The sequence below is a fragment of the Anabas testudineus genome, chromosome 15 (assembly GCF_900324465.2).
Source record: "Anabas testudineus chromosome 15, fAnaTes1.2, whole genome shotgun sequence".
Classification (NCBI taxonomy): domain Eukaryota; kingdom Metazoa; phylum Chordata; class Actinopteri; order Anabantiformes; family Anabantidae; genus Anabas; species Anabas testudineus.
In genome coordinates, this window is record NC_046624.1 from 4,965,567 (window position 1) to 5,017,024 (window position 51,458).

General features: G+C 37.5%; 2 protein-coding genes and 1 long non-coding RNA gene across 4 annotated transcripts; 2 read left to right on the forward strand and 1 right to left on the reverse strand.

Moving 5' to 3' along the window:
• Window positions 1–8,032: 8,032 nt before the first annotated feature.
• fam204a (family with sequence similarity 204 member A) lies at window positions 8,033–22,742 on the reverse strand. 2 transcript variants are annotated; one of them, XM_026355565.1, is made up of 7 exons: window positions 22,362–22,742; window positions 21,978–22,062; window positions 21,789–21,819; window positions 21,196–21,298; window positions 19,551–19,640; window positions 8,614–8,723; window positions 8,033–8,406 (listed from the first exon to the last, which is right to left on the reverse strand). In XM_026355565.1, exons 1-7 carry the CDS (start codon window positions 22,599–22,601, stop codon window positions 8,355–8,357), a joined length of 711 nt encoding a protein of 236 aa, XP_026211350.1. In that variant the 5' UTR covers window positions 22,602–22,742; the 3' UTR covers window positions 8,033–8,354. The 2 variants fall into 2 exon arrangements, with proteins under 2 accessions (XP_026211350.1, XP_026211349.1); XM_026355564.1 differs by having other exon boundaries at window positions 21,196–21,301.
• Window positions 22,743–22,897: 155 nt separating this feature from the next.
• Window positions 22,898–26,766, forward strand: LOC113159641. The gene is made up of 3 exons (XR_003298633.1): window positions 22,898–23,068; window positions 26,434–26,528; window positions 26,644–26,766. It is a non-coding gene; the product is annotated as an uncharacterized LOC113159641 (long non-coding RNA).
• A 14,190-nt stretch (window positions 26,767–40,956) lies between these two features.
• On the forward strand, window positions 40,957–50,788 carry pik3ap1 (phosphoinositide-3-kinase adaptor protein 1). Its single transcript, XM_026356380.1, has 17 exons — window positions 40,957–41,187; window positions 42,001–42,426; window positions 42,858–43,102; window positions 43,318–43,459; window positions 43,543–43,685; window positions 43,998–44,130; window positions 44,320–44,516; window positions 44,641–44,818; window positions 44,916–44,978; window positions 45,380–45,634; window positions 45,722–45,778; window positions 45,911–46,104; window positions 46,191–46,263; window positions 46,374–46,541; window positions 47,927–47,997; window positions 48,424–48,527; window positions 50,312–50,788. Exons 1-17 carry the CDS (start codon window positions 41,157–41,159, stop codon window positions 50,430–50,432), a joined length of 2,601 nt encoding a protein of 866 aa, XP_026212165.1. The 5' UTR covers window positions 40,957–41,156; the 3' UTR covers window positions 50,433–50,788.
• The last annotated feature ends 670 nt before the right edge of the window (window positions 50,789–51,458 follow it).

Genomic DNA, 51,458 nt, shown 5'->3' on the forward strand with positions numbered 1-51,458 from the left:
CATTGACAGAATGTTAGTTGACACCTTGTTAAAGCTACAGTGTGTAACTTTTTTATTTATTTTTTTAAATAGCTATGTCACATGTCAATGAAAAGACTGTATAAGTGTATAAGGCTTCAGCTAGCTTAATTACCAAAAGTTGCATATTGTAGCTTTATTCAATAATTTATTTCAGTTATCAAGCAGAAAGCATTTTCTGTTTTTAGAGTCTCAAATACGACAATGTTTTTCTTTGCTTTCAATCACCCTTTGGCTTTGGATTTAAGGTGTTACAAAAACATTTTGAAAATGTGTATACTAAACAAGACATCTTGCAAAATTCCCAAATTCCATAATCATGAAATGAATGAAATAGTCATTTATAGAAGCCATATAACAAAATGTTATCTATAAATCTATTTATCTAATAGGTCTCTTGTGATTTTGTAAAGTGCTTTTCTAATACTTTCAGTCCTGTGCAACTAAACTGCAAACACAAACATATGGCTATTATTATATTGCAACAAAAATTTTTTAATCAATCAAGAGACAAATTTATTAATGTAAATAAAAGTGCAAGGAGGCAGTTTGGGTTGATGCTTTTTCATACAAAGCATAGAACGATCACTCCAGAGACCCAGGTTGGACTCCACAGTCCCATACGTGGTTACATTTAGGCAAGAAAACACTTTAGCTAAGACTAGAGAAAGATCATGTTTTTTTTTTTAAAGTTCAATGAACATGTTGTGTCTGAAGTGTGTTAGATTTGCCAATTTTACGTCAGACCATAAACTTATTCTAACCTTAACCAAGTGCCTAAAACAGCCATAAAAAAGTAATCACAGTGTAGTCACAAAACCAGTACTGCAAGATATTTTGGCAATAAAATACATTGTGAGTGCAGATTTTAACAATATGTTCAGTACCAACTTTTTAGCGACTTGCCATTTATGTTACATTGCATTTTATCCTCATTAGGTTAATACAATAGAAAGAGTAATTCAGTTGCACTCACTGATTACACTTAAGTTGTATAGAAATGTAGGTGGAGACTGGGCTGGCTAATAGACCTGCTAAATACTAAAGGAATTAGACCAGTCTGGGATTATTTTAGTGTTTTAGTTTTCCATACTAATCCAACTGTTGAGCAAACAAAGACACAGGGTGACTAATGTTTTCATGCCAAAGCAACATATTCATTGTACTATCCTTCTAAGGGAGCATCCAGACTTCCTAAACTTAGGTTAAACAGTTATTTGCATTTTGGTCTGTCTTTGCAGAAACATGTAAAAAGCACTGATCCATCAATATTACAAAACATCATGTGGTCGACTCCTTATATAATGTCAAAATCGTATCCAACACTATGAACAGAATAGCCTGTAAAATGTGTTTTAGAACCATTATGCTCTCAGTCTGTTTTCTTATTTCGCGAGCTTGAATAAAGAGGTAGCTTCTCAAGCAATCTCGGCCTTGTTTGTTTAAGGTAATTACTACTTGTCCTCCCATCCTGCTGGCCCAGATGATGCATGAAAATTACCATTCCCCTACTTCAATCAAAGCAGGGAAAAGAAAAGGGAGAAAGGGGAGGGGGGGAGCAGAGGCGAGCAGATGGGAGGGGGAGGCGGTGAGAGAGGAACTCTGTGAGACACGCAGAGCTCCCTCCCTGCATGACAAGAAAGGGCACTGTCTCTGATTAATTAGCTGGAGTTGGTAATCAGTTTAATAAGACTGAAGTTGATGGTGAGAGGTCCCCTTTGGCAGAGTCACGCAAAGCTTAGCACTCTGTTCAGGGCCCTAGCTTTCTTCCACCAAGTAAACATGCAGTGTCTATTTACATAAACAGTTGTTTCTTTTTTGTGGGGGGCTATTTTCTCTTCCAAACCGCCTGAAAGCCTAACACCACAGCTTAAGTCACTTCCAACAATGGTAGTGGGAACTGCAGACAAATTCATGAATTTTTCAACATATGAGAACTAATTAAATTGAGGCCTTTTTGAAATGAATATAGTGTGAGGTACTCACTAGCGCTACGCACACAAAGAGGGTATAATTCAGCGATTGAATTCTGGCTCGATAGCATTCAGCCTTTTACCATGGTGAGCTATACAGATGGCTGGGGTCCTTTTCATTCTTTTCTTTCTTAATGGCAAATCTCATTATGGCAGTTATCACTGTATGGAGAACAAGACGGGAACGATGGGCCACAAAGGCTCACGGTGCAGGAATGTGGTACCTGTCTTCTGGAGAACGTGACACCGACTGTTAGGTCACATTGTGATGAGAATTTAAAACATCGATGGGGTTTGGATGATTACTGGGAAGTAGATACTATTGGACAGAGCCAGGCTACCTCTCCCTCATTTCCAGTCTTGATGTGAAGCTAAGGTAAATAGTCATATTTGATAGATTATATGGAGCATATTTCCCATAATATTGACCCATTACAGCACTGCACCTCATACATTTCTTTAGATAACATTTTCCAAACCCACAAGCTTTTATTTTAAAATACACAGAATTTTTCAGCCTTGGTTAAAATGATGGCTGCAACCAACTATTATTTCCAGAGTTAATTAACGTGATTGTTTTCTCAGTTAATTAAACAGTAGTTTTGTCTTGTCAAATGTCTTGTTTAGTTAGTATCAGTTCATAACCCAAATAAATACATGTTACAATGCTACAAACCAAGAAGGTTTGCATTGTGTAGCACAACACAATACACTGTGTCTGTGATATTGTTAATAAAAGACAGAGGTTAAAGGCTACATCAAGAGTTTTAAAGTGTCTAGGTGAATCAAAAGTGGAACTGTTGAGTATAAGCATCTCAACATGAACATCTCATTTCTGTCTGGCTGATAATAATATTAATAATTTATCAGATTTAGTGAGTAAATGTAAAATGTAATGCAGCAAATTTCTTTAGACATTTAAAAATGGTTATTGTGGTGCCACCTGATTTTCTGGAAAACAGTCACAGTCACAGAAACACAGTTCCAGTCTTTTAACTATAGAAATTTGAATCTGTAGTTTATGTTTACGAGTTGATTTAAATGCATTTTCTTTCAGCTGTCCTTCGAATGTGCTCACTCTCCTGACCACTGTTATAAATATGACCCTGCCCATTTAAAATGCTTTCATATCCTTTATTCATACCATATTCAAGACGTCTCACATGACAAAACACTAGCAAAACTGTAACTTTACTTTCTAAATAGTTCGCTCTGTTACACTTAAGTCTAATAGGGCATGACTTAGACCAGGCTTGAAGTAAAGAACACAAGTTGTTGCTGTCACGGCTGAGCAGTTTCTATCTAAAGTAAACTCTGAGGACCGAGAACGAGATAAGAGGGCACCACATCACCCCGTGGCGTTAATGATCGTCCGCTGTTACAACACGAAGACAGTCAAGTAGCAGATAGAGCACAGAAATAATTTAAGCTGTGCTAAGTGGTCTATTGTCATTCAAATGATAAATTATGCTTGGCAGAGGTTTTAGAGTCACTTTTACAAAGCGTTGCTATTGTTTGTGTAGAGACAAGGTTTTAAGGAGTCGGAATAAAGGGAATTACTTGGGAGAGTTTGGAGTTCCTTGGGGTTTGGGCACAAATTGGTTCCCTGCTCATTGGAGCTGCCCTGACTGTTAGACAAACCTAAACATGGCAGCATTGCTGCTTACAGTGGACTGCATTCTCTAACAACAACGCCTGAATGAAGATGTGGAGTCAACATGTACATTTACATGTATAGACAGAAGGAACTTTAAACCTATGTCAAATGTCATTAGAATCATCACACAGCTGTATAGTTTTCCACAGCAAGACTATGCTATGCTAGTGTTGTTTATTAAGCCAAATTACCATCTCTAAATGTTTAGTTGCTTTGTTCATAGATGGGGAGGTATGAAACTATTGAGTGATTGATCTATGGTATACTGCACACAATGTTATTGATCTTTTACATCTATCTTTTGATTATAGGTTTATTTATACAATGCTGACATGGCAGCTAGATGTTCAGCTGAAATAATTTGACAGACAGAAGATGAGTAAACTTAAAATCTGACCTCTCACACGAAGACAACCCAGACTATCACCACATCATGACAGCATTTCCTTAGCTTATTACAGAAAGTGTGAGGAAATAACTGGAGGATGGGCTCAATCAAACCAGTTTACAGAAACAAAAGAGGGGAGATGATGTGGGGCTAAAATCACAAGCCAAAGAATAAAAAGGGTCAACAGGATTGATTCAAACCCAGTAGGGTTCAAGTGAAGAAAAAAAAAAACAGCTCTCAGAAGTATCGAAGAAGCATTGTTAACAGAACCTATTGACTGTAATGCTCATGGAAGAGTTTAGGCTAACATGACCTCTAAGGGTTAATTCAACATAATTTGAACTTCCACTGCCTGGTCGCAGTATAACTCCAGTATTACCAGTATTAATTGATCAATAACAAGTCAGGAGCGGTTTCTTCCCTCTTCTAATCAAGCCTGTGTTTGTAATTACCTGCTGTACAGAACGCAAGTGTTCTTCATATAGAAACTCATCAGTAAATTGCCACACAAGCTCAACTTACTGAGGTCTTTCCTGGGACAAATCAAGGTAATGTTAATTACACCATTAAATTTGTTTGCTCAGTGTAAATCCCCCCCGGCTGCACTAGATCGTGCTGCGTCCATTCTGAAGATACAAAGATTTAGGATTGCGTGGAAATAGAATCAGGTCAGTGTAACTTTTACAGTAAAGGCGTGTTTCTACTGCTATACAAAAGGGAGGTCTTAAAAACTAACATAAACATTTAATAGTGTAATATATGCTGCTGTATGTTGCTTGTCCTAACCTGGTTGTGAATGATAATAATTTTGGTGGTTTCCTGGTTTCCCCCCTCTCTACTTTCCAGGTACTTGAACTGCTTAAGATGTCATTACCTCTGTTGGTACTATTAAATGGTTCCAAAAAGAAAAATGAAATATTCATTAACTAGGTTAATAATTCATTCAGATAAAATGCAGTATGTGGTTTGCCGAGTGAAAATGAATGCATAATGAGTGCATGCTCAGCATATTTGTGCAAGGGAATGTTTTTATTTCACGATAGCGGAAGAAGAAAATTAAAAGTTCACTTTCATTTTTTGTTCTTTAAGTTATTCTAAATGATAAAATCGATGCTTTCCCAGCAGTTTCCAACTATGAAACAATTAAGAGGGTGTATATGTATCAACGCAGTACAGTATTACAGTAGGACTTTTAATAATGGAGGAAGTGCATTTAAACAGCTTTTATCAAATTGTAAATGTTAGCTTGACCTAATTCCCGCAGATTGAGGAAACTGTAAAACTGTTTTTACTTTGCCGCCTGAAAATTGGAACCAGAACCTCTACTTAGCATGTGACGAAAGTCTGCAAAATGAAGCAGTATATTCATAATTTAATATGAAGTTTTGTCGTTGTTGAAGATATCCAGTTGCTGCTCCAGATGTCACATCAAAAGCCTTCTGACCCCCATCATGAAACAGCAGTAAGTGTGTGCACATTGCTTCGGTTAGCGCTGAAGTGGTGAAGCGTTCTCGTGCCACCACAGTGCAGGGTAAACACTGCTCATCCAAACTGTCAAACTAATTTCCTCACACCGCAGAGGTTCATTTTAGCTTTCATATGAGTCAATTCTTTCCCTAATTATCAATTGTGACACCCATAATAACTTGAAGACTGTAGCACTGAATAAATGACATGTCTTTTGTGTTATAATTCTGTGCATCTTGACAAACATGACCCATTAAACAACCCTGTGGCCTTTTTCAAGAATGATGATTACACTAATTAAAACTGCAAAACATCGGAGGGGGCTACAGACGTGCCAGAATTAAACAGGTTATTAAATCAGCCGAGGAATATGTCAACATCCTTCCTGTCTGCTGCTCCCACTAGAGATGAGATGAAGCAAACAAAAATACCTCTTCTGATCAGAACCGCGCTCATAATTTGTTTAATGTCAAATTCATAAATGTAAACATTTTGGGATGACTATGGTGGCCCAAAACCTTAATTTATTGAAACCTCTATTTATACAGAGAATAGGGTATTTTAGTGATGTACTGTAGTTATATTATAAAACAATACTACAACTACAATTTTATAAAAAAAATTTTTAAAAAGAATGAAAGAAAGAAAACGTAATAAATAAGCACAGCCACAATTCTCTGAGCTCCACTTTGCACTAGGTGTGAGGTGTTTTGAACATGGCTGGCTTTATCAGCTGCATCTCAGAGATCTCTCCTTTGGGTTAATCCTCTTCTAGCTGGTGATAGCAGCGAGTGATAATGCTGGTGTCCTGTTACCAGCAACATGTGTTTGCTTTCATAAAACAGCAGCTTTCTAACCATTTAATCGGGTAGTTGTTGTTTTGTTGTTTTTTTTTTACCCCTGCTCCACACAACAAACACTTTTCCTAGAAGTGATTCGACATGTGCCCAAGGAATTTGTCTCCGCGTTTCACAACAAATCAGCCTAGGTCAGGGGCTAAGATTGGCCTCCAGTAATAGACTATTGAAAATAGCTGCTCAACATGATGAGAGGGGAAAGTGGATTTTCCAGCTTAAAAGCAGAATCATCTCTGCTCAAGGCATTATCCTGTGTTCAAAGAGATTAATAAAGTGAGATGCTATTGATACAGCTGCTCGTGGATCAGCGCTGGCCATGTTCACTGACAACTACTGGCTTTAAAATATGGCTACATGGCTGTTACATATGGAAAACAGATATTTACGGGTGCTAACATTCTTCCACTGAGATCATAAATGCAATTAATATAACTTTCTTGAAAAGCTCTTATCTCGTAAAAGTTGTGTAATATTTAGGACACATGCCATATAGGCTCCCAGGGATCCAGTAGTTGTCCATAAGCCAGACGTTTAAACCAATGCACTGCTCTTAAGGAGTTATCTAAAACTTCCAAAGGCCCCGAAATGTGCTTTCTCTTGTCCTGTTAATGAAGCATCTCTGATGTTTCCTCACTCCTCAGTCAAGATATATTTTTCACAGCAGTCATCAAAGTGAAGAAATCCCATGTTGTACTTTGATGTGCTTAACACAGTTCTAACTCGCGTCTCATTACCGAGATAATTAATAGTTTAATTAACACCAATTCTCACCAACTGACAGCTTCTCAGACACACAGTCGTGGGATTCTTTAAATGGGAAATGATACAAAACACTTGTTTTTTTTAATTCAGCATGTGTTTTGATCACGTGCATATGTAGGTTTCTTCAACTCAGGTGTTTTGTATCATAAGTAATTGCTTAAAAACTTTTACTGCTGATGACTTCTTCATTTTTCCTTGCACTGATTCAGCCTACACAGCAAAGCTATGAGAACAGTGCTCCTCACCAGGGGACACTGTGCCCAAATATGTGCAATGCAAACAACTTAGGTGGATTAATTTTAATTCTCATTACCTTGAAGCAAAGCAATCACTTTCTATGGTTGAAAAAAAAAAGCATTAAGAATAAAAGTAATTATCATTTTTGTGCTTTTTTTTTTTTTTTTTTTTTGCACACTGTTTGCAATTAGCACTTCCTGGACTCTGAATGAGCATTTCAGAAGTGTTGAGTAGCTGCGGAGGCAAATGCTGCAGATCAAAAAAGATCAAAGTAACAGTGAAAGGAACGAATGAGTTTACAGATGCTGAAGAGAGCTCATCACACAATGAGCAGCGAGTGTAGGCTTCGAGAAACCACGCGTGCCTCTTGTTCAGGCAGGAGAAACAATAGCATGTCTCCCAGCATGGGTGACGGCCAACAGCAAAGCCTCAGTTTCGTCTCCCATACACCCCCCCCACCACCACCATCGCCACCCCCGTTTGCTCAACTTCCAGTTTACGACTGCTCAACAGTTTACAGCAGCCAAATTTCATTTTCTACTCCCAAATCCTATCGCACATTATCCTGTACATTGCATTAGGGCCCTAATCTTTCCTTTCTCTTCCGCAGAAGAAGAAAGGAGCGCCTTCATGATTAACCCACTTTACAGCAATAAATAAACGCATCATCCAGTAATGTACACCAGATTTAATTTGAAGGGAAAAAAGGCCAGAACGCTCAAATCACTGAAATGTAATGAAAAATAACACAATGCAGACAGCAATGGGCGCCTTAGGAATTAATTTGAATGCTCCATAATTTTTTCTCTCTCTTGTGCTCTCTGGATTGGGTTTTTCTTCCGCCAACTGTGTGACTTTTTCCCCCTCCTCGCACTGTGCTGGTGTGAAGTCTTGAAAATATACAAAGTGAATAAACAGAGGATCAGTCCACCACGAAAAAAAAACCCACCACTTTTATCAAATTAACCTAAAAAAGCACAAGTGTTTCTCGTTTGTCACATGTAACCCATGTTGCTTTTGGTTTCCCATCGTCTTTTGGCCTCAAACCTGCAACACAGAAAAACATGAAATCACTGAACCCATTTTGAATACGTTTTTAAACTGTCAGCTTCAAGCTGTGCATGAGCAATCACTCCGAGTCCGGCTAATTCAGGCTTCAGTAGCTCTATCTTAACTGTACTTGAAACCAGAGTGTGACACATGGCAGATATGATGGCAAACACAAACATAAGGAGAGAAAAGGAGATGTCGTACCCCCAGGGTATTTGCTTCTTCCTTTTTTGCGCTGCCCTCAAAGCGTCCTCTTCCTGTTTGCGTTTCACAAAGTCACGGCAATCAGCGGCTTGAGTGATTTTCACAGCCAGCTATTTAGAGGCAGACAGAGGAGAGGCCCATTAGAGAATGGAAATCAGTCTGTAGCAAGAAAAACCTTTTTGACTAATGTGTCAGGGTGGCTTCTCGTCAGTGTCTCTGTTGCCTCCTCCACACCACAGCAAAATGTTATTGAGCTGAACAACATTGCCGCCCTCCTATCCTAGAATTGGACAAATTCATGATTAGATTAATTGTGAGATGAGATTACTGTAGGACTGGTGACTGGGCAAAACACACAGGAAGATAACTGAAGAGTAACGTCAGGACATTTTTTATGTGTAGAAGAAGTGAAGAAGCTGTTACGCTACATGGTTCTTCTTGTCTGTTTTCCACCTTCAGTGATACCTTTATAAAAAGGATCACTTCCTAAACCGCCTAGTGGTTTTACTTTAATCATTAAAGTCGGCAAATGCGCAAATACTTTGGACAAATATGAAAAGTTAATGTTTTTTCATCATTTTATTTTTATGGACTTCACTGTTGGTGAGTCATCTGAACATGTCTCCGTGGGCTGTAGGACAACATGTTGGGTGTATTTCACTATTTTCACACATTTTATTGACCAGACAAGCAATTAATAAAGTTGTAAATCATTTACAGCTCTAAGAAACACAGTTTTGTCCAGCGTTTCTTTAAATAGTAAAAATTCAACCCACCAAGATCTGTATAATCTGCAACTCCCAACATACTGGAAATATCTGTAGTGCAATAGCCAGAGAAAAAAAAAGGTAACAACATATACAGTACAGCAGTAGTTACATACACAAGAGTGCACAAAAGACTGTGTACATCTGCATGTGTGTTTTGTGTGTGGGGAGCAGTGCCCCATGGCTCTATAAATTACAGGAGCGTTGTTTCATTAAAATCGTTCTATAGTATTGTGCCTTTTGTCTAAGGTGTTTTAAAAGGAAGTCACATTTTTAAGCTCCTGGCTTTTAGTCTCTCCTGCACATTGTTCCTTCTTTGATTGCTCCCCTCCCCCTGTTTAATGTGCAAATGAAATAACTGCATAAATAAACGTCGAGAAACAACGTTCAGCATTTTGCCGTTTTCCCCTCCATGTCAAAAAAAAAATGTTGTAATGGCATTTTTCGCTCATCACCAGACTAAAACTGTTTGGAGTACTGCAGGCAGTCTCTGAAATCAGAAGTGCAGAGAATGACCGTGACTGCAAGAGGCAAACATTCAAATCCCAGGGAAGGCGTGTGTATTGTGAAGCAGAATAATCCCAATAACCCCAGTCACACAGAAGCACGGGAAACAAAGGGAAAAATCCTGCCTCCTCTGTCACTCCTGAGATAGGTTTATTATTCAAGCAAAGGCAAACTTTGATAAACAACTTGGAACAATTTCACCAAACCTTTGGGTAATTCCCTGTAATATTCAGAGTACAATCGAGGGGGAAGGAAGTCTTAAGGTAATGAAGAAATGTGCCACCAGTGCGCCACTTGAAGAAAAAAAAAGACCTGCTGGAAAAAAAAAATGTTTCAATTATAATTAAGTGGGATAAACTTTATTAGAAAGACTGAAACTAAAATATCTCCTAATGCATGCTGGGATTAAGCAGGTCAGAGCGAGCAGGCAGGAAAAATTAAACTCTAAAGGCTTTTTATCACCATATTTCAGGAACCAAGGGTGTAAAATGTTCTAATTTGGGATACATTAAAAGCCATAAAGGTCTTTCAAAAAGATTAATGGTACTTTGCTTGGATTTAAGATAAGGGCTTCGGCTGGCTGTAAGTACTGGGCTCCGGCTGGGCCCTCAAGGCATTCATCTATACAGTCACTGGAAGATTTGTGGAAGCGTCTGCATAACCTGAAGCGTACATACTATGACAGTTCTCTAGTTTGCCATTTTATAGGTTTTAAATTCCTCAAATCATGTTTTCTCCTCTTAAAGAGTGTTCCAATGGGTGATTGCTCTTACATTGGCAGTAGATCTACGAGCAGATAAAACGACACTAACGTGTTCCCTGCTCCTTGCTGGAGTGGTGTATGTGCTAAACGCTTCTGAGTGGCTCCGATGTTTGTTGTGATTAGAAACCAGACTTTATTAGATTGTTAACAAATTGGACAACAAGCCCCGCTCTCTGTGTTGGAGGGGAGGGGGAGAAACACTTTGGCTCATTCTGTGAGCATATAAAACAAAACGGTGTGAGGCTAAATGGTTTCATTTAGAGATTTACAGACTGAGATTTTTTTTTTTCTTCTCCTACATGAGGATTACCCACATTAACCTGCTCTCCTGTGGGGCTGCATTTGAAATGCAAAAGGTCTTGAAAGCACACCTTCCCAAACATTCCAAAAGCAAAATCAAAACCCACTTCCATGCCCCTCATTTCCCCCCTTTTAAATTCACAACATAGCCTTTACTATATTTAAAGCATTAAAGGTCTTGATTTTATGTTTTTTTTTTCATTATTATTATTATATTTTTATCAGTTTAGTCTACACTCCCTGATTGTCTTTACACGGGCTCAACATTAATGTCAACCAAGTTACCTAGGAGACAGAAGAGATCAAAGAGACAAAAAAAAAAAAAAACCCTCAAATGTCTGATTAATCAAGCCTGCAAACAGCTTATTTCTTTTAGCCTGCATGCAAGTATGAAAATGAGATTCCGAGAGCAGTACATTGTGCAGATTTGTTCATTCTTATCTGAACAAAGCCAGCGGCAGCTTATTTCATGGATCACTGGCACTGTCAGCGCTGTGGCGCCGAGCAGGTGACGGCTTCTCTTTCTGTGGCGAGAACAAAATTAGCAAAAAGTCGGCACAAATTAGCCTCTCATATTTTCAGTAATATGACATTATTTTTCATTTACTTTTTTGATCCACTTTTCAGGATTTTACCCCCCCCCCCCCCCTCCCCTTTGCGTGCATCTTAGTGCCAAATCCTTTCACATCAGAGGCTTGTGGAAAAATAAGAATGAAAGTACAAAGCTGGAATACAGCTAGGAGACAGGAAACCTCCTGCATTCTTTGTTTATGCAGCTCCTAAAAGGCAATTCTTCCCACTCCACCACATATTAATATACAATTAAGTGTCCATCACACGCATGTTTCTGTGGCTTGTTTCTCTCTCTTGTGTGGCCTGTGCACAGCCCTGCTAAAAACAAGGTTTATTCAGTGGATTATTGCTATGACCTTTGGAAGATCTGAAGGCAACCAAAAAACATGCACAATGCTGGCACTGCAGCAGCAGAAGCTTAAGGCCACTAGGAGGGTTAAGTCAATAGTACCGTTTTCTGTTCATTCATGTTCGGGTCGTCATGGAGATTCAAGAGGAGACCCAAACATGGGGCTTCTATACAGGAGGGAGAAAAAAAATCTGCATTGCTCTGTGTAAGCCATACACAAGATAAAGCTGGTCCATCTTAATAACAGTTTCACACTCGTGTTTTTGTGCGTGTGTCTGCTCTATTGCATCATTTTGGAGATGTTTGATCAATGAAAGCAACATTAGGAAGTCTTTATGAGCAGCCCAGTGTGTGCAAAAAAAACTAAACAAAACAAAACAAAACACTGTGGCAATTAAACAGCAGGTGCAGAAAGACAATAGCTGAATGAAAGATGAGAAAAATACGTCTCAATGTGGATAAAGTGTTAAAGCTCCTATTAACAATATGAAATAAATGATGGCTTTAAGGAAGAAATGGCCCTAAACCCATTCATAAATTTCCTATCCAGGAAGCCTCTTCCAATTAAAACGTGTGAGAGGTGGATTAACAAGGGCTATATGGCTTTGCCTCGCTAAATCACCTCCCCGAGCTGCTCTGCTGCATTTGACGTGTAAACGATTAATGACCAGCCTAATTCCCTTATCACACTACCTAATGCCTAAATAATGTGGCCTTAGTCAACTTTGGAAAGCAGGGCTATATAAGAAAGGAATGAATATCAGATTAGGCAGCTTGTGTGTTATTTCAGCATAATTTCTTAGAACTGAGGCGAAGGGGGTAGAAAACTGTGTTACTGACTGCAAAGCCTTAGTGTTGCAGTGACATTGGGAGGGTCAAAAGCTCAGGAGGTCAATCAAAACCACCCATATCGCCTTAAAAAGAAGGGGATACTAGGTTTCATTCAGCTGGTCCAATTGAAATCTCTTAAGTAAAGTAACAGACTCGAGTAAACACAAGGAATGCAAATCAAGTCTTAAAAAGACAATAACCGTGACAGTGATTAACACCATCACTTGGTTTCAACTCCCCACAGAATGTGATGACAAGGTGGGGGATCGCTGATATGACATCTTCTGGCCAACTAACAGTTCAATTCAAGTCATATTTTTGCCACTTTTGCATAACAAAGTATTTTGATATTCATTTTACTTAAATAAAAGTAGCAGCACTACACAGTAAAATTACACAACAACAGCCCTTATAAGTGAAGCGCAGTATGATTAAATGTACTCAATTAAATGTATATTTCAACAATGATCACGATACACAATGTTTAGAGCGATGTTATGTTCTCATACTGCTCTCACCATAGTTTAGTCAGTCTTTCATGGGGCAGCCTCGTAAGAGCATTTTCGTAATCTCTACTCCACTTTGACAAACAGAATTACATGGCATGCAAAAAGAAAGCCAATCCAGGGAAGGTACAGTAGAACAGCCATGTCTCTATTTTCCCCTTCTAGTAATCTGATGCTAGATACACATGACATGTCATCTTTAGGGAGTAGGAAAAAAAAAAAAAATCGGAAAGTTCTCCTGCTTTGTGCACATTTCATTATCTCACGTCTTCTGAGTAGGGTAGGCTTATTAGCGAGCTTTGAACTCACACTTACAATAATATGCCATCAACAGTTTTATAAGCTAATTAGAAAAAACAGTTTAATTAATGAGTGACTGGCAATAAAATGACAATCATGAAAAAAGAAACCAAGGGTGCTAAGCTTCCACTACCACCAATTAAGGCCTAATTACAAACAAATTATATATGTGTTTTGCTGTGGGCTTTAATTTTTAAAAATGGCTTTAATTAAAAGAGAAAACATGCTAATTAATTAAACAGCACACAAATCTACACTGAAAAGTATGCTTTGTCTATCAAGTAATTAATGAAATACAATAATCCAAATGAGATTCCCAGGCATTTGATAAAAGCTTAGCACCCATTTCAAAATCCATTTCAAAATTAATGGGTGAAAATTTAATGTGAGTCATCCAGAGATACAATAAAAGTTCATTCAGTGATAAATTGCTTATGCTGAAGGAAAAATGAACAAAGAGGAGAGTTTCCCGAAACTCTCGGCGAGGTGGCCCGGGGGGGCGTGCAGGGGAGACAGAGTCAGCCTCCTTCTCAGATGTGGGGCGGGGAAAGTCAGAATCTGATAAAGCCCACTTTTCACAAAAGCGCTGCTCATTAATTTTTTGATTATAAACACGGGGCATGGCAGGGAGAAGGTGGTGAGAAGAAAAAAGGTGTTAAATGACATAAATATCATGAAACGCTCTTAGTTCAGCCCTTTGTTTCAACTAAGCCACCATGTCTCCTCCGACAAAATGCCGCGCCACCTTTGTTTCACAGCATTTAAGTGAGGCTTTCCAAAGGGTAGATTTCAAGGACAGTGGGGCTTTTCCTTTCAGCTGCTGCCTCTATTGAAATATGAGCTGGAACATAATGAGGGATATTAAAACCATCTGCATGTTCAAACGCTACAGATCCCATAAATGGCCCAGTTAATACATATTCATATGGTTAATTATTGTATAAGTGATCTAACTATTAGCAGGAACCTCTTTTTAAACACTTTCGACTGATCAGGTTAATTATGCTCAAACAGAGTCCAAAGAGAGGTCCGCCACCCAAATGCCACGTAGAGCACACAAAGCCGCTGGCCGTAAATGAGGCCACATTAGGGTCAGACAAACTTAGTCAAGCCAGAGAGTTTTAGCCAATTAGTTAATAAGATAGGCACTAAACCAGTAACATGATCGTGATGATTTCATACAATCATTTCCTATTTCTCCTTTAGAAAAAGGTCAAAAACACAAGAGACAAAAAACATATGTAACGGGGATACTATACCGTATGTTCTGATCCTTTTACAGCTGATCAATATGTCTGTTCTTTTTGTTTTTATTATTTATTTACCACAGTTTTCTCCCTTTTTACTTTTGGTTACACAGGACCATTTCTAACTGACTTGATTCTGCTGTGGGAAAGATCACACAGGTGTGGCTGACACTTCGTCATGTTTAAATACTGGAAACCATGACTCCAACTAGACGGTTTAGCATCAGTTACGTATGTCTGAAATAAACTACTCCTTCAGTATATGCTTCTTCTGTGCTTGGTGTCATTGGAGGCCTGTTTTCCCGGCTGTGGTTCACCAGGGGCCAGCAGCCATGCAACTAGTTTTTATTATTTTTTATTTTTTATCATAAAATGGACTTGTCATAAAATGGACTTGACACCCCCTATTGTGCCTGACTACAGAGTTTGTGTTTTGAAGTGGTAATGCCACTCTAATAGCTGTGATGAGTGCTATGGGGGAACTGAAAGGCATGACCGTCTTTTGTGATGAAATATACCCACTTACTGTATATAAAACACAGCTCCTGATTATTTCAAAAGACCTCAGTGGTTCTGTGTCATAAAGAGAAAAAAGAGCAAGGGAGCAATTATTTATTGTAAAGAATGATGTTGAATGAAATACGAGAGGGCGGATTAGTGTGACAAAGAAAGCACTGTACAGTAGCTGACTGTAAAGTAGACAAAACAGCTTTTGCCTTTCTGAGGTGATTTTGATCATCCTGATTTATGGTAAAGTACTGAATGAAAATATCAATAGGAATTCTCTCTTCAAAGGTTGTGCAAGGCACCATTCTATGTTTGTTATATACATGTTACTGCCAATGCTAATCCAGCTTCATATAATCATATAGTTCCATCTTGTCTTCAAAAGACACAGTAAATCATTAAATGCACTGAATCTGAGGGTATTCAGGGTGATACCCCAGTAGTTAGTTACTGTAAATGATACCTACGGTAGTTTATTCAGTTTCTAGGCACCCTATCATGCAGGTATGGTCATCTACTTCATAGGCGTCAACCTGTGGCACGTACAGTATGTCAATCTGATGTAACCTGCAGCTGATTGGGAGCTTTGCAAGTCAGTTTTGTTACGAATATGTTATGCGTGGTTAAGATACAATCAAAAATAGTCTATTCCTGTGATTTCTATTACTGCACGTTCACTGAGACTGAACAAAATAGAAGATACATCACATTATTGATGACAATCAAAAGTCACATTTACATTAAGTGAGGGCATTTAAATAATCTGAATGGTTAAACATTGCTAATTGTAATAATTATCCATGTTAATTAATTAATGAAATAAGTATTTCACAGTAAGTCATGTGTATAACTGTGTAAGTGGCTGGTCTGCTAGGTTTCAGTGTGTAGACAGATTCCCAGTAACTATCACCATTTAGTGAACGTAAAGATGAGGTGTGTTTGTTTGTCTGTATCTTGCTTAGGATGAATAACACCAAACCAAACTGAAACATTTCTTGTAGGTCACACTACACTGATGGGTGACATAGGAAGCCCCACATTGCTTTGCAGTACTGATGAGCTTTTTTCATAGGCTCATTTTCCAGGAATAGCTGCAGAATCGGTCTGTCAAATATGAGCTTCTGGATGCTATCAAGCCTTCTGACGGGCTTTGAGCTTTTTATACCGTATGTGTCACTCAATATCATGCTAATTACAGAATTAATTAGCCCATATGCAACTTGCATCAGTGTAAAATAATGTGCAGCTATCAAAGGATGAAGACCCAGTCTTCTTAATTGGAGGACTTGCATCTTTTATTTTATTGAACTACTAGGACTACTTCAGAGGCAAGAAGATTTTGACATTATTTTGTGTCTTCTAAGGCTTGTGAAAAGAAATCTAAACGTGCTGGGGAGGATCAACAGACATCTTTATGAGAAAAGAAACCCTATCTGCACAGTTTAAAGGAATACATTAGGGAGCTTTGTCTAAGAAATGTAGACATTAATAATATTTTGTTACCTAAAAGGGGGATGTGATTTCTTTGTGCAATCTTTGGGGGCGTTAATACTTTCACTTAGAAAATGGAGCATGTCTTCATGAATTTATCCAAAACAAAGACTTAGAGCCTTAGGAAATATTTAAAAACTGTAATGAGAATAAAAAACCTCAACCTGCAATATCCAAGCAGCGCGTCTCAGAAGTTTGACAGATGAAAGAGCGCATATCTCGGAATTTGTAAGAAGCCTTCAAAACAGGTTTTTACTTGTTGTAATTGTTTTAATGTTCAGATTAAAAAGAAGAAAGTAGAGCAAATGGAAATCACTAATTGATTTGAGGGAGCTCAAAACAGCAAAAACAAACAATTTTTGTCTTATAAAAAGGGGGATTCTGACAGCATGCTCTCTATCTTCCTTCCATTTGCCTTTGCTTTGAGGAGATAAGTGGGAAACCGTTAGATTGAGGATGAAAATACACTGCAACATTGTCATCCAACATGTACCAGCGTTTTCCTTACAAAACAATGCCTAGAGGGACAAACAGGCCTCTTTAGTTCTTCACAGCTGTCGGTATGCCTTTGCATTTCTTGCGCAGAAAACCTGTTCCCATTCTTCCAGTGAAAAGCCTGCCACAATCATGTCTTGTGTTATGACCGTAAACAAATTAAACATCTAAGCCATTCTGTTCCAAATGAGCCACTCAATTATAACCTTGAAATTGATTCTGGCCACAGTGGAGATTATTGATCCTCTAAATGTTTGTCACAGTGTTCCTGTCAAAAGTGAGCAGGAGTGCTGTAAACAAACATGTTGGTCTTAATGCTATCTGCACTACAGACTGCATTACTTAAGATATATCATAATCCTTTCAGATTCAAAATCCTTCAAACTTTTTGGCTTTTAGCTGCCACTTCTATTCATATTTTCCATACATGTGGCACGGTTTTGCTTTTGTATCCAAAAGCAAACGGTGCACAACTTTGTGTCACTTAGGTTTTGTGGATTTCAAAATGGTCAATTCACTAGCCTCGTGAAATAAGTTATCACCGCTAAACAATGAGTTGGGGCTGCCAGACTTCTGTCACGTCCCATCACATTTCTGGCACGACGCGAGGCAGGTGCCAGGGAGGCGAGAACCTCGGCTCAGGCTAAAACCAATCCATGAGCGCTCTAAGAGGCTTTCTGGAAGTACAGCGCAGGTGCCACTCACAAGAGCTTTCATTTTACTCTCTCATATTTGACCACCCCGTTAGCAGTTTAGATGGAAATATGAAAGGGCTCTGGTGCAGCACACTAATGTCTATTACAAGCTGGAGATGCCAGGGCCATGCAGGTAATGACCATTCAATGAATAGTACAATTATTTTTCTTTTTTTATTTTTTTTCATTTATAAACCCAGAGCCTTGTTTTTGGAGCCTATCATTCAGGTGGGTAAAGTTTTCCAGAAAAATCATGACAATTTCTAAAAACACTTATTAGGAAAGGTCCCATAGTAAAAATTCCCATTCATTTCATTATATATGACTTAACAGTTGGGCACTTTATTACTTTGCTGCACATGAAACTCTCCTGGTTGACTTGTCAGAACAAAAGACATAAACAGTGTCAGAAATAGTCTTTGAAATGTTCTTAGAAGAAACTCTAAACTAGATTTTTTTAAATTAAGAAGAGATGTTGACTACAACTCCATCCAATCACATGCTTACTGGGAGCAGTTGCCAGGCAACTAGCAGAAACTCGAGGAACCACTCTGTAGTAGTCCGTCACAAACCCTTATTTTTATACTTTGTTTTTTGTATACAGTAGAAAAAACAACATTCATGATCAATCCTTTAGATCACTTCACTTTAGTTTTCTGTCAAATTTGGAACAATTCAGTAACTATTGCACCATGTTATGCAGCAATACTTTAATTTGATTTCTGCCTCAAACTAGCTTCTTCTTTAGAACACTGGCAAAAATGACAAATAATAATAGGTACTATCAGCTATTGATCAAAAATGGCAACAAACACTATACGTTTTTGGAATAAGTTCAGATATTTAAACTGGTGGCTATACCTAACCTATAGGCTCTTAACCTTAACTTATGTATCCTTTTTTTCTATGTGGGTTTACATTAAGGGCATCATTGCAAGAAACCAATAAAATGGCAATTCAGTGTAGAAAAAAATATCTCCAGAAGCTACTTTGCAACTCTACTGCAATCCACGACCAACAATCAAATCTGAGCCCAAAGCATGTTATATGTTTCTGTTGCTATTACTACAAAATGAAAAAGCTCATGGGATGTTGTAAGCAACATGCATCATGAAACAAAGAAGTTTAACTTTGATGCTCAAAGTACAGCAATACCCCCACTGGAGAAGTAACACTGCGGTTGCATGTCTTGTTAACCACAACTATATGTGTGTGTGGGCTACATTTTATGCTAAATTAGTTTCAAACCACTTGATCCTTGATGCCTGCCAAGACGGTTAGTTACAAAACTTCAGGCACTGCATTTAGGGATATGTACACTTCAAAGGTATGAAACTCTTACCTAGAGAATGATTTAACAGTTGGCTTGAAAGCAATGTACCCTTCATTAAAAAGCAGAGCCAAAAGTCCTTTAGACACTGCAGCACTTCAAAACTAAGGGGTGGGCTTTCCATTAACTCAATGGAAAAGGGCTGCAGGACTGAATGGTGGGTGTCTGCGTGTGTTTTTGTTCCTCTATGTCTTTGCAGCAGAAATGGCCACGGATCCATTAGCCTGATTTGTCACAGCAGGAGCACCCCAAAGATCTCTTATCAGCACAACGTACCTCTCGTGTGGCGAGTCTGTCGCTCATCTCCTCCGCCTTTGCAATGTCCCCTTCAGCTATGGCCCTCTCTATGCTCTTTTCTAGGCCGGACTGCAGAAGAGGGAAAAAAATATTCAGATTTTTTTTCTGAAATAGGGGTAGAGAAAAAAAAATCAAAGAGTAACTTCAAAAGTCCCCAGGGCCTTATTTTTAATATGATTGCCATTACTACAAATATGTAGATTTCCCTTCACAAATGAAAACCTTTTTGATTGGATATTAGTGAGGAAATCTTAGAAATGCTACAGGAGATTACCAAACATAAATGTGACTCTTTAATTACACATTTCCATGACAGGCCTTAGTAGAGGGGGTGCAGAGAAGCCCCCGGTTACTGATGGCAAAGTAGTTCTGCTGTGATGAGCTATCTCAGGGAGTGAAACAGCCCCTCCCTAGCCCCCAAATTTTATTATAGTAAAAAAAAATACACTGGAAAGAGGTTGTAATTATTAACATGTTTCCTCTAATGTATTGTTCAGGACTTTGACTAAACTGTAAAAGTACAATATTATAAGGTTTCACAGCGCAGTAAAGCAATTTTCTCTGCAATTTTAGTTTCTTGGTCTTGATTGTGCTTAACAATTTTATTCTGCATTTGTTCTTAATATGACACTCATATGACCTAACTAGAGATCTCATTTGTCATCTATAGTATCTCACAAACAAAACTCAATTGATGAACCATAACCTTTCACTGTATGTCAGGAAATTATGACAGAATTCTGAAGAAACTTGTTAGCAGATGAATTAATGACATATGTCTGTTACGACAGCTTTTTCCTCAAACAACTGTGTGCAAACTTGGCAAAATGAAAAATATAATATATTAATTATAAGGAATTGAGGGGCCCCTCATTATGTTGATGTGGCAAGTACTGTTTCATTCAGCTTGTTAATAATTTCTTTCATCCCATACAAAATGAGCCTAAAATCAGCAAAAACTCAATTTTATGCTGCACTGAGATAAATTAAGCACAAAATACTCCAAAAAAAATAATCATTAAAAGGATTTCAAATTGAAATGAGCACAGTTCCCATTCACTGGGTCAGCTATAATGTTCATCAAGCTTGCAAATATTTTGCTTCATTGGCAATTTGCAAGCCTTTGCAGAAAATGTTCATTCATCTTCAAGTGCAGAAATGTGTTTGAATGAAAGAAAGTTTAGTTTTAATTTCTTCAATTATGAATTCCACAGAAGTAGAGGCACCTAGCCATTTATTATCAAATCATAAATTTAAATGTTCCAGCTGCAATGACGCAGGCTGTATCAGGTAGTCTAACTCTCTATCCTTTTGGCAAGAAAAATTTAGATTTTCATTAAGTTTCTAGCAGAGAAAAAAACCCACAACTCACTTTAATCTCATCCCCACAAGAAAGGAGATTTTTCCTAATCGTATCACTAAATGTAGCCGAACATAATCCTTCATATTCTTCTAAGTGTCAGGTTGAGTTAGCATAAGGATTCCCCTAATCTGTAAGTCATATCACATAAAACAATGAGAGCATACATACAGTGGCATGGGAACACAAAGGACATGAAGGTGCTATGATAGAAACAGTATTAAACCTCTAGCAGATAAGGTGAAAGGAAAGAGTCATTGTTACCTTTGGAGGGGGTTTGGAACATGCAGGAGGATCAAATCGATCGTTTACACCAAAATACTGGTTAAGCTCATCCCAGTGCTTCCCCCGTTCATCCTGATGTTCTCTGCTGACAGAGAAAATGTGTATTAATGTTTATTACGTAAAGCATAACAATACAGCAAAACAATCTAATTTTCAGTAGTCATTCTTTACCTGGGCTCTAGATTTCTGTCATATTGCTAAAATCAAATGTATATAGTCCTATGTTTTATACTGCACAGCAACAGCATTTTGTGAGAGTTTACCGGTGCCACATGTTGTTCTTAACACAATGCAACTCTGATGTTAAAATCCTGATTATTTTGAAGGATGTGTCCCCTTAAGTGTGTTAATATATTGTTTTGTTAAGGTCTGATATGTTAGATATGATACTAAACAATTTTGCTTTCACAAGCTCTTGCTTCTCCTGCAGTGTATTTACTACTAAAAAATGGGAACTAGTGTATGAATATTTTGACAATATGCAGCAGAAGTATCACAAACTCTATTTGCTAACTTATTAAGAGATATGTTGTATACACTTCCCTAAATGGGCCCTTGTAACATTTGGGTACCTGGTCTCTGTAGATTCCTCACTTTCTGTTCCTGTTGAAAGACATAAGGCACACTGTTACATTTTACATTAAAACAAGTTTCATTAAGTCATGAAGTGTTTTAAATACTTCTGCACACTGGACTAGGCAAAACACATACTAACAGAAGCAACCACTGAGACATAAAATGTACTGTATTGTCACTAAAACCTTTCTTGTGTCGTCTTCTTTTTCTTCTTCTGGGTTCTTTCATAGTCTTCATTTCTTCATTCTTCTTCCGCAGATCCTGAAATTTCTTGAAAACACATACAGTACACAAACTAAATTCACAAGCAGCCCTTGATCTACATCTGCTGCACAGATATAACTGTATGACATACACATGCAGTAGTCCCACTGGGCTTCACACACCTTTTATTTATCACATTTTATTAGCTCAAATAATGGCAGGGCTGGGGATTAATGGTGTATGTGTGTTTTCTTTAGCAATTTGCCTTTATTTACAGACAACAATGGAACAGCTCCACTATAGAAAGCTTGTATTAGACTGAATACCAAGCTTTGTGGAGCTTACTGCATACAAAATCAACATACTTGCCACATTTCCTGGGATATACCAGGCATGCTGCATTTCGGGGAACCACTCTCTGCATCACTGACAGTGGGACTCGACTGCGCTTCCACCACTGAGCCAGTGTTTTCCTCGGCAGAGCTCAACTTATCATCTGAGATCTCACTTTTTTCACCCTCTCTCGTCTTCTCCTGCTCATCCTCTTCGTCATCTGAACTGAGGTCGTCTTCTGTTAAACCTTTGGGCAGGAGTCCGCAGTACATACCTAGTGCAACAAGTTATATCAGATTATAAAGTAACGACTCATTTCATTGGGCTAAAAACAGTCAGAAATCGGAAAATTAGAGATTTCGACTGCTGTTGTTGGAGCTAGCTCTCATTTCCGGGTAAACAATGTGACGTTGCCCAAACGAATGAACCGATTGGTTGACAGCTAGCTCTGCCAGCCAATCAGAACTATAATTACAAAGGCTGAGCGGCAGAGCACGAAGATGAAACACACGCTCCTATTGGCTGTTTTTAGTAACAGAACAGGTCGCAGTTAAAGACAGTACTCCGAGTAGCCTAGCTTAGTGCTGTTTAGGTGCCGACGTTTCTGTTTAATGACATTTAAATCTGAAAGAATAGACGTGTAAAACGCATTTAGGGATTTATAGCAGTCCAAACCACCGGACTACTTTGGGGTACAGTAGAGTAGAGCGCAGGCTGTTGTGGAGCATTTCTAATTGAGGTGAGCCGTGCTACTGACAGGTCCGTGAATTACCAGGAGTCATTTAAATGTTAACCTAGCGTCAGCTGTGTTTGTGTCATGTTCCTGGCGAGATAAGCGTCCGTCTATGACCAATGGTTCGCAAAGTGCTTTGGGCATTACATTATTATTAGAATGATTAGCATGCAAATCTTGTATAGCCCCTGGCACTGGCACAGGCACATCTAGCCTTAAAATTGCTCTTTCACACTCATTCACATTAGGCTTTCTTTTGGTTGCATCTTATTGCAAAGTCAATAATCTACATAAATTATAGCCTGCATTTTACGTGTTATATGAATGTAGATAGAATAAAAAGTAAGACAGTTAACCCCAATGTATACAGGCCTGCCTTAAAAGCCAGCCTAGGTGCTTAGACTTTATTATAAGGAGAGATGTTTCTGGAAGAAGTAAAGTTATTTCAAGTTAAACATTAGTATTGTGCAGTGTCTTTTATGCATAATACTTGTGTTTAAAATGGCAAATTATTTTTAAGGCATAAAAAGCGAAGGTAAAACCACAGTGAATTGATTAATAAATGGGCCGATGGTTATTTGGCTAATTTGATGATTGAGCAGTTCAGTTTATTAAATAAATAATTCAGAAACAGTTTGGAGCATCTGCTGCATTTCTTTCAATTTAAATAGTCAAGTTGAATAGACCAGAAAATGATCTGTTTTTGTTTGAGACTGTTGGTTGGCTATTCAATCATAGAAGGGGATACTAGAATATGTATGATAATCACTAGGAACCTGTGCTTGCCATTTTTAACTATTTGGTGACTATTTTGTGGTCGCTTTATAAATAATCTGAAACTTTCTGGTCAATAAGGAAAACGAGCTCAACTCAGAGCAGACATACAGTGCCAGCTTTTAAAATTCAGTGCTTGAGACACATTTTGGTCAGAAAAATGTGACCCTCTTTGACCTCTCTGTACCCTAAGATAACAGATTACTATGATGACTGATTACTGAGCTTTGCAAAATGCAGTGCATATTTACCAGGGCTGATAAAGCTTATGCTATATTGAATGTCATCTTGAACATGTAAAATCTGTATCTCATCCTCTAAAATATGCAACTACTGTATTAACTGGTATCACTCACTCCGCATTACCATGCTTTTAATTACATGTGTGACAAGTTGATGAGCATGGCAGCGTTTGAAGGTAAATTCCTGTTAATACTAAACAATTTTGGCATTACAGGTCTGAATCATTTCCTTATTGATTACTAGACTTTGTGTTCTATTTCACACTTGAATTAAAGTCTCTCAGCTTTCCCACCATCCCTCTCCTTCGCTCTCTGTGTCTCTCTCCCTGGCATGCGCTCCAGTTCATTATTTCCGTCATTTCTTGGTAATTTGGAGTTGGCTGTTTAAAACTTAGAGCCTCTTATTAAGTTTTGGCCATGGTGGATAAGAGGCAGGACTGTAAGAGCACAGAGATAAACTAATCATCTTAAAACCCTAATTATTAGTATCTTACTGTGACAGACTGTTTTTGCGAGCCAGCCAAATTGAGCCTCAAATGAGGAAAGGCATATCTGTGGAAGTGGTAATAATTTTAAGTCATCTCGATGTGGCTTGGTGTGGCAGAATTCATTAGTGCAGATTAGCACTGTGTGTACAAAGTAAATGAGATATCTAATAGCAAACGTGGAGGTCCGGGGACACTTAATTTCCTCCCCAATATGAGGGATGATGTTAAGAGGCGATTATATAGATTTTAACATTGTGACTTCTGCTATGTAGATGTGTCTGCTTCTTTACCAAGTGGTTACACTAAAGAGTGTCACTAAACTGTTGACCTCTTACCTTTTGCAGAATTTCAGGAATCAAGAATAAACCCCAAATCTGATTGCACTGTGTGACTCTCCGATGCAGAAGCAAGAGTCCTGCGTTTTTTGTTTTTTTTTTGGTTGGCATATGCAGAAAGTTAATTATGTGTGTAAGGAGAAGGTTGGGGAAAAATAATAAGATTACAAAGAATAATTTGCTGATATAATTACACCAAAATTGGGTACACACAATCGTAAAATACATGTATTGCTTGACCTGGGTTAGCCAGTGAAATAAATCCTCCTTCTATAGCCTTTGTTAATTTGTTTTTATCATCTCCAAGTGGTGTTTGTGCAGGCAGTTCAATTTGCATGTGTAATTCCACTGTGCAAATTGACAACAAGTAGATAATTCGAGGAAATAGGCTGGTTGCAGGCCCCTGCTATCTTCCCAAGCCTATTCATTTTGAGGAACCGCTGAGGCATGAAACTCATACATCAACTATTTCCTGACAACGCTTAGGCTTATTGTCCCCTAAAATGTCATTACAGCCATTATTTATGAAGCTAATTCATTTATTAAACCATATTTACTCTGACAGAATTTGTCACATTCTATCCATATCCCGAGCATTGCTTTTGAACAATGTCTTTCATTGAGGGTGTGTGAACACGTACATTCTCACAAAGTTTTGAATCAAAACTATTTGTCACTCATAATAGTTGGAATATTGCAAAAACCGTCAGTGGTTCTTGGTTTTTTATCGACTTTATTCATGGAAATGTTTCATGGGAAAAGCGTGTATCTTATGCAACAGAGGTCCACTGAACACAGTCTAGTAATAACCTGCATCCCTTTGTGTCCTAACACAGTAGAGGTAACATGAACATAATCAGGTGCATTGTAGGTATTTTAGTAGTGCTGATAAATCCCCCCTCTGCCTCCTTCCCAAATGAGTGTATATTAGTCACTTTTAATGCACTGCAGTCAGACATTTGAAGTGTAAAGAGTTCTTGCATTGAGCCTCCTGGCCTGCTGCTGCTGACTTATGGATCTGTCAGTTTAGCACCGCACACTTCATGACAGTGTGGATAATTTGTAATTGTGAGCGATGAAGTAACACATAGGGGAGTCATAAATTTTCATGTTACATGTTCTCTCTGGATAATTCCATCATACCATTCTCCTGCATCTTTTCCTTTGGACTCACCTGTCACCCAAAAGCACTTATCACAGCAGTAGCGGCGAGTTGTGTTTGAACTGTTTTACAATATTGATTTGGAGGCATGACATTTTAATTAATACTGGGTGTTAGCTGTCATATAGGCAGCCAGTCTCATTGGTTAGAATATGAGACATGCGAGGTGGGGGCAATGAAGATAAGACTAAAGCACTTACTGTGAAAAGACTGTAAAAAGGGATCAATGTGGAGGGAAAGAGACAGTCATGGGCTGAATTTAAGGTGAAAAAAAACAGAAATATCTGTGCTCACTGTATTTCTGTCAAGGTCTATTCTCTGCCTGATAACACAAATCACTGAGACACAGCGTGCCTTCTGTCCTCCACAGGTTGCAGAGTATGTGCATCATGTTATTGGGAACCCGTGTTGCCAGTAGATCCAGAGAGAGGCAGCGTGCTGAGAGACAACCAGGGGGGAAATTAGGTAACTTTGTAGCACTCCATTGAACAGCAATAAGCGTTTAGGGCTTAGCAAGCATAAACACATTAAAGTGATGAGATTCATCAGCACTCTTGTGTCAAATCTATTGTGCCCACAGGCAGAGTTCAGCAGCAACAAACTGCAGAGCGAGGGAGGTGTTGGAGACAAACCAGTGCTGTGTCTCCCGGATGTGTCCTGGTTTACCCAGACTGAGTCAGGTGACCTTTCAGCTGTTAGCTGATAAAATGTGAGTTTGATTTTGTACTATTTTACCTGGAACAGCAGAATGTTTATCCATATGAACATACATTATGTTTTGTATATAAAATACGGTCGGGTCAAAACATTCACTAGATGAATTCAAAGGTTATTTGATTTATTTCTCTACTTTTGTTAATAGGGGGTTAATAGTTAAATAGTTTTTAATAGTTTAAATTAATGTTTGACTGTTTAATAAAAAAGCCGCAATTTTAGAAAGTAGTTTCAGTGTAGTGTACTAAATTGGCTTTCCTAAAAATCTGAATTAAATAAGATTGAACTTTACTGACACGTAAAGGCACTGAACAGCTGACAAATAAAATATACTCTTATAGCTAACAAAGACAACATACAATACAGTATACTGTTTAAAGTGGTATTAGGTACATGACAGTATACTGCAGATACACAATCTACTCAGACATTCACATAACAATGAAAAGTGTTATTAAGCAGTATTACTGCAGAATGGTTGTATTGTACTGTGATACACACATCATATGAATAAAATATCAAGTTTTCATTTGCAACAAAAAATCTAAAAAGTTGCTTTACTTTATAATACTACAACCAACAAATAAATAACCAAGAATGATTTCTGTATCACATACTTCCCATTACTTCCTTAATAGACAGTGTGAAGCTGGGTTACATCTGTACTTAACACATTTAGTGAAATGTGATTGTAACATGATGCCTCTGCATCATGCAACAGCATAATGCCGGCCTTCAAATGGGCACATAAGGCATTTGTTCATGTGCAGTTTGTTCACGATATTTGATGTTTAATTGGTGTAATCTCAGAGCTTGAAAATGGAGGACCTTACCCTGATAAAGTGATACATTTAAATTGAAATATTTCTTCTCAAACATAAGAAAGCCCTTCAAATACATTTCACCATTTATCTGTTGTCGGTTCCCTTCCAAATCATTATATCCTCTGGCTTTTGGATAGTTTAACTGGAGGCAACCAGATCAGCATGAAATTAGCTCAGTTTGAATCTTTATATGGTCCAATCAGATGAGCTGAGATTTAATCTTGGCTGGCCTGCCCTACCAGAGTCTGACCCCTCAGATGAAATAGACTACATATTCATAGGTTCACTTGCACGGTTGATTATGCCTGCACAGATGGAAGGTACAACCTTTCTATTATTTATCTTTATTCCAATATTCCTGTGTGAGAATGAGAAGTGAATATTGAATATTAATTTTCCCTGCGTGAGTCTTAAGTATACAATTATGTGGCACCGATCTTTCATCAGTCCAACTTGTAACTATGAACAAATTCCATATTTACACTAAGCAAAGTAACTAAATTGCATATGCCATCATACTGTAGCTATTCACCAACTAACCTGACATACAGTAAAATAATTCCTTGGAATAATGGGAAATATTACCTGATGAATTAATTAGGATAATAACATCTGCAGTAGTAGTCTTAAATGCCATCTTAAATTATATGCAGAAACTTTCAACCCATTTGCATCAAACATGCAGAAGCATGCACACATATAAAGCCTTCCTAGGAAATTAAAAGAGCACATTCTCTGAGATGTGCAATGGATTTATGGTAGAAATAAATAGAAATAGAAATAAATCACTCAGCATTGAGAAAAAAGTATGTGAATTAAAGTTAGACAGCTCTTCACTAGACAGCATGGGATAAAAGGTTGAATAAACATATACTACTAAATACCTACATATGTATATAAAATCAATTCAAAACTAATTTTGTTTTCACCGTGAGCCTCTAGCAATTTTCACATTATTTTATATGAATGTCACATGTGATTGTCTCCTGCAATACAGAGTTCAGCATTGTTAATTGACTTAATGCACAATTGGCAATTTAAAAAGAGGAAACGAAAGTGGTCAGTTCCCAGATAACAAATTCTTTGTTATACTGAATCAAAATACAGATGTAATTCATTGTATTGTTTCATTCTGTGCACAAAGCACCAGGAACTAATAATCCATTCATCCAGTATCTTAATCGCTTTTCGTGTTAAGGGTTGTGAGAGTGCTGGAGCCTATCCCAGCTGCCATGGACAGGGTACACCCTGGACAGGTCGGGGGTCAGGTACTAATAATATAACACATAAAATAATTTATGTATTAGAGACTGGGAGTGTCTGTCTACTCCTAAAGCCTTTAGTTGGCCAGTACTTGATGAGGATATAACTGTATCTCAGGTAACAAGAAACCTACAGAGCAGCTGGAATAAATTGTAATTAAATAATTATAAATTTAACCCATCTTGTCTAGACAAAATTGGCAAGTCATGGCATACTGCACTACAAATTCACTTCATCTTTAGCATAATAAATGATGGCTTTGTTAGAAGTATTAATTTTCTCTTTTACCATCAATTCCTGTAGAAGTGTAACCTTAGATAGACTATATAGCTCAAAGAGTAGTGTGTATTTATTTGAAGCACTTAAAAAAATCTATTTCACTCCTCCACAAAAGAACTTGCTGCTAATTATGCTCATGTGCACCTGCAGTGCAGCAAGTTCACAGGTAAGCTCTCCATCATACCATCATGGCACAGGTGGAGGAAAAAAATCCCCCATATTGTGGAAATCTCTTTCTCCTTAGAAAAAGAGAGGGGGAGAGAAAGTGGGAGAAGGAATGACTTGCCTTCCTCATTACACTGCTGTCATTTACTCTTCATCCCCCGTACTCTTTAGTGGCATTAAGACGGGATGTAAATTTGACAGTTAACGCTGTTAGAAAATGGCTAGTTCAAGAAGGGCAGGAATTAGAGATGGGCATTAGGCGCTGATAAGCTCCTTTCCTCTGCCGTGGCGGCTGCTTAACATTCATGGGAAAGTCATCATCAAACAACGTTATCACAGCTCTGTTGACGGCTGAGGAACATCATCACTATGATAATTTTTTTTATAGCTGTGAGCCAAAAAAGCACTCTTTTATTTCAGCAGTTTGTTAATGAGATAGGAGCTTGTTGGTATGGGCACATGGCAAACTTGCCACTCTCCAACGTTTGTTTGAGTCCCCCCGCCCCCTCACTCATGCCTCCCACTGCATCCACTTTTCAGTGTTGCAGGGAGGGGGGAGAGGCATTTTTACTTACTCCTCTCGAAGTGCTCTGTGTACATTGCTGAAGGAGGGCCTTTATGTGTACCTTTGCAGATCAGTCACTCAAAGAGAGGAAAACACGGTTATATCAATAAACGCTCTCTCCTAACAGCCCTCTAGCTGGCACCTGTCACTCACCTGGGATTTAGCCATAGATCTGAATAGAAAGATGTCGATTATTGTTGAAACTAGGTAAACGTCCACCATAAATGATCAACAAGTTTATTGATATAATGAAATTGCTGCTTAAACTGTCTTTATGACTATAAATTATTTGCATTGTTTTTTCCTATTTATTAATTGTGCCTCTGACCGCTTGGTTCCACAGTTTCTTGTACACTGCTACGTCTGGAGCAGTTCTAGCTAGCTGCCAAGGCTAAGCAGCTTTCTCATGGACAGGGATGTAAACTGTGGGCTGCAGATACCAAAATCTGATTTTGGTATTATCACAGTTTGTTTTTGTGGAGTGAGTTAAGAGAGATTTAATCTTTGGAAATCCTTACCAGGGGAGATGACAAATCATCTCTGACTTATTCTAATTACTTCTAAACTTTTTGTTTGCATCCTAGTTGGAAAGCAAAGGTGAGTGATGTAACAGTACAATTATTATTATGAAAGTTCAGATTATGGCTGACTATTAAAAATATTCTAGTATTTCTATCATTAAAAGTATCATGCAGATTCGGTGTACAACTTGGCACAGCATCTGTCTAATATTTACCTACTGTTGAGACATTTTGAGTCTCCTCTAAAGATTTTTCCAGTCTGGCACGTGGCACCAACATCTGAAAACCAGGTAGAATAACACACAGCAGCCTGTCTTCAAGAAGCTCTTAGTAATCATTATGGCAGATGTAAAAGCAGCAAAAGACAAATTTTAAAGAATTATACTAAAATCATGCGTAAAATTTCCCCATGTCATTTAAAATTGTGTGCACCTAATACTGTTGTGTTAAGAGGGTTTTTTTCCACAGATTTTTGACACAATTTATGGTGCATGACACATCGTAGTTTAAAGCTTACAGGCACCATGTTTAAAGGAACGTGGCCAGTGAATGTTTATAAAAAAGGAAACAGTAAAGATGGTTATAAAAACCCTAGTTTATTGCCACAATAGAGTATGTGCTAATAATAAACTGATAATGTACCAATGATGTTTTAATTCAGTGTAGAAATGTAGAAAAAATGTGATGAGACACAGTTTAATTATTACTAGCTTTTTTATTGAAGCTATATGTCCTCTTCATCTGTTCATTGAGCAGATGATTTGAGAATAGAATTGTAGTCAACTTGTACTTGTAGTTTGAAGTTGCTTCTTTTCTTGTAAAAATGAGCACAAGACAAATGAATAACAGATGTGCTGCAATCCTCTTGGATCCACAGTAATTCTGTCTTTTGAGTCGACTCCACAGCATTATCTCCACTTTGTAGTGGTCTCTGAGCTCTTTGTCATGTTTGTTCAGTAGTCGTCTGTACTGGAGACCACCATTGCTTCTTGTATAGCGCTATTATTTAGTGCCACTTTGGGAAACAGGATAGGGATTGATCTTGTGTTTCTGGGTACACAGTTCTTTAGTAGTGTTGGGATGCCTGAAACGCATGGAAAGCAGATTTGATGATTTAATAGGGCAGGATTTGTTTCTTTAAAAATACTCTTTTCAGTTTTGATATATGACTATACATGTACTTAACTAACAGAAAGTTTGTATTTTAAAATGTTTATGATTGTGAAACGGTTCAATGGCATGTTATTTTGCTGACTGACTGAAATCAAAAGCAAGTCTGGAAGAAACATTTAAAGCTATTGGAAGATCTGGGGATGAGTCAGCTCACCAGCTTGTAAACACCTTACAGCTGCACTTTGCCTTCCTTATTTATAAAACGCTATGAAATGTAATTCAGCCTTTCACTGACAAGTTCTTGCACTCTGATAAATTATCTTTTTATCATTGCTGGGAAAGTAAAAACTTAATCACTTAACGGGCGTCAAAACGCCCTTTTCCTCTCATCAGTTCCACACTGAGCTTTATTTATGATCCTCTCTTTTATTTGCCCTCACCCAGTCTCAATCCATTTCTCTCTTTGGTTTTGCTCAAGAGAGAAATAAACATGTTGTGTAAACAATATTATTTTGAAGATGAATGGATTATCCCTACTAAAATAGCTGTTGCTTACTTATTTTTGGTCAACTACAAAATCCAGTAGGGGAAAATATTAAAATAACCCCACTTTTCTCCGCCAGCCATAGTGGACTGATGGTTCTCAAATAATGACTGCAAAAGCTTAAACTGATTTATAGTAGGTAATCTGCAACAATCATGTCTCCTGATATATTTGTGGTTATTGTAGTATGGGAAATAAACATTTCATGTGACTAAAGCTATGGTGTAACAGTTGCCAGATTTGGCATTTGTTCTTTGCTAGATATGAAACATTACAATGTCATATTATCAATAACAGAGAGCCTATGTGAAAACCAGCTATGGCGCTTCTGACAATTCATAATATATTAATTTATAATTAGTGGGTTTAATGAAACTGATACTGCAATATTAGTTATTAGGTGTACAGTTTCAACAGAAACAAATCCACTTATTCAGTCCAATAAAAGTGGCCACATGAAAGAAATGAAGTGAAGAAGCAAAGAGCATTGAAGCTAACGAAGTGCATTACACACTTATTAAAGTAATTTTCACTTTGCCTTCCAGACCTGGCCAAAAACACTTTCAAATTTTCATTGTACTCCAAGGTAGGCTATGTGGAGCTTTTTTTTCCTTGTCAACTTTGAAGTAAGCCAAAAATGTATAGGTAGACAGGGGTGGCATCAAATAATCAGCAACTTCAAAAAGCATGCTGCCACTTAGCACTCCTAAAGCTAATGTCCCCAAGACATTCAGAATGGAAATTATTCAAACTCATTTAGTGGCAGCAAATTGGTCTAAGTTCAATCAGAAAACAGACTGACACTGAACAAGAAGTGCAGCCTAATTATACTTGTTTGTCAAATGAAAATTTCATTTGGGTAGAAATGAAACCTTCGAGCAACTTCTTTTAAGGTGAGCTCCTAGTTGTATTATCAGCTAAATGCAGTAAAATCCATAATCATATGATGATAATGAAAATGGAGCCAATGTTAACATTCAGGCTTTCAATGCCCCGGGCACATGGCGATAAAAATTAAGTACCATAGTCCTCTGCCAGGCACACTGACACCCGGGCTGGTCTTTAGCCTCTTAGATGCGTTTTTGCATTTTAAAAACTTTATCAAAGCACTGTTGCAATGTGGAAAATGTCAACGTGAAATGCACTGAAGGCAAATTGGAATTTCATTAATAGTAAAATTATTGCTTTTGACTGATGTATTACTATGCTTGTTAAGAGCTGGAGAGTGGAACGCTCGTCTGTCTGGTCGGCAGTCTTGCCTCTTCTTGTCCCATGCCATTTGCTGAAAGTTAGAGATCTACTTTCCAACTGGAAATGAAAATATGAAGTTGCTAAAGTTGCAGGAAGTGAAGAATATCACTTATAGTGCAGTATGAGCAAAATAGAATACACATGAAGATATTGCGCTAAATAAAAAAAATGGATCTAAATTACAACTAAGGCTAAGACTAAGTGTTAGATGACACTGATATATTTTATATTTGCTGTAGTTTCCCTCTGCTTTAACTTAGAGCTGATATTTATTTGGGTGGATATCATGATTGACACAACACAATGTGGATTTGCGCTGTAGAGCAGTGAGGTGGTTTTTCATTTTTAAGCGTGGTGACATCTAATCTTAACTTTAGAGAACGACCTCTAGAGATCCCACTGTGGATTAGTATCACAGGTAAATAGACCCAACCTGATGTGAAGGCAACAGCTCACTAAGACTTGCACTCATTCATGAAGTCATTCGTGTTTATTGATTTACCTTGTAATCCTCTCAGTGTCAATGTCGTCAATGATGGAGGAGAGAACGGGGATGTTGTGTCAAATGGAGGACATTTTATGAGACAACAGATTAGCTTCAAGGGGATACTAGTATTCATATTCTCCTGTGGGGGTTTAATATGTGGCACACACATGGGCCCAAAATGTTTAGCTTTAAAGGCAACTTTACAATAAACTATACAATACAATGTATATTGTACAATATACAAGACTAATCAAATTACTGATATTTGACATACCTGAGAAACAGCTCTGTGAGAGGTAAATAAAATAAATTCAACAAACAGATTTGAGTTCTACAGTTAGATGGAATAAGATAACTTGTTAAAAATAAAATGAAAATGAGTCGTTTGGTTGAGATTTATGTAACTGTCTGTATAACTGTCTAGCTAGAACACCAGCCAAGACAATAAGTTTACAAGTTATTGTTTTCTGAGTGAAGCAGCTAATACATATTAGAAAGGCCCTGTAGTTACTTTGCTAGCTTATGTAAGCGTGTGTTTTAATTTTAGAAAGTGTTTATGATACAGGAACTGCAATTCGTGATTTGACTTGACACTGTCTCAGACTAACTTTCACATCTACATTGCCTTTCTTTGTAACTGTTCACTCCGAACGTACAGAAGCATTTTTTTACCTGTTAGGTTTTACTTTTGATTTAGTTTGTCATGTATTCTGTTGCAAAGACTAACGAAGAACTGGCAAATTAAAAAAGTCTTTACGTAACATAAACATTTTGACAGGACTGAAAACACAGATGAGGACCTATTCTGTGACTTTTCTTACTTGCACATCATTTTTTAAACTTTTATACCTTGTTTTTAAATAACACAAGATACAGCTGTTTGTTTTATGCATATTTAATTACATACAAATTGGCATTATGACTAAAGCAATGACAAGCCCCACATACACAAAAGTCTGATATTTTTACCAAAATGTGTCATTAATAATGTTTGGTTGCGACAATTAAATGTACTTTTTAAACCTTGTATATTTGCAGAGGCTAATATGCTCATTAACTTTTAACTCTAGTGAAAATACAAAGGATTTCACTGATCAGCTGATAAATTCCAGTTCCTCTGGTCGTGTTGATCCTCTCATGGCATAAATGATGGTATGTTTTCTTTGTGTGCGTGGACTGTCGATACATGTCACATGGACAAAAGGTTTAAAAAAAAAGAATCAAGATTGGCCTCCTTAATGCATTTTAAAATGTACAGCCATTATCAGATTTTACATGATTGATATAGTATTATTCGTGGTAACAAACAAAATTTAGACATACTACGCAGCCAAACATATTAAGTACTTCACCTTTTTCAATGAATCTGGTAATTACAGTAAGTGTAACATAATAGTACAGCACATGTCAGTCAGTAAAGCCCATAGCTGTGCCTTCCTCCACCTAACATCTATTTAAACATCACTGAAATGTTAGATTGCTACCTGATAGCCACCTGTGGGCTTTAAATTAAAGGATTTCAACTCATACAATATTGTCACTCTTTTCATCCAGTTTAATGACACTATTAATTGGATTTGTAATGATGTTTTAAGCAAACTTATTTCAACAGACATCTTTCAGGCAATGGCCTTTATGATAACGATGAATAGTACATGTCTGGCATACAGTACAGTGTAGCTGTGGATTAAATGCCAAGGTATTTCATAGATTTGCAGTGGAGCTCTGACCTCTTGTGCCTTATTGTGGAAGTGCAAAATCTTCATGCTACACTGGCTGGGGTGGTAATAACAAGCTCTGTAATGCAATATCTTTGTAAGTCTGCACTTTAATTATAAAAATTAGAACTTCTTGAAGGGCCTTTTCACAGTTCTTTTATATACCCCTCAGGTGACTCCCAGAAAACCTTTATAAAGGTCCCTCCTGGAACAGGTTTGGTGATAATGAATAATGGTATGTTTTCAATGGAGTTGCACAGAAACCTTTAACTTTACTGGTTTCTAAAATCATACAATTACTACGTAATTACTATTGCTACTTTATCAGCTTGTAGCAGAACAAATTTGAAGGAAATGTTGTCATCAAATCTATGTTTAAATAACGTAAGTCTAGTGATGACTTATGGTTCTGTTGTTCCATGTGGTTCGTGACCTTTGCTGTCCTATATTCCTGATGCTGTGTGGTCATTCCTGTTATCCTTCAGGGCACACAGTTCAAGCATAAATGTTGTTAAATGTTTTTCAATCCTTTAAAAGTACTGCTTTAACTATTACATTCACTCATATTTAAAGCCACAGCAGGATAAGTGACCTTTTGCTAAGTTCCACTTCCCAGTGTTACTGTTGCAAACTTGGACTGGCACTCACATCTGGCATAGTGCCAAATAGCAAAACAATAGAGACCACAGATAACATTTGGAACCAGCTAGTTTAACATCATTCAGATTGTCCCACACAGGGCCTGAGCACACCAACGTGATTTCATATATCCTAGAGCACAGGCTGATAGCAAGTAACTCAATGACTTAATAAGTTCAAGCTAATGAAGTTTCATTTTATTTCATTTATTCTACTCATATTGACTAGGATTAAATGAGCTGCTGCAAATTGTGATGAGGAACAACTGGTCACAAATACACTGTAACATATCAATTAAATGTACACAGGCAAGAGATTTTTAGCTTTAAATCAAGACTGCGGGTTGTCATTTCTGCACACTACACTCCTTCATTCACCCCAACCACATCTGTGCAACTCTGAAAACGGGAGTGAAATACCTCAACTTACAAGAGACCAGTTACCACTAGCCATTTTTGGCTAGTGGATTTATTGTTGAATTTGAGCGGAAAATAGCTCAAAAAGTGGGCTGAGGTATTATTTGATGTGTTCAAGGCAGCTTTGTCGAATCAATACTTTTCAGAGCACGAGTATTCATTTTCATTCTCATGCTGTCACCTGTGATCTGTAAATCTCAAGCTGTAAAGTGTGTATTTAACCCAGTATAAAGAAAGTAAAGATATTCATGGAATCCTGCATATTGCTTTTGCTAATGTTGATTCATCTTGTGAATCCATCTTTGTCAGACCGATGAATCCTAATGAAGCAGAAATCTATCACATTTACTCCACAATGAGGGTAACTGGCAAACTTTCTCTGGAAAATGAAACTATTATCTTCAACTAGACACGCACAGGGCTCAATATAAATAAATAAAGTCGCACTTATCTAGTGGCCAGTGTGATTACTGTAGCCAAAGCTGACATCCAAATTGACTGTCTTATCATGTTGAAATGATTTCAGCTGAGAGGAGACTGTAGATGAAAGCAAAGTGATCTTTAAATAGTAGTTGAAGATGGTTGCTTGATAAGTTGTTCCACAACAGTTTTGATCAATGAAGCATGCATTCAGTATATTGCCTATTTAGATATGTGAGATAAATTTAACTGGTGTTCTAAATGATTGATAAATTATATTTCCTTCAGTACAAGGTAATGACTTTATGGCCTTGTGGAATTCTTAATATTGGGACGCTTTATAAGTGCTTCAGGAAAATTATGGTGAGCTGGGAAAAGATATGTATACTATCGCCTTATGTGTCTTGTTCAGCTTTTAATACACACAAAAATGTTTAAATACCTATGTGTATGTTTTAAAAATCTTCACTATTATTATACAATAAGTGCCTATTGTGAAACCTCACTACATGGATGTTGACCACAGGTCGAATAATTGAAAATGGGCCTTTAAGCAATATTTCAAGAGAAAGCTATGACTACCTCATGTCTAAAAGCCTAGGAATTGAATTTTCCGTGCTCTCGTACGACAAAGCCTGTCAGGTGGAAGCTCCGGCTGTGGAAAATGTCAAAGCTATTTTCCTCTTTACTAGTCAATCCAATGCTTGTTTAATAGTAATTGGAATCTTATCCTGTTGTTTGCTCATCATTTCCTGCGCCTAGTTATTCCACACCTAAACTCCATTTAAGTTTTTAATAACATTTTAGAATAGTTCCCATTCAGGTAAACAGAATCTGATTACCCCAATGGATTGAAAATGTATGTCTGACGGTACTTTATTTGATTTATTTATTCAAGAGGCCTCAAATGGAGGCACTTAAGCTGAGGCAAACAAATGATTGCAGTACCTTTCCTGGCGGCACAGTGGTTTACAGAAACTGTGAGGAATGAAAATAATGCCAGTCACTTCTGATTTGTTTGTTCTAGCAGATTTTTTCAAAATTATAGTTGCGACATACAGTATAATTATGGGTTATGTTGTTCCACAGAATTGCTCCACAATTCACCTGCTCAAGAGCGCAATGCTTTTCTACTGGGGCAGTTTGTGTGACTTTAGATACTTCTAAAAACTGAATATATGCACTCTTAGTGCTAGAAGCCAATGAACAGGAGTCTAAAACTAGTCTGTGATAGTTTTGGATTTCCGTCGCTCCATAAGCCTCCCATTGTGTTCGAGGACCTGCTTTGTACAACTGCTTGCCAGCTGCTTACCAAATGAGGTTATAGTGTTTCCCTATCAACTGTAAATTTCAATAATTTGTTGGAGGGGCCTCTCACTGTCAGTTTTTATCATATTATCAATGACGACTCAATTTTCCTCTGCCACTCCATCTCAAGCACTGACCCCCGGCCCTATTACAGTCCTGTAATGAAGTGCAATGGAGTGGTAATTGGTCCACATTATACCAGATCAGGTAACATTAGACTTGTTTTCTTATCACAATGAGCCCTGCTGGTGACTCTCAATGAGAAACCAAACACAATTCTTTTCTTATGCAGGCTATCATCCAAATAACATTTCAGCTAGAGACCCTTTCCCCATTTCAGTTTTGCATTTCAAGATTGCACTCCATGTCCTCGGACTGTGCTTTGTTTCTAGTTTCCTCCACTTTAAAAGTCTCCCAAACATCCTAAGAGGCAGTGCAGATATGAGGTAGAGCTTTCCTGGGATGGGGAAGTACAGTAAATGAGATGGTAACATGACCATCATGTCGGCAATATTAGATGTACAGTACTCTGCTTCTCCTCTGGTACAGCTTTCTGCCTTTTTCCATGTGTTAGTGTGCTACTGCACAAGAGTGATTTCACAACTTTGAATAATAACAGGGTTTATAAGAGAAGCAGCTAAATTATTTCTGCCAAGATTTAAATATTTATGTAAAAAATAAATAAATAAATGTATTGTTTCCAGAAAAATAAGCTAAACAGAATTGAGCCTCAAAATGATCAGTTCAGCTAACATCTAAGCATGGCCCAGGTAGACTAAAAGGAAAAATTATGGTTAGTAAACAGTAAAACCTCCTGTATGTCAAATTGATAGATCCAGTGCCAGTGAAGCTGAATATCACTAACCTGGTTGTCTGTATGTGAACTTTTGTGCTTTGTGACGCGTGCTCTCGTGTATGTGTTGCGAACTGACGTGCACTATCTAGTGGACTAGACTCTAGTGGAGTCCCTCTGTGTGCTAAAAACACACTGAGGACTAAAAAGACAGGATATTGGATAACAAGGTTAAAACATAGGAGAAAAATATTCTCTTATTAAACTCAGGCTGCAGGGATTTTTTTTTGAGCCACCTAATAGATAGTGGTTTCAAGGGCACCGAAACAAAAGGTAACGGGCCGGTCATGCTTATGGTAGCTAATGGCAGGGTTAGAAGAAATTAGGGCATTCTTTTTCTACAGGAAATTGTACTTAAGGATAGGTCATGGATCACCCTGCTCTTCACAGGCAGCTTCAGAAGTCAGAAAGTGAACTTTTTCTGTGGCTATTAAAAGGTCTACGTCAGAGAAAGAGGTCAGAGCAGAAACAAAACTAATTGTATTATTTGAGAAAGCTAAAGCTGTGTAAATTGATTTTACATGTGTGTATATATATATATATATATATATATATATATATATATATATATATATATATATATATATACTTTGTTGGATTCACCAATTCTGATGCAATAAACATGACCACTCAAGTTGAAAACCAAGAGTATTGTTCTGTGTAAGCACTCCAGAAACAAGTGAGGTTTTTATCCTGTTGTTTAACAATATAAATAAATCTCTCCAAAAAAAAGCCGCCCTACATTTATATTTCCTTTAAAGGTTTATCCGTAGTCTTCCAGAAGAGTGCAATCAGACTCTTGGCTTGTACAAATTGTTTTCCTCTGCTCGCTGTCTTTTAGTTAGTGTTCAGCGTAAACTAGGGAGCAAGAGTTGGTGTAGCTTTTCCCTGGCATTCCTACAAAGTAGAGATGAACAATCCAAGTCCCTGGAGTTAGAAAACTGATTTACAACATAGTGTTAATTCTCTCTAGCCAAAACATGCATTTAAAAAATACCCAAATTAAAATAATATATATAAACATTTCAGTGTTTTACTACACTCGTATAGAGTTACCTGAATTGCTGCATGGTTGTTGTCTGCTCAGTGACCTGTGATAGGGCCGGCAGTTGGCCAGTGTAAGTGATTGTCTGCTGCCCTCTAGTGGATGTGTAAGTTTGGTACTGTGTAAGTTAGCGACATATTAGTTGTCAGAGATATCTAATATATATTAAGCTTCACAGCAACCCAGAAATAGTGTATGAGAAGGCTTAAAGTCAGTTGCATTGTCTGTAGAAGTACATTTGTGTAAGCTTAGCGTTACTGATTTTTGATGCCAGCTCCTCAGTACTGGAGTCTCAAATATAGGTAACATTAACATTGCGATACTGTGGTGTTTTGAGATAAGCATGTTAAGCTACTGCACAGTATCACTCTGCACCATGTTAGGGAAGTGAAAAAACGGAAGCATGTGACTCACAAAACAGGTGAATTAAGGTGAATTTGTGTGTGTGTGTGTGTGTGTGTGTGTGTGTGTGTGTGTGTGTGTGTGTTCTGCATGTGTGTGTGTGTGCATGCATGCGTGTGTTTTTGTGTGTGTGTGTTTTCTTTATAAAAGACTAGAGGCTTTGTGTTAATCCATTTGTTGTTTTTTTTTCTATTTATGTTTTCTCAAACTTCATAACAGACACTCCAAACCAAACTTGTCGTTTTATTTCTTTATTGTAATTTTTCATCAGCATATTAAAAACTGCTGTGAGCCAGCAACAAGCAAGTGTAATCGCCTGCGTGTCGCACATTCCGATGACTGTGGTACATTTTCTCACTTCTTCATCTGTTTCAGGAAGTGGGGCCGTGTCACCAAAATCAGGAAACTGAGTGTTGCTATTAATACAACAGAGCATAGAGCTGTAGTCGGTGAAAGCTAATGTAGTATCAGTTGAAGAGGAAAGAAGTTTCAGTAAACTCGAGAAAGCAAAAGGACATTTGGGCAAATGATGCTCCTCGTGGAGTGAATTTCAAGTCTTTACAACCATGGATGAAGCCTTCTCAAGTATTGAAGCAGGTACTGTAAATAGGACCTATCTTCTATAACACTCTTGGCAGGGAGGAGTCAAAAGACATTTATCTAGATAAAAACTGGTCGTTTATCAAACAATATAGATTCTTTGAAATTTATTTTTATTTTACTGAACTTTATTTAACTTTTGTTGTAAATACTTTTGAGCCTTCGAGAAAGAGGAAGTAAGCATCCTAGTTTTCCTGTGTGGTTCCATTTATTGGTTGGTTATTTAATTATATGTATTTATTATGCAATAAATTCTCACACATCTGATTTCAAATCTATTATGCTATGAGCTCATTACCAAACAACAGCGAGTCTCTCTACCCTGCCTTAGTGGGAACTGTAATGAAGGTGAATACTCATGTGGGGGTTCTCTCCTCGTTAGCGTGTACAGAGGTGAACTTGACCCGATTACACACTGTAATGAGTCAAACAAAATTACTCTGACCAGTGTTGACACAGTGCAACGTTTGCACAACTCCTTGCTGGCTCTGTGCTCAAATATCAAACAGATTGGACATTCATTCTCTAACCACAGTCACCTTGAAATTCCACAGCCGGGTCAGCTGGTATGATGTGGAGCCTTTCCATGGCAAACATTACCTGCTGCAACATGGGAGCCAACACACAATATAACTGATGTTGTATCATTAGTATAAAATTAAAGCTGATTACAGGATCATGATTCGTGTCACATGGTGAAGCTGGGTCAGAACGGTTTAAGAGGAAGTAATGATTAATATTTTCCAGTTTTATATTGTGAATGCATCTAATATAAATATTAATTGCACTGTAATGTGCTCTGTTTTTCAGCCAATTCTGAACCTTTGCCAGCTCATGAGCTGTTAATTCTGCACACAGCTGAGGCACACGAATGGGCGACATATTTGCAAGTGATCTTGAAATCTTCTCGAAAATTCCACAAAAGGTCTATTTTGCTGTATGCAATCAGCCCCGCCGATCAGCTCCATGGATATGACTTTGAATCCTTCCAGAGCTGCAGGTGCATTGTGCTGCTCGTCACTGGAGCATTCATGGACATCCTGTGTGACCCTGAGCTGCAGGGAGCACTTCACAGACTGCTTCATCCACCACATAAAGTGGTAGCACTTCTCTGTGGCATCTTAGAAGATGATGTACTGACAGAGTGTTTTGAATACTGGCACAGCTGGAGAAAAATCTACGCTGACGATGATCCTGCTGTCTATGTTGATACCATTTTGGAATCCTTCAATGAAAGTACGGAAGATTTTTTCTTATATGTGTTATATGTTTTTAGGTGTTTCACACTGTTTCTATCAGGTTACAAATATTTTCCATTCATCTAAGTTGCAAATTGACTAATACAGACATAATATTGATATATAATCTCAATGGTTTCTGTTCCACCATCTTAGTTGAATTTTATTCTATTTACCAGGGTTTCTGACAAGAAATTCCTGACTGTCCTGATTAATCAGGGTAACAGAAAAAAGCAGATTTTCTCATATCTCATCTCTATGAAAACAGTTCAGTGATAGCTTTGATTTAGCTATATAAGTTAATAAATGATAATAATAATAATAAATTATCAAATGTATTTAATTATTTTATTTAATAGTAGGAATGTAGGTGTCCATACAAGTAAAAAGTGATTCAATCATAAGTTCTTAATTTTTATTTGTTAATAGGCAGTCAAAGGGAGGAAGAGCACGAGAGTGAAGCTGCAGCTGTAGCAGAGATCACAGAAGCTTCTTTAACTGAAAATCCCACCACTGATGAAACAGAGGAAGTGGTGTCAGAGCAAAATGAAACTGTCCTAGATGATGAAGAAGAAGAAGAACCTGAGATAATGGGGATTTTAGCGAGTGACAAAACTAATTCAACAACACAACTCACCTGTCTCGCTGTTCAACCAAACAGAGTGCTCTGTGGGGTAAGACTGAAATAATAATAATAACATCGAAATTAACATTAGTGTGGATCACAGCCGCTCTATGAGATTCTATATATGATGCGTCTGTATTCATCATTAATTCTCACGTTTCCTCTCTTTAAATTTAGGAGACATTATTACCCACAAACTAGTTATATCCTAGAATAATAAATTTTAAGAAGCCATACTAATTTTCTTTTCCCTTTTGGTTTAAGGAATGGGAGACACTTTTTATCATTTTTACTCAAAAAATAGATGATCAGTCATCACCAGAGGTGGAGTTTTCATCTGATACTGTTGCAAAAAAGGTCCCAGGAACTGTGGAGAATGAGTACACTATAAGTGTAGCTGCACCCGGCAAGTATCTCCAGGAAGTTATGTGTACATTTTAATTAACTTTGAAAACTTAAATCTGAATTCAATTAATGTTGTTTGTCTAGATATGCCTGCTGGAGTCGTATCACTCACCATGCACACTGACCAACAGTGTGTTACCTTGACGCCTGTTACATATTATACCAGTATGGGAGAAATCAGTCGGCATCTTCAAAATGCCACTGACCCTGTTAACTTCATTTGCCAGGTGAGTCATTTTGTCGTAAACACCAATTGGCTACCACATGAAGTCCACTCAGTGGTTTTAATGTTGGTGAATGGGGGTCAATGTGGGAAGACTTCAATGTAGGCCATAATAGACATAACACACTTGCTCTGTATGGAGCTGCGAAGCCGCAGACTGATCAAGGCACCCACACGGACCCCAGTCCACCCCAATATTAACTCCATCAGGTGGAGTTAATGTTGTTACTGACCAGTGTAATATGTGCCATCATTTGTTTTCTTTTTTAAGTTTGACGAGCTCTCCTAGACACATGACTTATTCTTGCACTTTCAGGCCTTCAATTTGACATGTAATGTAAGAGAATCACTGGACAACATGCTAACTGACTCGTTAAAATCCAGACTGCCTGCAACTAGTCTTCAGTTGTTTGGAATTAGACAAATTGAAGAAGAAAATATGGCGGCATGTGAGTATACTGTAGGACTCTGGTTTTTTGTTCTGATAGTTTTTCTCAGAGAGTCTTCCTTACATTATTCCAAGAAGATATCGGAAAACAATTTAACTATTTTATATTTAATCTCCACTATGCCTGTCTGATTCTTAACAGTGAAACAACCTAAAGCAAAACATCTTCTGAATTATTTTTGTTCTTTAGATCAGCGTAGTGAGGAGCTTCCCACACTGCTCCATTTTGCTGCCAAGTATGGTCTGAAGAAGCTGACCACCACTCTCCTCCAGTGTCCCGGCGCTCTTCAAGCCTACAGCGTGATGAACAATAATGGAGACTACCCAAACACACTTGCAGAGAAAAGTGGCTATTCTGATCTCAGACAGTTTATGGACGAATTTGCTGTAAGTGCCTTTATAAGAGATTTCATACAGTATATTTGTGTAGTTTTCAACAGTATGTTGAATCTTATGTTCTTATTGATTTTTAATGAATACCCGTCTGTGCCTTGGGCTCAAACACATCTAGGAGACAGCAGACATGCTCAAGTCTCACTTAGAGGAAACTATCAACACAGACGACAGTGCAGAGGTATACGAACATATGTCAACAACCTCACAAGATATCATGATGAAGTACTCAGGTTGTTCAGAAGACATTTATGAGTCGATGCTGGGGATTGACCCTGAGTGTGCAGAAGACCTATGTAAGAAAAAAAAATTGTTCATTGTTAATAACAATAGTGAATATTAGAAAACTGGTGTTTAAAATGTTGCTGATTATCACATTTGTGTTTTTATCAGATGAGGTGATGAATGCAGTAGGAGAGAACCCTGAAGAAGCCATGCTTAGGAAGTTTTTCCAAGGTATATGTTTAAATAACCTTCAAAGTAATTACACTACCTAAACAATACTTGGAGTCACTTAGAAAATAGTAGTAAAAGTACCAGTAGTAAATGACTACTGTGGCTGGAAACAGCTGTTTTTCAAAGTAATATTTGTATAAATGTACAGAGGTCTATTATCAGCAAACATTAGGACTGTCTTCCAAATGCACAATTGCAAGTTTAGTAATTTCCAATGATAACTGATGATTAGAAAACCCTTTTGCAATGATGGTACCACTGAAGACATGTATCTTTTCATGAAAAACATGGTAATAGCTACGTGACTCCAGATTTGTGAGTGGTAATGTACCTTACATAGAAACATTGTACTGTATTTGTCTAGTATAGTGTGTCTAATGTGATTACAATATGTCCTCCAGCAAAACCTCATGACGGTGTCGCCGAGAACAACAATGAGCATATGAAGAGTGAGGAAGAAGAAAAAGATCATCAAAATGGCTTAGATTATATTGAAGAGGAGGAGGATCCATACAACCTCTTCCCAGAGGATATCTATGATATTGTGGATGACACCAGTAGCCCCACCCCAGTAATCCTGAACCGTCCACCAGCTCCCCTCCCCAGACCTGAGTCTGAGCTTGAACCTGAAAAGCCCATGGCTTATATCTCTAGAGGTATTGTGCAGTCTAAATAGTTTTTATTTTACACTTTTTATAAAACAATTTTCCAGGTAAAAGTAGCTAACCTGCTATTCTTGACAGTATTTTCAGATAAAGGTTCGTCACAGAATAAAACGATGGAGATGGGACATCCTGCAGGTAAAGCACAGTTTTCCTTAACAGTATTTATAAAAAATATTTTGTTTTCCCTTTCTGTGAAATAATGCAGTGTGAAATTTTTTGTGAAAATTTAATAACTCCTCTCAATTGGTCATATTTCCACCCATCCAGCTCGGCCTGTGGCAGAAGCCCCAACACCTATTTATGACCCCTATGCTGGGATGAAGACCCCTGGACAGAGACAACTCATATCCCTGCAGGAAAGGGTGAAAGTGGGGGAAATTACTGTGGATGAAGCTGTCCAAGAATTCAAGGCTTGGCAGTTTGACCATGAGCAGAGGTCACACTCCATACGCTATCAGCAGGTAGATCAACTAAACAAACTTTATGTTCTCTAATGTGCTGATTGTGGTCAAGGAATGGATCTAACGCGCACTATAAATTTTATCAGGAAAATCTGAAGAAGTTACGTGATAGCATCACCAGGCGCCACAAAGAGAGAGAAAAAACAGGAAAGGAGCTTGGTAAAATCATTTTACCATTTATTATTTGAATATTTACTGTATTCATATGGGTTCATGTCTCCATGATAGGTAACTGTAAAAAAGGTAATATCTGGTCTCTTCCCTCTTAGATTATGAGATAAGTGCTCCCCTACAGAGGAACTGTTTTTGGGGCTCCCCTGTGACATTAGAGTGTGCTGTGTACGAGTCAACACCCAGAGTGGCAGCTCCACCACCTCCAGTGTCTCAGATTATCCAGAGAGGCAGCTGGAAGACAGGCAGCACGTCCAGCACATCCAGTGAGTCCAAAGGTTTTTTTTAATTACAGTATAATTAGTTGTTTTTTTTTCTACAACGTTGTGCCGCAGTATTTACTGTAGATAAACACAACTCTCAGCTCCAAGTATTTCATTTTGTGATATTGTTATTGTTACTTTATGATAAACTAGTGGCCTATTCATGCCTCCACATCAAACAGGCAGATAGACAAACCCCATAAAAATATGTGTCTCTCTGGTTTCTACTAAAAAAACTATTGAGGTGAATCCATTCTGAAGGAACTAATAAATAACAGTGACAATCTTTCTCCCACAACTATTGAGCTTAGTAATGTGACTTGGGGCTTTCTGATTACAAATTTTGATTCAGTTAATCATTTCTATACATTACTTTCAAATTCCGACTATAAGAAACTCAAAAAACCATGCAAGACAAATTATTAATACCCGACTAACGGCACCTGGAGGCAGCAGTGTTAGAAGTGCACACATTCGAAAACTGGGTGCAACTGGGTGCGTTTTGCCTTTCAGTATGTGTTGCATATGTTTCTCTTTTAGAAGTTGCTGCACTTTTGAAGTCCAATTCAGTTGAATAGTCCAAAACTATATTAAGCCAGATATTTGTTGTGACCAAATATGCCATTACAAATACTAAAATCAAAAAAAAAAAAAGCACTAAATTGGCAGCCACAATGATGATGGTGCTGTAGATATTTAAACATTTAATTCATGCAAAATAAGCCATTATAACTCTTCAGTCAGACAAATGTGGTGTGCACTATAACATGTATGACCACCTTTTTTACAGCTTAGCTAAAAAATTCTTATCAACTCAAAATTTCTCACAGTCAAATTGCAGTTTGATGCATTAGGGCTCTTTGTTAAAACAGGCTTTTGATAAGCTCTGGGAGCTTCTTATCAGAAACATTTAATTAATCCCTAACCGTCATTGTATGTTTAAAGTGTAACATTTGTTCAATTATGGTTTTTCACTGCTTTATTCATGTTTATCTTGTTTTCAGGAGGGCTTAATTACAGACAATTTTTCTTAACTGTGAACTATAGGTTGTATGTCCTTGAAGCAACTGTTACTCTAATTTTCATGGTTTGTTTGTTTTAGTTTTTTTTTTTTTTTTTGTTTTGCACAAAAGCAAGAAATTTACATGAAAATATGACAAAGAACAAACACAGTGCTGTAAAATGTTGGTATGGTATGTTTCAGAATTTGAAGAATTGTTTGTGATTTTCAGTATTGTCACATTTAGTCTGTAATAATTTAATTTAATCACTCATACCATCCCCTGCAGACAATTCTAAGAGTTTCTTTGTGTAAGTCTCATTTGGTAAAGTTGTCTTATCGCATTGTTTTCTTTCCTCGTTAATCTTTTTGCTTTTCTTTACATCAGGTAGTGAGAGCAACAGACTCAGCACTCACAGCAATTTTAGTTGCAGCAGTGGGACAGAGCCAGACTTTGAGGTGAGTCCGATTCAGCAACAGGAGCATTTGAATGTTCAGTGGACAAGGAAGTAACACAGACTTACTTCTGCATCAGACAGTGCTATACTAGACAGTTAAATGAAAACCTTAAGTTGCATTAGTGTGTATTTAAAAAAAGGAACCCTCATTTTACTCTGTAGTCACTGATAACTTTTGTTTTAGAAATTCTAACATTAAGATACATTTTTATTCTAGCATTGTAAAACATTGTTAATGAGGTTATGAAATCTTGAGCACACATTGCTCAAAGCTTTCTCTGGAATACTCAGAGTGTAGTCACAACTGTGATGCTATTTCATGCAAATTTTATTTTGACAGCCTTACAGAAACACTCATATGATAAGGGTTTAAAAAAGAAAAAGGTAGATTCACCCATAAGTAACTTTTTTATTTTCTTTTTAAAAGGACACAATAGAAAATCTTCCTCCTCCTCCTCCACGTCCTCCGCGGCCGTCTGATGCTGGACCCGTCCTTCCTCCACCCAGGATTCCTCCTCGGGTCCCAGAAAGGTCAGTAAAAGTAGTGGCTGAGTTAACCAATTTACTGTATTGACGATATGATACAAAGAAATATAATGCAATGTTACAGATTTAATGTTGGTGTAGAGTGTGGTTGTGTGACAGAAACAAAGACCAATACAGAACAAACGCAGAGACCAATAAAGAACAAACACAGAGACCAATAAAGAGCAAACACAGAGACAAAGGGTGAGGCATTTGATGTTAAAGAGGAAATGTTCACCCACCAGTGATCCGCAGCTGTGCATTACAGAGGTGATTAGCATTAGTTTCGAGACTATGCAAAGATATAAATATTTCCCACACACAGACAGCACGTAGTGAGAGCGTTTAAAAAGTAAGTCTAAAAGTAGTTTGATTGAAGTTATAACTGCTGTAGCTTTGAGAACAGCGCTGTCTGTTCATTTTTAAAGTTAGGGCTGTCCTGTGTCTTTGATCTCTTTCAAAAATAACGTGGCTAAAAGTTCTGCGTGTGTTACAGGCGGCCAGGTAAAAAGGCTGGTTTACTGGTTGTTGTACTATACTATATGTGTTGTTCTTGTTCTTACCTGATGAAGGAAAATGTTTCTGATGCAGAAACAGGGAAATATGTCAACTACATGTCTGCACTTCGTCATCAGCTTGATGTTGAAATTCCCACCACGCACTATGCACCAACGCATTATAATCAGCCAAGCTCAGCAAAGTACCTTAAAATGACATTAGAGTGTCTTAAATCGGTTGCGACATTTTAATATCGTACTTTATAGGTAATAAGTAACATTTCTTCAACATATATAAAAGTCATTGCAGCAAAAAAAGTGCTCCTACAAAAACATCCACCATTTCAAGTGCTGCAAATAGGGTGGTATTTGCCTGTGTGGGTTCTTGCTAGTTTCATCATGGCACTGCAAAATTTTATCAAGGAGCGTTCTCTTTTTTTTTCATGTCTGCGGAGACGCTCTGAACTTAAGTAAGAGAATTAGTCCTTTTGTGTGACTATGTTAAGTTTGTTTTCTTAGCTACACAAATAGATTTACTGCACATGACAAGTGTGATGTGATGCAATGAAATGCCATGCATCCCCAAACTCTGGTTAGCCGCCAGTTCTTTTTCATTCTACCTCTATACATCGTTTCGATGTGTCTTTGAGGAGACAGTCAGGGACCACACAGGTCACTCGCTTTTTATAGGACACAACTGGTCTTGAAAAACAGCGTATACGTTGTTGAGTGTCTTACAAAGAGAGTTCGAAACCAAACCACAGTAACCACACTTAGGTTGTTATTCTGTGGGCGGAAGAACATACTGTAACACATGCAATCAGAAATAGAAAACCAGCTTGAAGTAAAGAGCTATAAAAAGTTAAAGCAGGAGCTCTTGTCTGCAACTGATTGTTAATGTTGCAGAATTTACATCTTGTGAATCAAATTTTTCACGTAAATAATTGAGGGAGAAAAAACTAGCCTAACTTGTGATTCTTTTGTAATCAGTGATGTTTTTTGTGGTTATAAAGATACCATTCTCTACCAATAGATAATACAGTGTATTACAGTGTGTTATGGTATAAAGTCTTAGCAAGCCTAAACATTTTTATCTGAAAGAAAGCTGTGTGACACTGTGTGTGTTTATCTAGCTGTTAACATATTGTTTGAAACATGAAGTTCATAATCTGAATGTGCTAAATGTGTCATTGCAGTCTCTGCTTCCTTTTTTGTTTTCACTTGATGGTAATCACAAAGCAGAGATCAAGCATTACTGCATTTTATAACTGCATCATGTGAACTTTTTTACAGAAATGTGCCAGAGAAGATGCTGAATGAGCGCTACATATCCTGCCCTACTCGAGCCCTTCCTCAAAGACCCTCTTACAGACAAACGAACTCAGCACCTCCCATACCTCGCCGCCTGCGGTGATAGACATGCATCTACTTCTTTTAGTCTATAAAGTTGTGAGATATTTTAATGTTCAAGTTGGAAAGTCTGTGGCCTTCTGTATACAACCATCAGGATTTACACAGAGACAATTAAGTTTGTTTTTTCTTTTTACCTATAACAAAGTAATTCAGTTTTCACTTTCCATAATATTTCAATATATGTGGTGTGTGGGTGGGTCCATGTCTTTGTGTGTGTATGTGAGGCTGTGATATTGAACATACTGTATATGTTGTGATATGTTTATCAATGTAAAAATTTATGTGTGATATTCTGCACTTGTAATAACTGTGAAACTGTGGATATAACAATAAAACTGGTGTTTGGTCTCCTGTACAGTTAACTGAGTCAACAACATTAATACTGCTCAGTTCATCAAAGAAATAGTTCATGATCAAATAAGTACCTGTGTTGACATATTTACTTATACTTATTTTGGCCTTAACAATTTTACTTGCTAAATGAAATTAACTTGCTAAATAGAATCACTAGAATCTGAATTTCATGTTAAAATGTATAAACATATTTATTTTATACACCTGTATGTCTTTCTTTTAATTGGCTCTTTTACAGTCTGTATTGATTTATTTCTGTGCAATATGAGGTTTGATCACTTGATGGTGCTCTATATTCTCTGTTAGTCCTTCATACTGTAGGTGGTCTGCTACATTTTTCTTGTGTATATTAAAACATTTTCCAGGTTGATTTTAACCTATATAGCAATATGTAAGAAATTACTACACTTTTAGCCATTTTAATTCACCAGACTGCTAAAACTGTACCATCATCAAGTCCTCACTTGAAATGCAACACTTAAAGAAGATCTGCCTTTATGAGTGAGTAAGAAATCTGTTTTTTGTATCATTATTTGTGCTTTTATCACAGTTTGTGACTTAGGATATGCTTTTTGTGATGAGGATGGTGTTGAAGACGTTTTTATCGCCAGTTTTTTTTCCTCACAAAGATCTCTCCTTTTTATGTTTTTAGATTTATGCCATATATGAATTA

Bases quoted from the DNA above. Each gene is read 5' to 3' on its own strand.
- fam204a (XM_026355564.1), bottom strand. From the start codon at position 22,601: ATGTACTGCGGACTCCTGCCCAAAGGTTTAACAGAAGACGACCTCAGT. The intron at 21,302-21,788 runs GTACCCAAATGT...TTTCTCTGTCAG, and splicing joins GAGGAATCTACAGAGACCAG to CAGAGAACATCAGGATGAAC. The intron at 8,407-8,613 runs GTACGACATCTC...TCTGTGTTGCAG, and splicing joins AAGAAGCAAATACCCTGGGG to GTTTGAGGCCAAAAGACGAT.
- pik3ap1 (XM_026356380.1), top strand. From the start codon at position 41,157: ATGGATGAAGCCTTCTCAAGTATTGAAGCAG. The intron at 43,103-43,317 runs GTAAGACTGAAA...TTTTGGTTTAAG, and splicing joins CAAACAGAGTGCTCTGTGGG to GAATGGGAGACACTTTTTAT. The intron at 45,779-45,910 runs GTAAAGCACAGT...CCACCCATCCAG, and splicing joins GGAGATGGGACATCCTGCAG to CTCGGCCTGTGGCAGAAGCC.